The 61,203-nt window shown below is 39.6% G+C and overlaps 1 long non-coding RNA gene across 2 annotated transcripts; it reads left to right on the plus strand.

The window, feature by feature from the left end:
- The first annotated feature begins 29,494 nt into the window (after positions 1-29,494).
- LOC110343302 lies at positions 29,495-54,039 on the plus strand. Of its 2 annotated transcripts, none has more exons than XR_002385547.2 (3): positions 29,495-29,651; positions 49,608-49,791; positions 53,902-54,039. It is a non-coding gene; the product is annotated as an uncharacterized LOC110343302 (long non-coding RNA). The 2 variants fall into 2 exon arrangements; XR_002385548.2 differs by lacking the exon at positions 29,495-29,651 and adding an exon at positions 46,131-46,322.
- The last annotated feature ends 7,164 nt before the right edge of the window (positions 54,040-61,203 follow it).

Raw genomic sequence — 61,203 nt, forward strand, 5'->3', positions numbered from 1 at the left:
GACTACTCTATTGAGAATTCTCTATTTAGTTCTGTGACCTACTTTTTAATTGGATCCTTTGGTGTTTTGGAGACTTGCTTCTTGAGTTCTTTGTAAATTTTGGAGATCAGCCCTCTGTCAGATGTGAGGTTAGTGAATATCTTTTCCCATTCTGTGAACTGTCTTTTTGTTTTGTTGACTGTGTCCTTTGCCTTTTGTATTCTCTAACAAGATGAGAATGGCTGCCTGCTTTCCAAGTTAACTGAATTTCTATTACAAAGAAGTGTTCAGTGTTGTCCAGTGTTATTTACACAATTGTTGATATTATCACCTGTTTTTATCCTTATATAGCTGGGGTCAATCTCATTTACTATGGGGTCCAAGTTTTTTGTATATTGTTAACCTCAATTCTTCTGATATTTCAAAACAGATTCTTCCTCTATGTCCATGAGAGATAGATTCTCTATTTCTTTTCTTGTAGTGCCTCCTTCTAGTTTTGGAATTAAGGCACCACTAGTTTTTTGGCATCAGTTAGGGAGAATACACCTGATCCTGCTATCTGGAAGTGATTGTAGGAGTTGGTATAAACTGTTCCTGGACCTCCTTGAGCAGTTGCACTCACAGGAATACATGCATACTGAAATACACACATTAACATACATAAAGAAACACACATGCACATTCTCACACACATGCACATATTCACATACATGCACATACACACACACACAGAAACACACAGATGCACAGAAACACACATATGCACATACTCACACACAGAAACACATGCATACACATACACACAGAAGCATATGCATGGACATAATTTTAAAAAAATATTTTATAATTTAATAATTGTTCCTAATTAGCAGCCCATATGAATTCCAAAAAAAATGATTTTTTCCAGTAAGTAAAAATTTCCAATTTAGTGTGTCTTTGAGATGGAAACATGTGTGAACTCTCTGACATATACACGTGATCTTCAGGGCACGGGGAGGCTTGCAAGGAAATAGAATGGAAAGGCTGGAGGAAAAAGTACAGTTGTGAGCGACAGTCATTTCAGAAAGACTGAAGGACATAAGGACAGATGCACAGGTGATCCATGTTGGAGGATCTGAAATAAAAGCGGTGCAGACCCTAAATAAAGGTCAGTACCCAGAGTCAAACCACAGAAACATGCAAGCTAGCACATAAAACTGAGCTCATGGAGCACAGCATTACCTAAATCAAATCCATGGGATCCATGCCAGATACATGTTGTTCTGAAAATAAATGTGGGGGGAAATAAAATAAATATGGGGAAGTGTGAGATTCTATTTATATTTGCATCTCTCAAAATCATTTAAAGGAATTTTAGTCCACCAGGTACTCGGAAATCTTTATCAAATGTCTGGTCCTTGACTCCAGTCCTTACAACTCTTAGCTGTTTTTCATCCTCTGTTCCCAGAGGAATTGAGTGCAGTCTTCCATCCATCTACCTCTCATCTCTGAGCCACAACTTTCCTCAAAAATACTTCTCCAGATGTTCAACATGAAGGGGGCATTTTTACTGACAGAACCCTCCCATTTTTATTTGTCCCTTCTCTCCCCAGTGTCAGTTAGTGGTGGGGGAGAAACGCTGTTGTGAATTTCCAAATCATGGATACTTTTTCCCCTCCCCTATTTCATACAATGTTATAATTGGACTATAAGAAAAATCATTTTAGTCCTTTTTAAAATGCCCTATCAGCCAGGGTCGACTAAGGACTGATGACCTAAGGTATCCATTGTGAGTGATCAACCAAGCTACTTTCTGTGTACCACACGGGACCACCTCCACTCAATTTCCTAGAATGGATCATGAAAATAGCAAGCAAATCGTTTTCTGTACAACTCACTTCTCTGTGGAACCTGTTGAGAAGAGCTGCGGTAGAGAACACGGTGAGGTTTCACCTGATTGCTCTCTGTGACTACATATTTCCCATAATCTTGAGTTAGTGGTGCATTGACAAGTGCTCAGTAAGAATTGTTTGGTTGATGGATAAATGGTTCAGGACGGTTTTCCATTTAGATAAACCTGTACCCGAAAATTCAACAATAGAAAGGAAACAAACAGCAAAGAACACCTGAACAGGATTCACTTGTACCTGTGCCCAGAAAAGTTTCAGTGTGCTGGTAGCACACACGTGACACTCCATTGTTACCACTGTTCTGGGAAAAGCAGGAGAAAGCCTGAAACTAAGGTTCTGCCTTAGAAAGGTTCTTGAGTTTTTCTCAAGAACCCGAGGAAGAGGGGCGGGCCAGCGCTTCCCTTCATGACATTTGCAGGTCACTGTTTGCATTTAGCCTCAGCCAACTGCAACTTGCAGCAAAACTTCCTGTTGTTTTGTTTTTCAGATTCAGTCTGATAAGAGCAAGGTGGGAAGTCATAAGAAAGCCATGTCCTGTTTCTCATCTCTGGTAAACGGAGGTCTGTCTTCATGCAGGATGCCGTGGTCTATAAGCCCACCACACAAACCGTCAGAGGTGTGCTGCAAGATTTTCATTTCCTGCCGTTGGCCAAGTTCACTTAGCGTGTTTTCAAGTCAATGGATGTTCCTCTGTCTTCCCGGTCTACACTGCTCCTGATAGTTTGCAGATTCCTGAACCTTCAGTATGACACAGACCTGAGGAATGAGGCACACCTGGGCTCTTGACAGGTCCAACTGCATCAATAATTGTAGAAATAGAGTGTGAAATTGAAGGGCAAGCCACACACAATGGTGTCCTGGAAGGCATCCAGCTCTTCAGTCAGGGTTTACTATAGTGGACTGCTGCTAAACCCGGATGGGGACAAAAGGCCCAAGCTGTCCATCAGAGTTCTTTCCCCCAAGCAGCTGCTTTCCCATATGTTCAAATAGGGTGATGTGTTCAGACTTTCTGGAAAGGTCCCCTTCTTGGCAATGAAAAAGAAAGTAGAATAGCCTACAGCATAACAAATTTGGTTCCAGCTGTTTAAAATTATGCTACTTAAAAAAGAGAGAGTCCTTGTAAAAGCATTCTCCATTTTCTGTGACTACTGCATTTTAATTAAATTTAAACCTAAATTATTTGCTCATTTTAAGTAGCAGTCTCTCAAAATGGAAGGCTAAGACAGTGCAACAATTGTTGCTAGACGTGCTGGTGGCAATAATGCTGTCTCCAGAACCTTAATTACCTCCTTTACTTAGTTTGCAAGTTGCATGTTTAAAAAACAAAACAACACACTTGACTTACCACCCAGAAGACACTAACCACATGAAATCCATGTGACTCATGGGAAACAAGACAGAGTGAGTTGGGAGAATTCCGCGTCAGTATGCGGGAGGCCTGGTAACCATGTCACTGCCTGTCTATCACAGGAACTTGGCACCTCTCTCCAGGTCACTTGTCTAGGTTTTATGTGGGGATGTGTGCTTCTTGATGTTCACTCTCAGATTAACTACTTCTTTATGTTTCTGGCGTGGGTGATATAACTAACACGTCTTAAAATCAAGCCAAAACATGTAACTTGGTCTCTTAAGTTGGCGGGGCTTTCCCAGGACTTGCTTTGGGCTTCTTCCCATGACTTCCCCAGGGCTCGTTACTGTAACAAAGTGGGAAGGTCCTTGCTGGTTTCTGTTGTTCTGGTCTCAGAGTCTGACTGACCTTACTGTGATATCGGTGCCTTCTAATCACAAAATTCACGACTCCTAAGTTTTTTCATTCTTTGACATATCAATTCAGCTTATAATAATTCATCTAAATTTAGAGGGTTGTTTAAAATACACTGAAAAATTTATAAGCTTTATTTGTCAGATATTATCAAATGTTAAATGTTGAATACTAGTTTTTTATATCAGCATATAAAAAATCATACACTATTTACAATGCACAAGCCCCTCTCCACTGAATAAAATTACTAAGATAGATTTCCTCTTTTAAAATGACTGCTTTAAATGGCATGAGGTCCCATATCCTAGACAGTCAGGAGAATCACAAATCACTCTGTGTTGGGCTTTTTGCCTCTTTATTGTTTTAAAAGAAAGAAAAATCCTACCATCTACCCACAGAAGAGGGAGAGAAAGAATTAATTGTTGGAGCCAGAGGGGCAGAGGATACCAGGAGCACATGATCTACAGAATCAACTAAGTATGGTCTATAGGGACTCACAGGGACTGAAGCAACAATCAAGAGGCCTGCATGGGTCTGAACTAAGTCCTCTGCAAATATGTTATGGTTGTTAGTTTGATATTTCCGTGGGACTCCTAACAGAGTTATCTCTGACTCTTTTTACCTGCCCTTAGGACCCTTTTCCTCTTACTGAGTTGTATTTCACAGCCCTGATATGAGGATTTGTACCTAATCTTATTTTAACCTGTTATGTAGTGTTTGTTTGATATCCCTGGAAGGCCTGTTCTTTTATGAAGGAAAATAAAGGAAGGGAGGAAGACGGAGAGGGGAGGTTGGTAGGGGAACTGGGAGGAATGGAGGAAGGGGAGACTGCACTTGGGGTGTATTGTATAGAGAAGAATAAAAAAGGAAAGAGAATATTTAAAGAGTCATATACTCACACACAATACATTATATACAGGTATTGAACTATTACACAGTACCCCATTGATATGAATTTTTATGTATTGATCAAAATAGTTTGGAATTTTTCATACAAAAAGATATATGCTACCTTCATTATTTCACGAACTATCAGCAATAATGGACACTGTTTGTAAAATGTATTTGTAAGGTATGGTTTGACATTTTGAAATTTAACAAAAGTCTGTAAACTTTTTCTAATAGTGATGATAAAATAAAATGTTATGTATCCTTATGCACACAATGTTACACGTACAAAATAATTTTTGTGCTTTTTTTCCTAGATAGGGTTTCTCTATGTAACAACCTAACAACCCTGTCTATCCTAGAATTTACTTTGCAGTCTAGGCTGGCTTGGAACTCACAAAAATCTGCCTGTCTCTGCCTCCCCAGTGCTGGGAGCCACCATAACTGACTAAAATAATTCTTAGGAGAAACAAAAACATCAAAGTTATTCTAAGATAAAATAGACAGTTGTGAAAAGATACAGACTAAGAAGGTAAATGCCACTGGGAATGTACCTCACCACCTTCTGCCATGTAGGATTTTTTTCTACAAATAACATGCAAGCTTTCTTTAAAACACTTTCTGTGTACACAACACAAGAGAGGGCTCATGCATCTCTCTTCTCTCAGTGAAGTTTGGGCCACAGAGTTCGCACGGTTTATTTCTCCACAGCTCAGCTGCAGCGTACTAGGTGAGAGCACTGAGAGAGACCAAAAGCACAGGGCTGAGGCAGACACTATTAGAAAGAGGGCTAGCCTCAGGTCTTCCTGCTGATCAACCTTGCAAGTGATCCTTTATCCCACAGGAAAGAGGGGGTTGAGCCTTTCAGAGACTGGAGATCAACCAGGATCCCTTTGGCCACGTGCAACAGTAGCCTGCCAAAGACTCAGAATACATTTCAAAGGGATAGATGTGGCAAATCTCCAAGAAATCAATTCACATGTTATTTTTTTAGAGTGAAAATAAATCCTTTACTTTTTCATCAAAAAGCTACCATATGTTGATTATGCAGAATTGAGATATACATAAAGTCACAAGGTGTAGACCCTGCATGGGTACCCAGGCAGCCAGGCTCCAGAGTGCAAAATCTACACTCTGTAGGAAATCACACTGCCCCTGGTGTCTCCCCCAAATTATTTGAATCACAATCTAGTTAAAGACAAGGTGCGTGTCGTAGTTTGAATAGGTCCTCATTTGGCTCATAGATTTCAATTCTTGGTCACCAGCGAGTGACACTATTAGGAGGTGTGGCTTAGTTGGAGTAGGTGTGGTCTTGTGGGAGGAATGGTGTCATTGGGGATATCCTTTGAGGTTTCAAATGCACGAGCCAGGCCCACTATCTCTCTCTTCCTGTTGCCTGCAGATCCAGATGTAGAACTCTAGGCTCCTCCTCTAGCACCACAACTGCCTGCACACTGCCATGCATCCCACCATGATGATAATGGACTAAACCTCTGAACCTGTAAGCCAGCTCTAATTAAATGTTTTCCTTTATAAGAGTTGCTATGATCATGGTGTCTCTTCACCCTAGCAAAGACAGGTAATGATTGCTAGGTCCTGGGGACCTGGCATAAAAAAGAGGCCTTCTATAAAATAAATATTAATTAATAAGAGTTAACATGCATAGAGTAAAATATATTATACCAAATAATATGTGGTTGTACACACTTATGAAAGTGCTTAATTCTCAAATGCCCTCTCAGTTACACTTTGTTCTTATCAATCAATAAATCCAGTGACTGAAACTCGGAGGTTGATATAACATTCTAGAGTCACAAAACTAATACATTGAAAAGCTCTACTTACTATTGACATCTTTCTGACCAGATTGACAACTCTTGGTATGAAACTTTTGAGTAACAAGGTAGGTGAAATATTATGAAAACTAGAGCAAATACAAAGCAGGAAATGAAGGTCGCAGAGCATGTCCTTCACTGCATTCAGTGGTTACTGGGTACCAGATCCATCTGAGTTCACACTTTGGTTTCTCTATCTATCCAGTAATCCGGGTATCTTAAGTTGCTGATTCTGAATCATCTAGTAATGATAAACTACTCTCAAGAAAATGTGCATATGGAAATAAGATACAGACCTGTTTTCAATTTTATAGCAGAATCATATTTGTTAAAAGGATTTCCTATTGAAGAGACTTTTGTCTGCATACTCAGTTGTAGAACAGTAGTAGGCATGTCATCATGTCATGGGTTCTCCAAGAGATCCATTGAGTTATGACATTACTGAGATCTGCTTTTTCTCTTTGAAGTGGCATCACTTTTATCCTGGCTTATGAATACTCAGATCTGTTTATTTCCACTGTCCCATTTGGGTCTGGAAGATCTAATGTTTAGCTAAATGCAAAAGCTAAATGCTGCTATTATACCTATACCCTTTAAAACCCACACACTATGATACAGTGTGTTGATTTACAATTTACCAACTTGTCTCATAGTGAATATGTGCATGTGTGCTATCACACAGGGAGCTAATCTTCTAGTATTAATGCTGCTTATCTTTGACAGCTCTTACTTACCTTGAGATTACCACATGACAAAACCCAGGCAAGCAGATAAATGCACACAGTATTTCCTGCATCTTGTAAATTGCCTATGAACGAAAACAGAGCCCATTTCTGTTTAAGGTACAGCTCAGTTGTAGTTCTCCTCAAATTACAGGATTCAAAATTTATCAGGGCTTACTTAAATCCAAATTCTTCTTTAACAATGTACCAACAAAACAGGTTAAGGCTAAATTTAATATAAATGAGTCAGACTTCCCAAATAATTGCTAAAACAAGAAAGCAGTGTGCTCAACCAGAGGGAAAAGCCTTTAAAAATGCATGCCAAGTTTAAATTCTGGGTTGGTCAAAGTATAGAACAGTTATTCCATTGTGGGACTTCTGTATTTTATCACAAAACACCATGGTTAGCATTTATTCTGCATTCTAGGTATCCTATGACATCCAGCATCCATTATTCAAGCACTGCATGATGAATGTCTAAAAAGCCTCCAGAGAAGTCTACTGTACAAGACCCCAGGTATTAGAAAAATGTAAATCTTAGAAACAAACAGAATTTTCTCTTGTGAATTACGTTACTTGATGAGGTAAAACTACTGCAGCATTGCACATCTTGCCTAACCCACATCTAGTGCTTAACCATGACAATGGCAGCTTATTGCGAGGACTGGGGGAAACAAGTGACAGTGAGTAGCAGCCTTGCATGAATACTCTGAAGATTTGCTACTGAATACTGAATGAAGAATACTCTGGTTCCTTCCTCACCATTCAAGTTTAATGTGGTATATCAAGAAGAACTCCATCAGACTCTGTCTACTTTATTCTCTAAAGGTGAGCGTCCATAAGATGGCTCTAGGTAGAAGTATTTTGAAATAATAAAACCAAAGAAGCTCCCTACATAAAGAATGAAAGTTAAGAGAGGTCTAGCACAGGCTGCCTGCCAAATAAAGGAAGAGAAAAACAGTGGGGTGTTCTTATAGAATGTTTATCCCAGGTTCTCTTAAAGCACTCAGCACTGCTGCCTGCTACATTCATTATGAAGTCAAAATGGTTATTTGGGGGAGGGGAGTGAATGACATTTTGCCTTATTTTATGAAGTCCAAATTTATGGATGGGGGAAATAAACATCTAACCTTGCTTTTTAGGCTAGATGTTTTAAATTGGCTTCTACAATGCTAGAAGGTATTGAAAATATGAGACAAAATATAATCTAAATAAATCTCAATGATAAACCTATTCAAATTCCTATGTGGTGTGGGGGGTCGACTAAGACAAGAAGAAAACTTTGTAGGCAATAATTAAAAATGAAATGTATTATTTCCTCAGGTAAACTAGTAAATAATGTGTATATGTAAATAAAGCACTGTGGGCAACTGGGAAGCAAGATAGGTGAGCCTAGGAGTCTCGGAGGATTCTGGGAAATGTAGTGAAGGGAGTTGTCACTATGTGATCTCCCGGGAGCAACAGGTGCTCAGGAGTGTGTCCTCAAAAAGATAAGTCCTTATAAAATATATATTAGTAATTATGCGTTAATAATCAAGTCAGAGCTAGCCAATAAGAAACCAAGCAAACGACCAACAGCTTCATAATTAATATAGCCTCCTGTGTGTTCATTTGGGACTGACATGGCTCTGGAACCAGGCTGGTGGGAAGACGACATGTTACAATAATGAAATTATCAAAAGACACTATATAATGGGAGTGATGTAATACAAAGACTTGGGTTGCCTAATGCAGAATTACAATTAGCCATTCCTCTTTCTCCTGTTCTGTATCAATACTTCCCTGCCATTCAGGTCTGAAGAGGCCAGTCTGAGTATACTCTAGAAAATGGATCTTACTGATACATAATGTAAGTATTTCAATTATATTGCCATGAATGGATGTTTGCACTCTGGGAAATTTTAGAGGCAAGTTAACACTTGCATCAGGAGTGCAAAACAGATGGAAATCAAACGCTTGCTAGTATGAAAAAGCATGAACCACAAAACACAGAGAGAACTCATCTTTAATTTTAATTCTTTGTGTGTGTGTGTGTGTGTGATGTTTACCTTCTCTTCCCATGAAAGGCAGTTGTGTGCCACAAATAATGTCACTCAAATCTCACATGCAGAATTTAACCATATGTATTCTGAAGAAATGCCAGTACTGAGTAGAGTTGATATTGCAAAATCAGCAATTACCTGTGTAGAATATATATTACCAAGCCAAGGTTTGGAAAACCAAACCAGTGGTTAAGGATCCCTCCCTAACAACATCTACACTGACTTCTCTCTATCCTCAATTTGTTGAACATTCCAGAAGAATACAGTAAAATTATTTTCTTTTTGAGAATATTAATATTAAAACCATGACAGATTAAAAAGAGAAGAAAAACAAAACCAGGAAATCAGAATAAGCAGACTCATGAAATCATGCTTTCCAAAGGTCATGTGTACAATGGGAGGGGCAGTACAAGAAAACCCAGTAACTGCAGAGTCAAAATCCAGGACCAGAGTCATCTGGAACAGTGACATCCCTTATGTCATCTTATCTCCTAGCATGAAAGGAAGCAGAAGCAAAGGCCAGGGTCTCTCCTAAGTTAGGAGCCAAAGAACCAGCTATCAAAGACAAGCGATGCACTGAATGTATGGATATGTTTAAAATGATGGCAATTCAGAGAGAAAGGGCACTGATCGGTGAATTGGTAATCTAAATTAAAAAACTTAGAGGTTGAAAGAATAAAGGGAAAGGGGAAAGTGATGTGGTCATGTTTCAATTAAAATATATGAATGGTAATAAAATCAGTAGAAAATTTTAATAATTAAGTTTTAGTCTCCAAATTATCAGAGTACAAAAGTGAACAAGCCCAAAAACAGAAAGAATAGCAAACAGCAAAATTTATCTCTCAATTGAACAAAGAGTTGAAATTATTGCTAACAAAGGGGAAAAGTACAAATTAAAAAGTTTATCTCTCACAGTAAGATGGTAAAAAAAAAATCTTCACGAGGAAAGTTATGTTTCCAGAAAATGAGAAACAAATAATCTTGACTTGGAATCTCAGATTCCCACAGCATGAGTAAAGAGGCAGCTTAATGTGGAAGGATGTTGTCTTAGAGTCACTGTTGTCGTGAAGAAACACCATGACCAAAGGAACTGGAGGAGGAAAGTCTTTATTTCACTCACAGGTCAACAGCTCATCATCAAAAGCAGTAAAGGCAGGAACTCAATTAGAGCAAGTACCTGGAGGCAGGAGCTTATGCAGAGACCAAGCTTACTGGCTTGTTCCTCCCAGCTTGCTCAGCCTGCTTTACTATAAAACCCAGGACTACCAGCCCAAGGATGACACCACCCGCAATGGTCTGGGCCCTCCCACATCAACTACTAACTTGAAAAACATGTCCTACAGGGTTGCCTACAGCAGGATCTTATGGAGGCTTTTTGTCAATTGAGATGTAACACTCTTTTTCGGTGTGTCAATTTGACAAAAACTAGCTAGCACGGATGCCTCGCAGGGATAACCCTCTGAGAAGAGGTTCAGGACACCCCATCATTGATTCTAGAACAAACAGCCTCTATGATACCACCATGAAGCACTTCATTTGAAGCTGCTCTTGTCACTGTAGGCAGGTGCTAGTTCACTTTAGGGGCATGCTAGTCCACCTTAGCAGGCTGCTAGTCCACCTTAGACAGGTGCTAGTTCATGTTAGGCAGGTGCTAGTCAACCTTAGCAGGTTGCTAGTCCAACTTAGATGGCTGTTATCTGCCTTAGACAGGTGCCAGTCCACTTTAGGTTAGTGCTAGTCCATCTTAGGTGCTACTCTGCCTTAGATACATGCTATTCTGGTTGATAATGGTGAATACCAAACATTTTCTTCTGTTCCCTACAGATCAGGAGTGAGCACCTGCTTGCACATTTGATTAAATTAGAGACTGTTCAGAGGATTTTCAATCATGCTAGACCCAGGCATATCCATTGGTTCACCAGACTGCTAGCCACCTAGGTTTAAAGGAACAAGCTCCCCCCAATACCTTTTTCTTTGAAAAATGTAATTATATGCCTTGAAAGTGACTGGCTAGAGTTGAGTGTCTGAGAGGTGATTTTCTGCCCACTGTCCTCTATGGGGACTGGCTAGGGTGGTGACAATGATCTTAACTCACCAGCCTTGGGAAGCTCTTTTCTACAAAGTGCAGTATCATTTGTTTCCTGCTTCAGCTAGAAATCTCATTTCCATCTGAGTGAGCTGCTCCAGGGTTCATGGCTCTCTTATCTCTTCAACATGTGTCCGCAGCTGCACTCCTGGCAGATCTGTAACTGTAACCTGATGTCAGCCTTTTGATTTCACCAATCTGTTGTTCCTCTTACTCAGCTATAATCCTGTCTTTTGTCATCTAATTTTTTGTATCCTTATTATTCTGTCTCTGCCAGTCAGAGATTTCAGCCTTAAATACCAAGTATGCCCTTCGTGGGGCAGCCCAACCCCCATCTCTTTTCAGATTCTGCCCACTTGAACTTACTCTGCCTGCTTTCTCCTGTTCTCTTCCTAGCTTACGGCCTTCATTCTCCCTCCTATCCTCCTCTAAACTTTGGCTTTCTCCCCTTCTCACTTTTCCAGAATTCCCAGTAGATTTCAGACTACTCGTGCCGCAAATAGCAAAAACCAAGATCCAAATGAAAGCAGTCTTTCAGGTGAAATTCATGTAAACTTTGAGTAAATGTTGGCATTGACTTGGAGAATTAAACTAAGAAAATGGGTCTTTCTACAGGAACACATTTAGTATCTTTTTATCTTAAGTTATTAAATATTACATAAAATGATTAGTCAGCAGAAGTAAGCCAGGTACTTTCCCGTTTCTCTATCTATAATACATTCCTTTGTGTACATGATGCTTCTTTTATTGCTTTGCATTCTCCAGCAATATCTAGTCTGACCTGTACTTCATTACTAAAACACAGATGTGATGCACCTTCTTTTACTTACTCATGGTTTTTCATGAGTCATCTGCCGAAACAGAAGGTGACTGAGGAAATGAAGACCTTACTTCCAGTGAAATAAATCACTTATAACAATTAGAAAGCACACTACACAACTATTAAAAAAAGAAATCCAATACCTTGCCTTGGTCTAAAGAATACATAGGTTTCATTTGAATATTGTTTTTACTAGGGATCTCCCTAAAGGACTGGGAAATATAAAAGTTAGACATTAGTAATATATAAGTGGTATCTGAAGCCATGTGTCACATAGTATTTTCAAGAGACACTCACTATACCTAATCAAAGGTAAAAGATAAAGGCCAATATTAAGTTGACAAGTTTGGCTTTTCATAGCCTTCTTAAAATCACTTTCTTCTAATCAAGGTCAATTGGCAAAGTCAATGGTCTTTTTGTGAGAATACACAGAGAAGGAGGGACACGAAGTTGGGATACATGTACCCAAGATGCATGACAAATATGTACAAGACTATTGAGGACAGAAGCCAAGCCTCCTAAACATGGGCTGCATTAAGTAGAAGCTTTTGTTATCCCTCCCTCCTCTTCTCCCTTTTCCTCCCCCTCCTCCTTTCTGCCCCCCACATCCACTCCTCAGTAAGGGTTGGGCCTCCCATGGGTAATCAACAAAGCATAGCTTATCAAGCTGAGGCAGGACCAAGCCCCTCCCCACTGTATCAAGGTTGAAGGAGGTATCCCACCATAGGGAATAGATTCCAAAAATCCAGCTCAAATGCCAGGGACAGATCCGGTCCCTCTGCTAGTGGTCCCACAAACAGACCAAGCTACACAACTGTCACCCACATGCAGAGGGTCTGGGTCAGTCCCAAGCAGGATCCCCAGCTGTCGGTCTGGAGTCTGTGAGCTCCCAGAAGCTCCAGTCAGCTGTCTCTGTGGTTTTTCCCGAAGCTTGATAAACTTTTTAGGTGAAGAATAAAAAATAAATACTCTTGGACTTTACACATCTTCCCAAGTATTCTGTGCACCACACGTGACTATAACAGTGTTCTTAGCTGAACTATGATGTTTAACACCTCCACAATTACTAAAATTGTAATGTGACTAAATAATACCCAGACATTTTAAACATATGCATGTGAAAAAAACAGAGGCCATATAATCTAAACATTAATTTTACAGATCAAAAAACTTAAAAACCAATGAAATGAAGCAATACCTCAAATCTCACAGAGAACATTGCTTCTCAGACCCTTTGACATTTTCTGTTTAATAAGAGGAAGCAGCCATGTTTTGTATTTTGCTTCCACAGTGTGGAGGCCACATCTGATTGCAATTTACATGTGTTTCTCTAGCCTGGAGTGTTGGCTAACTTGACATTGTCTTCAGAATGGCAAGATGCCAAGACGCTACATTTTCCTAACGAGTATAACAGCATCCGCCATTTATTCATCCACTGAGTGTGCCAGAACTTGTGCTATGCCCTTGATTCACAGCTTTCCACTTTGTTTTTGCAGTGACCTTGTATGGATACTACTCTCCCCATTCTGCAAAGAAGGATAATAGCATTGTCAAAATATACATTATATCCTAGATGATGTAAGAAGTAGATGGTAAAATGTGACGTTTAAATCCAGGGCAGTTTGATGACTATGGCTTTTATGTGTCTCTTCCATCACTGAATGTTTGTCATAGTTCAGGGATGAAGGATGGAAGACAGTCAAAGGCAAGCCAAATTGTGCATATAATCATGGAACATTGAATGTAGTATATGTACATTTTCTTGGAAGAAGTAATGTAGAGGCAACCTGGCATCCCTATTGGATATTTTAGAAGTGTTGTTCCCATATTAATAAACAGGATTGTCTAGGGGAAAATCAGAAATATACTAAGACAATCTCTCATTAGACAATCTCCAGGATCAATTGTAGAAAGCTCTGGTGATCTTGAAAGGAAATCTGTATATCAATTTGGGATATTGCCTTATTGAAATGGCATATCCTAATTTGTATATTAAATCTAGTCTACTATCATAGACTGCTTTAATTTAAAAATTAAAATTTTATGTGTATAGATATTTTGCTTCCTCATATTCCTGTGTACCATGTGCACACTGTGTCCAAGGAGGCCAGAAAATGGAATCAGATTCTTGGGCTTTGGCGTTACAGAAGGTTGTGAGCTGTCATGTGGGTTCTTGGAATTGCTGGAGTCTTTTGGAAGGACAGCCAGGGCTCTTCCTCACTGAGCCAACTCTCTGGCCCTTTATCAGCATTCATTTTTTAGATAGCAAATTCTGAAACCACATAAGGTTGGGGAATATTACCTAAAATTATTGAAACACTGAAAAGCAATACAATTTTGAGCTTGAGAAACTCCTCTGATGTGCCCAGATTTCTTGAAGCCTCTGAGAATAGTTTCCATTTTATAAATACTGGGTTCCTACGTTTTACAGAAGCTGTGTGCTGATACATTATGTACGATTTATTAAAGCTTGCCTGACCATTCAGAAAGCAAAGTCAGTCACAAGCTATAGAGATCAGGCAATGGTGGTACATACTTTTAATCCCAAGACTAAGGATTAAGAGGTACACAGATCTCTGTTAGTTCAAGGCCACCATAGCTACACAACAGTGAATAGTAACAGAGCTCATGCCTTTGATTCCAGAATCTGGGATCACACACCTTTAAACCAAGCATTATGAAGGTATATAAGACAGGAGCAAGGTCTCAGTATCAGACATTCATTCTCCAGCCACATTGAGGATAGGAAGACAGTGAAGTCTTAGGATTCTCCAGCCATGATGAGAGGCAGCAGTCTGGGATTTGGTGGAGCCAGGATCACCCTTTAGTCTGAAGTAGAGTAAGAGCTAGTAACCAGCTACTTTGTGTTTCTGATCTTCAGTTTGAAGCTTGAACCCCAATATCAGTCCCTGGGTCTTTTATTTATCATGTATAAATCTGAGATGTAGTGGAGAATAGACAGGACAGGATCCAAGCAGTCATTTTGATCTGGGTAGTAATAATGGATTTCAGCTTACTAGTACTCAAGCTGTACCCAATAACACACCCAAGGAAGAGGATGATATTTGTCCCTCAGCCTTCACACTGCTATGAAGAATCTAAGTTCCCACGAGAAGCCATCTGAGAAGCCAGTTCTATCATTCCTTGCTGTAAGACCTTTAGAAGTTTCCCCACCAAACTCCACATTTTACAGCTTTGTTGTTGTTGTTGTTTCTAAAACTTAGGGTCAATTACTGGCATAAAACTAGTATGGGAATCCCTCTGACCTTTCCCGCTGTGCATATATATGAGGCAGGGAAATGTCTAAATAATGGAATTGTGTTCCCCTGGCAGAGGAAATCAGACTATTTAGAGGCCATCAATTAAAGGTAACCTTCTGCCTGGGCTAGATTAGGTAATACCAATTGTCAAATGTTTTAGAGTGTCTTTCAATATTATATATCAATACTTATACTATCAGAGAGAGAGAGAGAGAGAGACCTTCACCTCCTGAAGTCAACATGTTTCAAAATACACTGATTGTCTTGTTTTGTTTTGCTGGTTTCTTTGTGACCCTGTCTAGCCTAGAACTTTTATGTAGACCAGGTTGGACTAGAACTCACAGAGAGCCCCCATGTCTCTATCCCGCAAGTGCTGGGATTAATAGTATGTACCATCACGCCCAGCTAACACTGGTGATCTCCATGATACTTCTTTTCCATTTTTTAAGACAAGGTTCTTTGTGTAGCTCTGGATGTCCTGAAACTCAAACTGTAGAGCAGGCTGCCCTTAAATTCAGAGATTCACCTGCCTCTCCCTCCTAAGTGCTGAGATTAAAGGTTTGCACCACCACCACCTGGCCCCTAATGGTACTCTTATTCTGTAAACAGTAACATCTTTTGCCAGCAGTGACTTGTCACTAGAGTCTTTTCCTATGTGCTGACAGAATTCCTGATATGACACATATGCCAAGCAAGAAATTAGAAATATGGTTGTCTAGGCATGTCAACTGCGAGATGTTGCCATTTTCCCTCCAACAGTTTGAATGTTGCTGAATTTCTTCTATAGAGTCCATCTCTTGACATAATAACACCTCACTAAAGTAGGCATATCATTTAATTAACCAGATACATTAGCATACAAATCCAGGCTACTAGTGACTATGAAGTGAGGATAAATGAATCCCTCAGAAGCCTGAGGTATAAATGCCTCATCTCTTTCTGGCATAATTTGTGCTACTTTATCCATTCAGAAGTCTTCATTCTTATGAATGAATGAATGAACTGTTATTACAGGAAGTTGCTGGTATCTGGGTGACTTCTCATGCTAAGTGCCTATAGGTATACACTCAATATATGTGCATATATTACACATATGAAAGAATTTTTACTCTGTGAGCATATTATATCATTTAATACTGTAGGAGGAAGCCTGTATGCCGCCATTAACCATGTGACTTACTAGAGGCGCATACAGATGAGGTAATAAAAGAGCCGTTTACCACACCACTAACCACACCCACTTTAGGCATGACTAAAGACGTATACGGCCAGACGTAAAGATGTATACATACGTAGGCGGTGAACTACATCACTAGCCAGGCCCACTTTTGGGCATGGCTAGGGGGCGTTACAGGGGAAGGCATAAAAGACAGCACACAGGAAGTCTTGGTCTCTTTTCCCGGAGTTCGGCTTCCGGTTTGGCAGCGGAAAACTATTTGGTTCATCTGGGTTACTTGTTTGGTATCTTGTGAGTAATTTCTACAATAAATACTTAGTTTTACTTTCAGTAAGTGTGTCGCTTATCGTTACAGCGTCATTTGCATTTGGAGCCTCATAATACCTTTCTCTCAACTTCAGGACCACTCAAAAAGTAATCAGAAGAAAGGGAGAAACAGGCTGAGAGAATGTAAAGAAATAAAATAAGAGTATGTCCTTCTATACACCTGAGCCTACCTCAGGGATAAGTGGGTGAGGCCTATCAATCTTAAATATAGGAAACTAAAATATATGGTTTCTTAACAAGAATTTTATGTGGAAGGAGAGATTGCTCATTGGTTAATAGCACTTGCTACTCTTTAAGAGGACCCAGGTTCAATTCCCAGTACCCACATGGTGACTTATAACTGTCTGCAACTCCAGTTCCTGGGGGATCCAATGCCCTCTTTTGGTATCTGCAGGCACAAGATGCACAAATGCACATACATACATGAAGGCAAACACCTCATACATACAACTCGAATTACAGATAGTTTGAGGTGTCAGTTGAGTGAAGGACACCAAACCCAGGTCCTCCAGAAGATCAGCAAAAACTCTTAACCACTGAGCCATCACTCCAAACCCATAAATAATTCTTTTTATAAAGACAGCATTTGGACAGCTGACCACACCTGTTAAGTTTATTTTTCTCAAGTGTCTTTAAAATTACAGTAGACGGAGAAGTAGTCACTGACTGAATAAAACAAAGGAAGTGAACACCTATCTCCCAGCAAAGGAAAAACCTTGAAGATAATGATTCACCAACTCAGCCTTTGAGGAGTGGGGGTATGCCACCTTTCATGCAGGAAGACAGGCAAGGATACACAAACACACATAAAAACCATAATTATTCAAAGTCTACACCATAATGGGGCTATTTTAAGTGGGTAGTTATTAACTATACAAAAGCTAAATGCTGTCTGAGAACTTAGGACAGAAATGGTTATTATTTGCAAAAGTATACTCATATTAACAAGCCTTTGTGGTAGAAATACATGAGGAAGAAGAGAAGGTATGTGGGCATGGTGATGGTAGGGGAATCTGGAGAGCATAGAGTTTTACTTACTACAATAAAATGCTAAAACTGCATAGTATTGGCCTACTAGAAATACAAAAATGGATCAAACTCATTAATGTAATATGTGAAACTATGGTCTGATCCTGAAAGATTACTACTTGGGGCAAAAACTCCAAGATAGGATCCAAAACACGGGAAATAAAACAAAAAGATGTTACAGCACTAAGAAAAAGCTTCTACTGAGCAGTGATATGCTAATTGGTCTTGTAAGGGTGGTTGGAATACATGAGTGAGGCATATGTATAGGTATGTCTGTGGGTGTTTTAAGAGATAATATGATCATAAGGGCTCTAATCTAATCAATAGTTCAACCCACTGATTGATTCAAACTTTGAATAAGCTATTGGGAAATGGTAGAGTGTAGATGATGGAGCCTGATTGGAAGAAGTGGATATCTGGCATGTATCTTTGGTGAGTATCCTTTGGCCTGGCCAGTTTCTCTTTGCCTCCTAGTTACCATGAAGTAAACAGCATTTCTCCCCCATATCCTTCTTCCGTGATTTTTTTTGTCTCACACAAACATAAATACAGTAGAGTCAACGGACCATGGAGTGAGACTATAAACCAAAGAAACTCTTTGCTCCTTTGAATTGTTTCCCTTGATATTGAACAGAGTAACAAAAACACCAACATATAGAATATAAGAATATTTGACAAAAATTCTTCTGACAACAGGCTAGTACCAAGAATATATATATGGAACTAAATAAACTTAAGAATTTAAGACAATGCTAATGATCTGAATATATAGTCTTCAAAACAGGAGATACAACTTGCCAGCAAATATATGGTGGAAAAGCTAAATATTATTAACAGTAGGGGAAATGTAAAGCAGACCTACAGAGAGATGCTTTGCTGTGGTGTCTTAGAATGGCAAATGAATGTTTTTTTTATTTAACTTTTTACGCATGTCACTTTCAGTTCCCTGTCCCCTCCTCCCCCACCCCCAATCCTCTCAACCCCTCACCCCCACTCCATTCCCCCTCAGCTCCCCAGAGAGGGCAAGGGCTTCTATGAGGGATCTTCAGAGTCTGTCATATCATCCAGAGAATGGCCTAGGTTCTCCCCCATGTATCCAGGCTGAGAGAGTGTCCCTCCATGTGATATGGGTTCCTAGAGTCCATCTGTATGCCAGAAATAAATACTGCTCTACTCTCTAAGGTCCCACATATTGCCAAGGCCTCCTCTCGGTCACCCAGGTTCGGTGGGAGAGATGTCTGGATCAGTCCCATGCTGGCCCCTCAGTCATCAGTCTGGGGTCCATGTGTTCCCCCTTGTTTAGGTCAGCTGCCTCTGTGGGCTTCACCAGCCCGATCTTGATTCCTTTGCTCATCACTAAATACTGCTAATGAAGTAGTGAAAAGGGAACTTTAGATACTTTGGCAGTGATGTGAATTAGCACAGCCATTTTGAAGAACATAATGGAGGACCCTCAAAATACTAAATGTGAACCTACCATGTGATCTACAGAGCCTCCTTCCAGACATATCTCCAAAAGAAATGAAATAAGCACACCAATGAGCTAACTGCTTATTTTAAAGCAACTCAAGTAGCTAATCAATCTACAAAATCAGCTCAGGTGATCATCAACAGATGAACAAGTAAAGATAATTTGAAATATATTAATAAAGAAGAATGAAATCCTGGCATGTGGGAAAACAGGTAGAACTGTAAATATTACATTAGACGAAATAAGTTAGATATACCAGGTCAGGCACCACATGTTTGCTCTAAGGAGTAGAAGATTAAAAAAAATGCCAGACTGAACACATGAGGGAGGGCCTAGGCCCTTCCCAGGATGATATGACAGACTTTGAAAATCCCCCATGGAAGGCCTTATCCTCTATGGGGAGAGGAGGAGGAATGGATTGGGGGATTGGGAGGTTTGGGGGCAGAAGAGGGGGGAGGGAGAGGGAGCTGATAGTAACATATGTACAAATTTAAATAAAAATTTTAAGAAATGTCAGACTGAAAGTAGGATAGTCATTAGTGGAGTTTGAGAATGGAATGAGAATTGACAATAAAGATTTGGCTGGATTGCATCAGTGAACATTATGTATATGGATAATGAAATCACACTAAGTTCCATAAATACATACAATTTAAATATTAATAAATAGTAATGCAAACAAAATTCCAGTTAGAAATATTATTTATAAACATTAAGGAAATAACGAGGAAACTGCAGAAGTTAAACGTCATACCCACAGAGACGAAACTGGAACTGGGCAACATAGGGAAGAAGAGACCAGGTTTTAACAGGAAGTTTCCAGTCCTTCTAACTTTTAACTGACTCACTTAATTAAAAACAAAAGAAATTCAGGAGTTACTTGGCTTTTGTGAGTGAAAGCATTTGCTATACAAGCCTGACATCCTGAATTCAGATCCCCAGAACCTGTAGGAAAGCCCAGCATCTGAAATCCCAGTGCCACCCTCCAAGATAGGGCAGGCTGGCTCAGGAGACTCAATGGAAGCTCTTGGTTCAGCTGGCCTGACCTACGTGACTGCTAAAAGACCCTGTCTCAAGTGGAAAGAGGAGGACCAACACGTGAAGTTTGTCCTCTGACCTTCACAAGCATACCCACGTTTCCACACCAGAACCTTCACATACACTCCAACACTCATACACACACACACACACACACACACACACCAACAACAACAGTTACAACAGCAAAACATAACTATAAAAAGCAGAGAAACCCATGTCTTAGATGGTTGCAATAGTTGAGATATTATCCTGGAAGAAACTGATATATAAGTCTGTCACTAAAGATTGAAATTTGACTTTTTGTAGACCTCAACAAATCACCAGAATGTTCTTTAAAGGAAATATTTCTATCTTGCTCAATTCTGTAGTAGATTTCTAGGGAATAGTATGGGGCTTGACTAACATAGATGCCTTAAAAGTAGCTGTTGAACAACACATGGAGAGAGTGCAGGCATGTTATTTAGTAAAGTATTGCTGGATTAATTGGCATGGGTGTGGAAGAAGGAAGTTCTACGGAACACTCAACTTGCAAAAGGCCAAATATAACTGGGAGTTGTGCCAAATATTCACATTCTTAAGAAACCAAAACCAGAACAAAGCTGCGTCACACCACTAATAAAGGGACGTAGAATACGGTGGTGTATCTATTTCATACACTTAGTAGGCCTGGAGTAGTGGAGTTTATAGTAGTTGATATTTTGATATTTTAATACATATAAAGGCCAGTGACTGATACATAGATATATCTGATTCTCATAATTAGGTTGGGTCTAGCCTAGTAAATGATGAGTCCTTGTACGTGCATGTGTATAATTGGGGTAACATGTATGTATGTACATGTCTCTGTGTGTGTGAAGATTTAAGTGTGTTTGTGAGTATGTACATGCGGCCATCCAGTGTTGATGCTGGGTGTCTTCTCAGTTACTTTCTCTCTCATTTTTTAAATAGAGTTTCTCCTAGAACATGGAACGCACTGATTCAGCTAACATGGATAGACGGTGACTTCTTAGAACCTACCTGTCTGTGCCTCCCAAGTGCTGATTTGCAAGATATGCGTCACTGAACCTGGCTTTCATGTAGGTGCCAGTGATCTGAACTTTATGAAAATATCATAACAGAAACCATTATTTTAAGCACTAAATAAAAGTTAAATTTAGTAAGTCAAAAGAGGAAATATTCAGTGAAAGTCATTTTAAAGTGAAATGTCTCCCAAAAACTAATGTTTTGGATACTTGGTCCCAAGCAAGAAATGGGCCTTGAAGTGAAGCCTTGAGAGAGGAAGGCATCATTGTGATGGGTGTTTCTTAGTGTAGCTCCACTTTCCTGTGCTCTCTCTGACTGTGGGTACAGTGCTACCAGCCACCTCACATTCTGGTTCTCACGACTCTCCTACCAGGACAGATTCTGTCCTTGCTTAAAGTGTGAGACAGAACAAGTCCTCCCCTGCCTTAAATTGCTTCTTGTCAAGTATTTGATTGTAGCAATTAGAAAAGAAATTAATATATAAAACCAGTATGAAGGAGTGGAACTGTTGCTATGATAAATCAGACCTTGTGGTTCATAAGCCTTTGGAACCAGTTTCTAAAAAGAATGTAAAGGAGGTTGAAATTACAGATCAGAAGGGCTTGATAGTTTGGTGGGTTTTTCTGGATTTCTAGAAGATCAGAATGCTAAGGGAAAAATATGAACAGGAAAGGCACTGCTTAGAGCATTTCAGAGGAGACAAAGATTTAAATGAAAAATAGTCTAGAGGTGATCTGTATAATTTTCTGGCAAAGAATATAGCTATATTCTGCCCATGGCCTGAGAACTTAAGTGAAGATGAATTCAAATCAATGGACCAGTTTCTTGGGCAGAGGAAATCTCAAGACATCTGGTCTGTGTCACAGCTTTGTACACTATTGTCATCTGAGTCTGCAGTGAGAAACAGAAACAAGCCAAGTAGAAAGAAAGAAAAAGTGTGTAAGATGCGGACAACTTTGCTGTCAAAACATCTGCAACAGTTAGAGATTAATAGTTTAATCACTATTAAAGCAAACCTGGACTTCTTCACTGGAATCATAGGAAAAGTGCATGGAAAACAAACGCTTCATCAAATGTAGTTGAAAGAACAGAATCAAAAACCTGAAAATGCTGTCACAGAAATTCTCTGATAAAATAAAACAACAAAAACCTAGGGAACATACACTGAAATGGATGCAACTGTAATCCAAGGAGCTAGCCTCTCCCTTCAGAAGGCGATAGAATTTTGTAGCACCATAAACACATTATTGGTTTTAGAGGCATAAAAGTCCAGGAGAAATGAATCACAGAACTTACAGTTTGCACAGACATTACAGGGAGCCTGGTAATGAATGTTACTATAAGATATCCTACAAGGAAGCCCTGAGATATCACTATGTGAAGCTGTGAAGGTGCGTCCTAAATTATGATGGAAATCCCATCTTGTGCAGCCATTTGATCTGGAATGAAAAACTTCATTTCTGAGGAGAACTCCATTTCCTCACAATTATCAGGAATCCCCTGGAACTTAAAATACCCAGACTCTTTGGATGGTAGACTCTCCAGACACCCATGTTGCAGCCTATGACTAATACAGCGAGTTCCAAGAATGGAACTTTAACAAGTCTTCATCCATACTGGAGTGGGATTGTCAATGATGCAGCTGACTTTGACTCATCTGCAGTGCTGTATAGCAATTTACTCTGGGTTGGTTGAGCCATTCCCTCTTTGAGGAAACTCATATGAGACTCATGATGTAAATGGAGGTTCTGGAAATAAACAAAACTGCAAAGTCATAGGAAGCTCCTGAAGTTTACAAGACCCGGAAAGCCTCTCCCTGAGGTTATATAAGCAGTAACAATTGCAGATGAGAGAAAAATTTCTGATTGGCTGAGCTTAAAGGCATGTAGGGAAGCCAAGGAATGCAGTTTTTGTAATTAACTCCCATTCAACAGTGGGTTTTTGCTTATTTGGTTTTTGTTTGTTTGTTTGTTTTGTTTTGTTTTTTTTAATTGTGATACAGCTGTCATTGAGTCATCTGGAGGAAACTGATGTTTGGGCATGTCCTACTGGGAAAAGTTCCATAACACAAACTGACTGAACCAAAGATGAGTTGGAGAAGGGTGGCTGCATGGTTCCTTCAAAGGGTATTTAAATATACAACTGAGCCTAATCTATGTAAAGGTGGCCCGTCCATGGTCACAATCTCAATATGGTTACCATTCCTTATGAAATTGTTCCTACTGAATCAGACTATTTCTTAGTGCTCCTGTGAGTACAGTTCTTGTTGTCCTAGTGACCTGAGCATCAATCATTTCTTCTTTCATACCCAGTGCCCTCAGTAATGCCTACCCTTCCTCTACTGCCAGCCAGTCACTGATTTTCATGGGACCTCATCTGGTAATAACCATGTGTCCCTAATGATTTCTATGAACAAGCCTCTCAGAGGCTTATTTCCTTTTAAGTTGCCTTCTTTTCATCCAAGGATTTGTGTAGTTGTTTTATTATTAAGGAGAAGCTAACTCAGCTCAAGCAAATGAAAGTGATTCCATCTGTTAGCTTAGAGTTTAAGGTCAGAACAATACTAGAGGTTTGTCTCTCTACCAGGTATCAAAAACCAACCAAAGCAGAGCTGGTTTGCTTGCTGACACAGTTATGAACAAATTTGGGTGGTGTTATGGAGGCTTTTGAAAGCAAAAGCTTTAGTGTCATGTATGCAAAGTACTGAATTTCCCCATTATTCTATCTCTTCCTTTCCTGTTGTTCATAAAATTTGAGAATCATTTGAGGTCATCTTAGGCATGATTCTCAGCCACCATGTGAGAAGAATATTTGCAGGAAGTTTATTGATGAATTTCCCTGGACTGACCTCACTAGAGGAGAAGGGAGAGGCCAAGAGATTAGCTAAAATGTTGTGTAACCTAGACCTCACAAAATCCCATATCTGGATGGCCGAGAAGCAAGAGTGTCTACACCAGCCTGTCATTATTCATGAGTTGGGGGTGATTAGAGGACAACTCAACTAAAACATAACCAATAAAATTAGTATCATCGAGATAATGAGCTTTGCCATCCTGGGGGTAGGATAGATAGCATTTCTTATAAGGGTGCCTATCTACTGCGAATGTGCTATCTCATTTTCAGGTTGCAGTTTGCAAAGTGATGTTGTAGAACACAGCATGTACAAAATCATGGTTAGTAGCATGTGTGTATTGAAGTCCCTCCTGTGTGTTCTTGACCAAATATTGACATTATGAGGAGACCTAGATTCCCCAAGAATTTCCAGGGTATTCTCGGTGGGAGGTCCATCCTCTTTTTAACCTTCAGAGCTGAGAAGCTGAAGTGATACCTAGTTGAATGCCCCCAAACCATCAAAGAAGTCAAGTGTCAGACTGGTACAGATCTCTAGAGGGCAAGGGCAGCAGTGACAGAGCAAATTGAAAATAAAATGAAAGCTACCTACACAGCCCTGTATTTTTTCTGATCTGCCCCTTGTACCCCTCAACATGTCACCATTCTGAGTTCCTCAAGATATCATCATTCGCTCTTCCAGCTGTCTTTACCAGGTAAGGTCCGTGGTTCTTTATGTCAGAAGGAAAACATGGAACAAAGATATAGAAATTATTGATGTAACAATATAATTAATAATGGAATTTTACTGAATATTTACCTATGAGCATCTAGCTTCGAGCATAGTGAGTTAAAAGCTACTGAATTAGCCTGTTTCCACGCTAGCATCAATTTAGTTTTCCCACTGCCAAGAATGAGGAATTTTCCCAATAAGAACACAAGTGTTTCCCAGTAAGAACACAACAATATCTGTCTGTGTCCCACTGTAGAATTGTTTTGTTTTGTTTGTTTGGTTGGTTGGTGTGTGTGTGTGTGTGTGTGTGTGTGTGTGTGTGTGTGCGTGCGTGTGTACGTGCGTGCGCGCGCGCGTGGTTTTTCAAGACAGCATTTCTTTGTGTAGCCTGGCTGTCTGGAACTCTGTAGACCAGTCTGGCCTCAAACACAGAGAACCGCCTACCACTGCCTCATGAGTGCTGGGATTAAAGGCATGCACTACCTCTGCCCAACTAGAATTTTATATCTAATGCATATGTGTTGTGTGCCTGACCAGTTAAGTGTATTATGTCAAACACAGTCCTTACATACTTTTTCTTTCAGAAAGAGGAATGATGACTTTATAAAAATTGCCATATGCCAACCTTGCAAGTGAGTAACAATGCTATGGTTCAAACCTAACCTAATCTCGGTGTATTTAAACTATGTAACATATTCTTTGGCAGTTTATTGGGATCATATGCTGGCCAGGCATCTTATCCTTGCTATGAAAGCTAGGTAACTTAGAAATAATGGAATTTATTTGTCTCAACTGTGAAAATTGAAAAGTCCAGAGTGAAAGTGGCAGCAGGTCTAGAGTCTGATGAAGACTTCTCTCTCTACTTCCAAGACACCCAGGTGTGTTCTCATATAGAGTAAGGCAGAAAGGCAATAGGGAGAATTACTTCTATCAGACACACGTACAAAAACACCTAATGCAATTCATGAGGACACTGCCCTTGAAACCCAGTGAGCTCCCCAAGCTATACCCATTCACAGTGTTGCACTGGAGATAAAGCTGTCTCATGAATTCAGGAAAAGGTACCACATTCAAACCATAGTACTACATTCAAATGTGCTAGAAGATTTCTCATCCAATGTTAGCTTATGGAGACTGCTTGGGAAATCCCCAAATCAGAAGCTCACATCCAGATGTAAAATGTAGGTCACTCATTCTGTTAGCTCTCCACTGCTTCTGTGGGTTCTAGCTCTAAGTTACATGGTGTGTGAAGCTGCAGCCTGGAGAAGTACTCCACAGATCTTAGGGAAGAGAGAGTGAATCCAAACCCAGAATGCTATTTCTATCTATGACCTAGTTAGAAAAGGAAGAGGGTGGGGTAGAAATGAATGGAAATAATTTTGGTTCTGCATGAGCTGTCTTTAATTTACCTAACTTCATGTAAAGCAGCAACTAGCATCTAACCAAGGCCCATTCTCTGATCAATCATTGTTACATTTAAAAGATACTATCAGAAATCACAAATTTATTAGACACTGCTTAATCATTCTCATGTTAATTTTAGAAATGCTTGCTATAGTTGTTTGGCTACTTTTGCTTCCCTCATTACAATGTTGTTTTCATCAAATAGACATTCATGGCTTTCCGTTCTCTGAAAGGCACTTGTCTAGTTTGTGCTCTTATGCACTGACCTTTGAAGTGATTCATAATAAAATACTGAATGCTGCTCCCTTATTTTCCAACCTCAGAGTTAACATGTAACTGCTAGAATAGTCTGTGACCTATAAGAAAAAATGTTTAAAAGCTTATAATAATTAGAGAATAATGTTATCTTCTACAAATCAACTGAATATTAAGTGTCCTGTTCTAAGAGAAAGTAATTAACAAGGATAAAATATGATTTTCTTTATATTTATATATAATCTGAGTCTTAAATTATGTGTTAAATCAAATGCCTTATTTATTATATTTAACATGTACCATTCAGAACAAGCATTCTTCTTGGGACAAGATTTAGAATGGACAAGAACCTCACAGGTGTGTGACAGAATCAGACTTATAAATAAATGAAATGAAATTCATTTTGGGAATTGTAACAACAAAACGGATGCACACGATCCTGGAGACGGGGTTTTTTATTTCTGTGGTAAAGTCCAGAAGGCCAAATTTCCTTATTACATGTTCAAATGACAGCTTGGTAGTATTGGACATAAACAGCTCTCTGTTTATCTGTTACTCACTTGATTGGTGTCTGTCTTCTCCAAAAGCATCGTTCATATGAAAGACTTATTTTGACTCAGAGCATTTCTGTTCATTTTTTAGATTCTCCACACCCAACACACTGTGTACAAAGGCTCTCAGTAACTTTTATTATTGAATACTGCTAGGAAAGGTATTCCTAAAATGATACATTGAGATACCCAAGTTGGCACTGAAGGAAGATTAGAAAATTTCCAAAACAAGTCAGTGAATGGGAGTTTGTTTCAAGAAAGGAATAGAGATGATATGTGCAAAAGGATGGAATCATTCGTGCTTGGTGTTGGGATGTAAAAACGCAGATGAGCTTTGCAGAGACTATGCGAGGAAAGAGTACAAACCACAAGTGATGTCATTTAATCAATTTAAGCTTTTGCCAACAGTTGCGTGATAGGAAGTCACAAAATCAGATTAACCAGATGCAAAACACGATTAAATTTTTTCTTTGAATCTTCAAAACCTCGCATTTTTACACTTGGATTTTTGGTTTGCAAGGAATGGAAGCACACTTGAGTTGTATAAGAGAATTATATCCCATTGTTGAACAGATACAGAAGAAAGTAATGTCCACAACCAACGAGATAATATGGAGACTAGTTAGATGTTACCCATGACTTTGGCAAGAGCAGTTTCATGAACCCAATAAGAGAAAACTGATGGTTAATAGAAATATAATTATTTGCTGGGAAAGATAAAGAAGTGTTGATAACGGCATGCATTTTCTAAAAACTAGAACAAAGAAGCATCCATGCCAATGAGATGTTCAAGCTCTGTACTTCAAGAAATGAACCAAATAAATAACATTCATGGGAAGAATATCACACATACATGTCACATCTAAGCTCAAATATAAAATGTGTATTTGATATCCTTTTGAATGAGAAATAAAACAGGGGCAGAGTGGTGAAAGCAAGCACCACATTCAGGGGTTTGCAGTTGTGGCAAAGCACTCAGTAATTGTGAATAAGAAGTCAGCAAAATCAATCCTCTCACAGTGAAGTCTTAAGTTCATTAACTGTGTGTAGGTATGGATGTGGTGAGACTCACATGTAAAAGAAACTGGGCAATCATAAGGGCTATTTATTGACTTGTTGCATAGTGCTAAGAATCCACAGCACTACATTCTGTATTCAACTTAGATCTCAACAAACACTCCACAGGTGCAGTAATTTCAAATTGTGATTAGAAAACATGGTTTCCACTTTCTTTCCTTCTCTCTTGTAGGGAGAGATTTTAGGTGACTGTGCCGCTGACCACGCCCACTTTGGGTGTGGCTAGAGGCACATAAGGATGTGTTAATAAAAGGCGGTTGCAGGAGAAATGCTTCTGAAAGCTGCTGACTCACCTGGGTTGCCAGTTTCTCTTGTAAGTACTTTCCACAATAAATAGTTACCTATACCCTCATCAAGTGTGCCACTTATTCTCTCTCTCTCTCTCTCTCTCTCTCTCTCTCTCTCTCTCTGCCTCTCTTTCCTCCCCCACTATTCCTGTCCTCAGAGCCCCGTCTCCCCCCTCCCCTTTCCTCTTTGTACCATCCTTTTCCCTTAATTAAAACAAAAACTCTCCTTGAATTCTGTCGAATGGCATCTTTCTCTCTCAAGCTGCTTTTTTAAAATTACAACATTGGTTCCCTGACTGGGAAGGCTCTCCTGGCCATTTCTCCTGCCTACAGTCACTTTGAGGCACTCCAGGACCCTGGAACCCGGGCTACATTCAAGAGCCTTGCTGCTCCAGATCGCTGGGTCCATCCATCCAAAACTGGCATGACTGGATTACCAGTTGTTGGCCACAGACCTGAAGGCACAAGACTACCAAACATGTCCAGGTGATGCTGTGGTGATAGGAAAGGATGAAGTGCTTTAAGCCCTAGGGAGCTGACTTGGATCGACATTGAACAGCATCTTGCCAGGTCCAGGTGGCACCTGATGGTTCCACAGAGCCTGGGCACTGAAGTGAAACAGCCAGATACTCCACGATATGGCTAGTACCCCAGCTTCCCCAAGTCCCCCAAAGATGAACGATGCCCTGCCCCCACCAGGTCAGCAGAAAGTAGTTTTGAGAAGACAGCATCCTCATCTCCACCTCACCTGCTACCCCCTTCTAACTCCTCACCTTTTTATAACAAATACAAAGAGAGTAATGTTAGTATTTAGGCATTTGTCCCGGCCTATCCTTGGAGTTCTGACAGGATACACCCTCAGCTGTGGCCACTAAGAGCACCACCTGTGAGTATTCACTATGTTTCCTTTTAAAAGTGCCCTTTCCCAACCCCCCTCTTTCTTTTTCTCCTCTGCTCCCCCCCCCCGCCTCTCCCTCTCTCCCACTGCTTCTGCCCCCAGACACAGGTCTCCACCTCCCCTTTCCCCTTTTTACCATCCTTTTCCATAATAAGCAGATTTTTTTTCCAAAGAACAACAACAAGAAGAAAACCTAGTAACCTAGTTGCCATCTTGGAAACCAACTTGTATGCAGAGGCAACATTGCTTTCCCTAGACATGGAGAGGTACGGTCTGAATATGTGCATGAAGGTGGTTTCATTTGTCTGTTTATTTGTGTGCCAGTATGAGAAAGACAGACCAGCAGATAGGATAACCTGTGATATGTGCCAAAATGTGACAAAGCCTGATGACGATGGTTGAAGTTACCAAGGAATTAGTGAAAACATATGTTTATGGAAAATATATATGTTGAGTAAAACAAACACAAACATACCGATATCACATGTGATAAGTAGGTAGAAGATCAATAGATAGGTGATGATAGACAGGTAGATGAAAACTATTTAGACATGTAAGCACATTAGAAATGTGAAGATTTATTTAAAAATTAAAAATTATTAAAAGGAAAGGATGCAATTCTTTCTAGACAAAAACACCGTGTGAAAATAAGCTAATGACCTGAAGTATAGAGCAGGTGAATTCCAGCATGACTAAACTTTCCTTTAAATATTCAAAAATCACATTTTTACAGCATTGTGCTTACTGGGATTTTTAGTTTACAAGGAACAAAAGCTCATGAGTTATTTCAGAGAGTTTTGTGAAAAGACTGGCACAAAATAAGACTGAAAGGCTCCAACATTTCAATGTGCTTGAAAGAAAAAGAGAAAGCACGGGAATCTAATGTGTTAGATAAGCCACTGTTCTCATTTTATAGTATCATGAGATGTCTATTATTTCTGTAGGCATATCCAAGAATCTACTGACTGTGAATTATTGCCCTATCAATGTTCTTACTTAGTTAGTTTGCATATCAAACAATTTCCAGTAAGACCTAATTAAGAAGGAAGGTTTGACAAAGCAGAATATTTCTGCAAAGCTGTAGCATCCTGCAAATGGCATCGTAAGTTCAAATGCCAGTGGTTTTATCCTCAAATGAACTGCAGTAACTTTCCTGAAATCAGTCCCTGGAATTTGCAATTGTTAGGAAATGGAATTTTAATTAGAGGAAGAATCTAGTCCTGTGTGCTACACTAGAATGGAAATCACAAAACTTCAACTTATTTTTAGGTTTGGGTGAATAAAATAAAAGGAGCAGAGAAAACTAATATTTCTGAGAGCTTACTATGTATCAGAGAGCCTAGAAGACAATTGTACTTTAACAAGGAGGTTAAGACTCAGAATATTCCAATAAAGAAGGGTTGTTAAATAGACAGATTCCAGTTTTAAGGGCTTTGAAGTAATGTTCAATGAAGTGAATGAGTTTTCCAAAAGGATTGGTATGGATACAGAACAGCACACATTTCTAACAGCCTGATAGCCCAACATAGTAACCAACAGTAGTATCATTCCAAACATACTGCAAATGCAGTCCTCTCTCAAGGTTAGTCAAAACTCCATCAGTAACCCTGCTGGTTTCCCACTTTCTCTTCATACATAACATTTACTCTCTAAATGACTCAAATAGACCCTGTCTCTGTGTATGCATGTAATTTTCTACAATTCAAATAACATCTTTTCCAGGTTTTAAGTTCACTTTGAGGGAAAAAGTATGATTCCATGTAATCTACTAAGAGACTTGGTCAGAAATTTATGCGTGTTTTTTGTATTTAGGGAGTAATTACTCAACTACAAGTGACTATAGTAATACATATAGGCAAGAGTATTTTAAAGTATTTACATAATAATTGAGTGAGTTCATAAGGTATACTAGCAACTGTTTTAGTGCAATTTTTGAGAGTATGCTGTTTTTGTGAAGGTGTGCATGTGTGTATAGGTGTGCACGAATGTGGAGGCCATAAGACTATCTTAGAGTCTTTGCTTCCCCAGTGCTGAGATTGCAAATGTGAGTCACCATATCTGGTTTTTTTTTAATCCAGTGATTAAACATAAGTATTAATGATTGCAAACTAAGCAAGTTATCTTCTCTAATTCTTTATTACAAATTTTGATCGGATATTCTTGGCCAAACATCGTCAATATTGGGGGTGGCTGCTAGGATTTTGGATGTCACAGATTACTGGACAAACTTTGGGCCAACATAGACCTATCAGTGGTAACTAGACTGTGCAGGCCAAGAGATACACTATTCTAGCAACTGCTATCAATTTTGTTACCTAACAATCCTAGGTGCTTTCTATTGTTTATTTATTTATTTGTGTATTATGTATTTGTTTATTTTATATACATGGGTGTTTTACTTGTGTGTTTCTCTGTACACCATGGGCATGCTGGTCTCACAGAGACTAGACAATCCAGTGAGACCAGAGTTACAGATGGTTGTGAATTGCATGTGGGAGTCAGGAATTGAACCTGGATCCTCTGGATCCAGTTCTCTTTACTGCTGTTTCATATCTCCAGACATTCTAGGTGTTTTAAATGTCTCCTCAAAGTTGGCTAGTTCCACCTGTATCACTGCACAGCGTGGTCACTGCATCATTGCCCGAGGAACAACTCATGGTAGATTTGCCATGCTCCAGCTATATATTTTTTGAAGAAACTCCACAGTTTACATGTGATCTATAGCTTGAAATTTAAGTTTTTCATAAACATAACAATCTGTAATTAGATATTTTGTTGTAAATCAGGCCATACTGTCCTTTGTTCAAGAAAAAGAAAACTTTTGGCTGAGCCTCGTGAATCAAAGACTACCTCTTGCCAAGCTTGACACCCACTCTAAGTAAATCCAAGCTTTGATGGCAAGATAAAACATTTGGAATTTTGTGATCACTTACCCATAAGCAAATTCATCTTCCTCTTCAGGAGGGTAAAGCTAATACTAAACCTCATTTGAAAATCCCCAAAGATTTTGTTCAGACACCAACCATCTTCTTCAGATCAAAAGCTGGGGGAGTAAGAATAAATATATCAAAACATCTGGTTTTCATTTCCTTGAAAATGTACATTAACTTTTTCTAAGTTCAGGCAAAAGCCTTTTGAAAAGGGCTGAGAGTCATATGAAGACAAAATATGTACCTCATGAGATTGTGATAAGAGCTTCTGATTTCCCATGTACGCATAAGTAAACAATATTGTGATTGACCTTCACTTCCTAGAAGTGATATATTAAGAAATAAAGGACATGGAAGCCTTGAGAAAGTTAGGGTATGATTATTAATATTATTCAAATCCTCCAATGTCTGTGAGTAACTTAGGTAGGACAGCTACCCTAAGGTGAGAATCAGTGTTTGTGACAATGGTGCAATGAAACCTTAACTTCAGCTCTTTCCTCTGCAATCAGTATCAGAAACCTCCAGAAGGACTGCTTACATTCACAAATGTTTTCCCCAATCTTAAGTGTCAAATCCAGTAGCCCCTAGCCACATACAGCTATTGAAATATGCCTAAGACTAAGGCAGTGGATTTTCATTTGATTATATTTAATGGAAACTAAATCACTCCATAGCTACTACAATGGACACTGCAGTGACCCAAAGAATAATTAAATCCTTGAGTGAGTAGATGGTAAGTATTTCTTAAGTAACAATTGTGGGTAATTCTTAACTTTTGTTAATCCTCGAGTACTTCAGCTACTTATTTCTCATATAATCAATCCCTACCATTTTTCATGCCCTGAGTTTGAGAAAACTGTTCTAATGACCAGAAGGGAGGATGAGCATAAGGATGAGCACTGGACACAGGACCAACAAGCACATGAGATAATGGAATTAGGGACGAAAGTGCCTGATGCATCAGACAGGTACCACATGCAAGCAGCATGCAGCAAAACATCAAACAGGTGAGGTGAGGACTGGGATCCAAAGGATCAGACTACTCTTGAACAACATCAGGTTGTAGGTGATCTTGATGGACTCGTAGGGTCTTCTGAGGTGGGAAACAGAAGAGGACAAGATTAACAAACTGTTTGCTTAGGACAGGAATGAGTACAGGTGAGGAAGAACTCACCTTTGAAGTTACACGTGACAATTATATTTCTCTTCTCTCACAACCTACACCTGACCTGTTCGACAACAGTGCTCAGCTCTCCCAGCATCTAACCACCTTTCATCACCTTCACATGCATCCAAATCACTGTCATGCCATACTGGGAGTCACACCATTACTTTCTCTTTGCTTATTTTGTTTCAGTCCATGCCATGTTGTAGTCTATTTTGAAAAACCAAGAATGATTCCTTAAAATTAAGTAAGATGATTCCAATGACTTTGCTAAGAGTCCTCCACTGGCCTCCATCTTTGAATGAAATAAGAGTCCTGTATATGGACTATCTACAAAAGCTGACCACATCTCCCACCATGCTCTGCTGTTGCCAGCTCACTTCACATAGGCCAGTTTCCTGAACACAGCAGGGGTAATTTAGCTCTAAAGTTCTTCTTTTTTCTTCTATATTTTTATTTAAATTAGAAACAATATTATTTTACATATCAGTCCCAATTCCCTCTCCCTCCCATCCTCCCATGGCCCCCACCAACCCCCATCCCATCCCCCCCCCCCCCGTCTGTTCCCCAGGGAGGGCGAGGCCTTCCATGGGGGATCTTCAAAGTCCAACACATCAATTGGGACAGGGCCTAGACCCTCCCCCATATGTCTAGGCTGAGAGAGTATCCCTCTATGGGGCGTGGGCTCCCAAAGTCCATTCATACACTAGGGTTAAATACTGTTCCACTACGAGAGGCCCCATAAGCTGCTCAGGCCTCCTAACTCACACCCACATTCATGGGGCCTGGTTTGGTCCTATGCTGGTTTCCTGGCTATCAGTCTGGGGACCATGAGCTCCCCCTTGTTCAGGTCAGTTGTTTCTGTGGGTTTCTTCAGCCTTGTCTCAACACCTTTGCTCATCACCCCTCACTCTCTACATCTGGATTCCAAGAGTTTGGCTCAGTGTTTAGCTGTGGGTCTCTGCTTCTGCTTCTACTGGATGAAAGCTCTAGGATAGCATATAAGGTAGTGATCAATCTCATTATAGGGGAAGAGCATTTAAGGTAGCCTCTCCACTATTGCTAGATTGTTAGTTGGGGTCATCCTTGTAGGTCTCTGGATATTTCCCTGGTGCTACATTTCTCTTTAAACCTATAATGGCTCCCTCTATTAAGGTATCTCCTTTCTTGCTCTCCTCTATTCTTCCCCTGACTCAATCTTCCTACTCCCTCATGTCTTCCTCTCCCTTCCTCTTCTCCCCTTGTCTTTCACCTAATTCCCTCTTCCTTCCCCCCATGCTTCCTACAACACGGGAATATCAAAGCCTACACCTCTCCAGGGAAGCCTTATAATGAATATATAACTTCTGATATTAGAATATTTGGAAGTTGGTTTGGGGAACACAATTAGTATTTTAATAACTCATGAGGGTGGGTATCACATAGCATAATAAGCACCCATATAAAAAGAAGTGGACAAACAGGACTTCTCTTTCTTCCTCACACTGTCGTGTTTGAGAATAAAACCAAGACAGCTATTTGCAAACCAGAAAAAGAACATTTGTCAGAAACTAGATCTGCTGGTTCCTTGTTCATAGAATTCCCACTTGCCAGAACTATGAAAAACATTGTTTGTTTTTTAAATATTACAGCCTAGGCAAACAAAAATAGATTTTCCTTGTCTCATCGCTCATCTCCTTAGTTTCCACATGTTATTGATTTCCTAGTTCTCTCTACCAAAATGGAAGCTTCTTTTAAAATGAATTATCCTTTCCTTGTTCCTGACTATAACCCCAAGATACATGTACTAGTATGTAATAGAGACTGACATAAATTGATAAGATGCTTACTGAAAATCAATTTGTTGAATTGTGCAGCTTCCCTGGTACTCAACTCTTTCTATTGCCCCCAAACAAGCCCATTTTTCAGATTTCTACGTAAATTTCCCAGGGTTAGTTAGAGAAACAGAGCCAAAATGATGGATAGAATAGATATATGGAAGACGATAAGAACATACATGCATACACACACACACACACATACATACATACATACATGTTGTGGTGGTTTGAATAAAAATGGCATCCATAGCCTCAAACGTTTGCATGCTTCGCTCCCCACTTGGATGAAGTGTTTAGGAAGTTTCAGAAGTTGTAGTCTTATTGAAGGAGGTGTGTTATCGGAAATGGGCTTTGAGGTTCTAAAGGCCTCCTCCATTTGCAGTTAGCCTATTCTGCCTTATAATTATATCTCATGATGTAAGCTCTCAGCTACTACTCCTGTGCTGGGTCTACCTGCACACTGCTATGGTCCCCATCACAATGGTCATAGACTCACTCTTTGAAACTGTAAGCTCCCAATAAATATTTCATGCACAACATATCTTGGTCATAGTGTCTTATCAACACAATAAAAAATAATAAGATACCTGTATAGATACATACATCAACATTTATATCTTTACATATTAGAGGCTCATTATATGGAATTTGTATATGCCATTGTACAGGATGAGAAGTCTGAAGGGCTGTAATCAGTCGCTGTACTCCCAGGCCTGGATCTGGACATACACTGGCCTTGCCTAGTAAGTTCGCACAAACCTTACCTGCTCACACCATCTCCATACTTCCAGATCTAGTTCTAGTCATTCAGCTCCTTGACTGGCCCAGACTGAAGCAGACTAGAATCTCACATCAGACATAACCAATGAAAGAGGTCTGCATACCAAGGTTATTTCACAAGAACATAAACACTGTTAAAGGCCAAGACAGTGTGTATGCCAGGAAACTCACTATGCCTATAAAAAAACTGTTTTCTAAAGAGAACAGCCTACATGAACCCCGGGACACAGAGTCTAAAAAGAACAACCATAAAAATGATCTGAGAATTCAAGGATTTTAAAGAAGACATGAATAAAAACCTCAATAAGCTTAAAGAAGACAGGAATAAACTCCCATGTCTAATAAAACACAAAGAGCAGAATTAAATGATGAACACAATACAGGATTTCAAAACTGAAACTGGTAGAGTTAGATATATTGAAAAGAACTTAAGCTGAAATGAAGATGGAATTGAAAATCTCAATAACCCAGTTAGATAACTCAAGGGAAATTCTTACCAGTAGAATGGGTCAAGTAGAAGACAACATAGCAAGACCAGAAGATAAAGTAGAGAAACTGCACCACTCAAGCAAAGAACTTTTAAAAATAATTATCTTTATGTTTTTACTTTTGGTGTATAGTGCTTTACCTACATGTGTATCTTTGCACCATGAGCCTACCTGGAGCCCACAGAGGCCAGAAGAAGCCATCAGATTCTCTGAAACTCCTCAGGGACTGTTGTGAGCTGCTAAGGGGGTTCTGGGAACCAAATGTAGATCCTCTGGAAGCACTCTTAACCAGCACTCTTAACCACTGAGCTATCTCCCCAACCATGAAAAAAAAGTCTTTTTAACACACAAAAGGAGTATGCAGGGACATTAGGAAATCATTAAAAGACTGAATCTTTGAATCACAGGCATAGAAGGAGCAAAGAATCTCAGGACAGTAACATAGACCACACCTACAACAAGATCATAAGAGAATATTGTTTCAAACTAAGGAAAGACACACCTATGTGAGAAACACACATAACACCAAATGGATAAGCCCAGAAAAGAAGTTCTCCACAGCATATAATAGTCAAAACACTAAATATACAGAATAAAGAGTACTGAAAGCTGCGGGTAGTGGGGGTGGGGCAGGCACACGTCATGTAAAAGGAAAGCCCATCAGAATAATAGCTGATTTCTCAATGAAAACTTTGAAAGCCAGAAGAGCCTGCAACCATGTACTATAAGTTGTAAAAGACCACAGATGCCAACATATACTGCTGTACTCAGCAAAACTATCTGTCATACTTGAAAGAGAAAGGAAAACTTCCCATGATACAAACAGGCTACAGTAGGTGATGTCCACCAAACTGACCCTGAAGGGAATAATGGCAGCAATACTCCAGACTGAAAAGAGGAATAAACATAGCCTGGAGCCTGTAGAAAGGAAATGAAACTGTAGTTACAGGAACACAAAAGAGAACTGAGAACCCAAATAGAAAAAAGGACAGTAATCAACATTTATCTCTCACTAATAACTTTAAATATCTATAACCCTCCAATCACTAATAGAAAGATACATGTTACACAACTAGATTAAGAAACAAAATCCATCTATCTTCTTTCACAAGACACCCATCCTGCTTTCAAGGATAGGTACCACTTTACTGTGAAAAGATGGGGAAAACGTATTCCAAGCACATGGGACGAGAACTCAAGCAGGTGTCACTATCTTTTCTTGCAAGGATGAAGATATGAATCTGGATTCTCGGTACCCACAAAAATAAAAAGCTAGTGGGGGCAGTATGCCTATAATGCCAGCACTGGATAAGAGACAAGACAATCCCAGATGCTTGCTTGCTATTAAATTTAACCAATCAATGAGCTCCCAATACAGTGACAGATTCTCATTACCAATAGGTTAACCAATATTAAATGGCCAGCTCTAAATATGGAAACATAAAACATACAAGTGACATTTTACAGTCTGAGCGGGTGGTATTTAGGAGTGTGTGTGTGTGTGTGTGTGTGTGTACGCACGCACACATGCATATATATGTGCATGCAATAACAATTAATGAAAAAAAGAGCCATACATTTGAAAGCGAGCAAGAAGAATTTCTTGGGAGGGTTTGAGGAAAGAAAGGAAAAGAAGTGAGAAACTGCAATTGTATTCTCAAAAATAAAAAAAAATAAAATTAAATCATGAGGTGGTCATCTGTTGTAAACAGACACAGCCAGGTTTATGAAGATGACACTTGAGTAGCTTAGGATAGTGTTGATCAACCCATCTGGACAGAAGAAAGCTGAAAAGAAACTCCACATACATAAATAAATATATTAATATTACCTGGGTACATACTGTTAAACTATGGGGCTTTAAATATTCCCAGGTAAGCTTTGTAGAGAATACAAAATAGTCTTATATAGTACATGGAGTCACTACCACACTTTTGGATTTGAATGAGTGTATGTAGCAAATACAAAGGAGCAGCAAGCACATAGCAAATCATCATCAAACTGATGTTTATAACATCCAGCAAAACCCAACAGAGAAATCTCTGTTAAAATGACTGGAGAGGTACCCCTTCCCTATTGCAGCTTTTTACTCCAATATAGGACAGAAAAAGAGTCAACATCTTTATGAGTTTGAAGAATGTTTAAAAGTAAAAGGAGGGATTTGTAAGAAATATCATATATTAATCTTTTCTATCACATACTATAAGACATGTCTTTGGAACAAAAATCTTAAATCTTTTTATCTCCCCCACCTTGTAAGATTTTTATGTAAATGTTTAACCCACATGTATACAGAGAGAGAGAGAGAGAAAGAGAGAGAGAGGCACCTTTATTTACATAAATATCTAAACTGCAGTCCAGTAATTTGATGGCGAGGGACAGTGATGATTTTCTCTTTGGAAAAGTGACCCCCTTTGCCCTTCATGTTGCCCAATTTCAACTGACTATGAGGTCGGGCTCCAGTCAATGGGGATAAGACATCATCAGCACCCAAGAATAAAATCCAATTAGACTTCTTGTCTCTATGATCATTCACTCTTCTGAATATATGTGAGTATATACAGCCTGTGAACACACACCCATACACACATATGTATACACACAAACCCATATATGCACATACATGTACACAAACCACAAAAAGAAAAAGTTTACAAACTACTAAAAATAAAAAGGGTAATTTCTCTCCCATCTTCCATATGTGATTACAATCTGTAAACATGTGAGCTGATTCAAACCACCTGGAGATTGTCTTGGGGAACTTCTGAATCCTTTTTGGTTAGGAGCTTACAAACATAAATTCGATGGTTTCCAAGCATTACAAAGTTTGATTTATTCTTAAAACACTGGTAAATCTTGTAACACTGACCCCATACCCTGAAAGACAACAATCAGCTGAGCTCAGCATTAGCTATTCCCCTTATAGGAGGCCAGGAGGCCTAGTTTTCTGTTCACCAAGTTTTCTTCACCCCTTTTTCATGAGCAAATGTTAGGTACTTATTATATTTTACTATACTAAATCATTTTTCTGGCTCTGTGTTGCTATCAAAAGCACTGGGGATGAGAAGGAAAAGTAAGGAAAGATGGAACCAAATTGAAAGAAAATGAGAAAATTCATAGTTTTAATTGAAAAATAACCATGTGTGTTTGAGCATGCACATTACCTATACCTGAGTGGAAAGAATTCAGATAGGTTTTCAGCTTTGAGTTTGCTGTATCCAGACACGAAGAGTAGCTCTCTGCAGATAGCAACTGAAAGCCACTAGATTCCTGTTTGTTCTCCCTATCATCCAAAGAAATGTGTCACTAAGGCTCCTAACCCAGAGCATTCATACATCTGAGCTTGATGTACCCAAAGCTGGTGTACTCCACACTTCCCTGTCTCATAAACACACAGAAACCCATAACCCACGCGTCTGATGAACAAGCATTGAGCTCTTCCATGCTGATAGCTTAACCTAGAGGAACTGAAGCTCAGAGACTGTGGAGCAGGGAGTGGCCCAACTTTCCTTTAAAATAACCAGATTTGCTCCTCATATATATAGTTTTCAGCAATAATTACATGATCAGATATCCACATGTGTAGGCACTATGAATATTTCATATTTAAAGTTCATAAAAAACAATAAAGGTGAAAAACATGTCAAAGTGTTATTTACTCGATTTCTTAAATATGAAAGTTTTTAAATTGACTGTTTTGATCAGTGAGGAGAAATTGGTGTTTGTGTTCAAATAAAGACTGCAGACGTTCTTAAAACTCCGATCTCAGTTCCAAATCTGAGTTCACAAGAACAAATGCAATGTTTTGTTTTAATTGTATTAGTCTTTTCTAGGCCTTTCGCATGGGGATATTTCATTCATTTCAGAATGATACAGAACTCAAAAATTCCAGTACAGTTAGATCCTAGGTGTGCCACACCCTTCTGTTTATCTAGAGAGATCCTCGGGTTTCTTTCCCAAGGGTTTCTACAAAAACTTAACATGGGTCTCACACTTCTTGCTGTTTGAGAACATCTCCCGAAACTGGACCTTACTCCACAGCCAGTGCTTGTGTCCTCTGCAGGCTAGGTCCCAAACAGGAATCGAATGTGCAGACTCGATGCACAGTTGTGTTGAAGTCTGAGTATTTTAGTTCCTTAAAGAAAGGAGAGCTATTCTTGCCTAGGTTTATTTCCTGAATCTTAAGTTTAATCTATGCCAGTATTTTGTTTTCATTTCCCATCCTCCTTGTATTATGCCTCTTCTATTCTAAAAAGCATTGTGAAAATATTATCTGGGTGTGGAGATGTAGGCCTTCAGTCCCAGCACTCAGAAGCCCCTGCAAGTTTCAGGCCAGCCTCGCCTAGAGTTCCAGGTGACTCAGGGCTAGAGAGAGACCATGTCTAAAGAATTCTGTAGGAGTCACAGTGGCCAGAGGTTATTTTCTTCCAGCTTCTAGCTTCCCTTTACCTCCCCCTCCCTTCCTTAACCTTTAGTGGATCAGGCTCTTTCGTGCTGTAGTTCTTGCTTGCCATAATGCAGTGATACCCAGCCACATCACTCAAAGTAGAGGCAACAAGAAAACCTAGTATCATGTATGTCATGTTTTCCTAAGACCAGATCTTTAAATTCTCCTGAGCCAGATGAAAACAATTGCTGAGTGGGTCAAAGTGGTTGTTGTACAGCCCTGATTACCTAAGTTCCATCCATGGTGGAAGGACAGAATGGACTTCTCAGAGTTGTCCTCTGCCCTTCTCCTAGGTGTCTCATACACGAATACCCACACCTACTTACTTATATCATACACACAATAATAGTAAAAATAAACAAATAAATATATTAAATTGAAAAGAAAAAACCTAACCAAACTAAAATAGAAATGGAAATGTTATTGTCACTTTACCTACACTCATGATTTGATTCAGGACTGGACAACCATTTAAAGTATACTCCTAGACTGCTGTGTCATCCGGGAATCTGATCTTTCCCTTTGTATTTTCTCTGACCCTATCTACAACAGTGTGCCAGTGTGGGAACTCAGTTTTCTTGTTGAATCTTCACTTCATCTTTACTTCCTTCAAGTCTCAGCTTTACTTGTGTTATTTAATTTTGTTATGTTCTGCTGTGTTTTTGTTATTTTTATGCTCTTGTTTTAAAAGTTCCCTGGATTCTAAGTACAGGGCAATGTTCAAGGGCCACAGTTTATACTTCTTGTGCCTTGAGATTACTTCTCAGTCTTGTTTTACATGTCAATCTCAGTTCCCTCTCCCTCCCATCCTCCCCTGCCCTCCACCAACCCTCTATTTCATCCCCTTTCCCTGCTCCCCAGGGAGGATGAGGCCTTCCATGGGGGATCTTCAAAGTCTGTCACATCATTTGGAGCAGGGCCTAGGCCCTCACCCATGTGTCATATGTCTAGGCTGAGAGAGTGTCCCTTTATGTGGAATGGAATCTCAAAGTACAATCGTATACTAGAGATAAACACTGATCCACTGCCAGAGGCCCCATAGATTGCCCAGGCCTCCTAACTGACAACCACATTCAGGGGGCCTAGGTCGGTCCTATGCTGGTTTCCCAGCTATCAGTCTGGGGTCCATGAGCTCCCCCTTGTTCAGGTCAGCTGTTTCTGTGGGTCTCTCCAGCCTGGTCTTGACCCCTTTGCTCATCACTTCTCCCTCTCTACAACTGGATCCCAAGAGTTCAGCTCAGTGCTTAACTGTGAATATTTGCTTCTGCTTCCATCAGCTACTGAATGAAGGCTCTAGGATGGCATATAAAGTAGTCATCAATCTCATTATCAGGGAAGGGACTTTCAGGAAGCCTTTCCCCTATTGCTTACATTCGTAATTGGGGTCATCCTTGTGTATCTCTGGACATTTTCCTGGTGCTAGATTTCTCTTTAAACCTATAATGGCTCCCTCTATTAAGGTATCTCCTTTCTTGCTCTCCTCTATTCTTCCCCTGACTCAATCTTCCTACTCCCTTATGTCTTCCTCTCCCTTCCTCTTCTCCCCTTGTCTTTCACCTAATTCCCTCTTCCTTCCCCCCATGCTCCAGATTTCCTCAGGAGATCTTGTCCCTCTTCCATTCTTGGGGGACCATTTATGTCTCTTTTAGGGTCCTCCTTGCTTCTTAGTTCTCTGATGATGTGGACTGTAGGCTGGTAATCCTTTGCTCTATGTCCAATATCGATATATGAGTGAGTACATACCATGTTTGTCTTTTTGTAACTTGAATGGTTTCTTCTGGTTTCATACATTTGCCTGCAAATTTCAATATTCTATTGGTTTTTTCTGCTGAGTAGTACTCCATTGTGTAAATGTACCACATTTTTTTTTATACATTCTTCAGTTGAGATGCATCTAGGTTGTTTCCAGGTTCTGGCTATTACAAATAATGTTGCTATGAACATAGTTGAACAGATGTCCTTGTTGTATGAATCTTTTGAGTATATGCCTAAGAGTGGAATTGCTGAATCTTGTGGTAGACTGATTCCCATTTTCCTGAGGAACCACCATACTGACTTCCAAAGAGGCTGTAAGAGTTTGCACTCCCATCAGCAGTGGAGGAGTATTTTGAGTTGCTGTTTAGATCCTTTGAAACTGTGCTTTAACAGAAGGTTATGGTTTTAAGAAAAAAAGATGGGGCAATGTACAGAGACTTTTGATCTTCAAAACCCCCCAAAAGTGCAGGAAGGAGTGCCAGGAAGTGGTATTATTTAACACCTTAGACTTACTTTGTGAACACAAGAAGGATATTTGTCCACTTTCCCGATAGGGCTTTGTAACCATCACTCCTACACACAAAGGATAACACTTATTTGTAATGGTAGACTCACTGGAGCTGATTAAGTCAGACTTATCAAACATTTACTATAATTTAGTTGCATAATCAGTGTACTTATTAAGTCTGGAAACAAGGAGGGAATGCATTTTACTGTGTTCATAAAAATGATGGTTTTATCAGCAAGGCAGAAAGAGCAAGAGAAGGGGAAAGAGGCAAATACTTATTTTTGAATCCTGAGTGTCAGTGAGAGCAAGCAATATTTCAAATTTTTTCTATTCAATTAATGTTCAAAAAGAGCTTAAGAATAAAGATAGATGGTGCTTAGCTCGGGTCTTCTTAGCTTTCTCATCATTTGCAGATGAGTTTCTCAAATCTCATCTTCAAAGTCTCAAGTTTGAGGTTTCAGCTTCTGACACACCTGCCTGACTTACTCAGTATGAACTGAGTGTCCATATCATATGATTTTATTACACTCTGTTTAGCCCTAGTTAGGCACATAAATATGTCATTATTCATTATAACAAAAATCGCAAAGGTCTGAATTGACCAGCAGAGCATGGCATGAAAAATACATGCAGCGAAATGTAGTCATGAAAAATTACAGTGTTAATGCATGATAATACATAAATAACCAGGCATTGTGATTCACATCTGTGCTCCCAGCACTTGGTAAGTGAAGGTAGTTGGATCAGAAGTTCAGGGCCAGGCTGGGTTATGTGAAACTCTGTGTAAAGATAGAAAAAGATTATAGTCATAAACTTTTATAATGAAAATAAAGATCCAAAGAATATGGTATACATAGTGTGATCACACTTTTTATAAATTTACATGTGTACACTAAATAAGATTTAAGGAATATAATTGTTAGTAATAAATGTTATCACTTGATGTTAAGACTACACAATAGTTTCATAAGATAATTTTTGTATTTATATTGAATATAAATCTCTTTTCTCAGAGAGGAAGAGCAAATGTTATTGAGGTAAACATTTACTTATAAAACTGGTGACTTAACCAATGCATCCTAATTTATTCCATAAAATGCACAAAGACACTCCACCACTTATCTCTCTAGACAATCCCCACAGTTCCAAAGTTAAATATCCCAAGACTTGGATTTTTCTGCTTTAGGTAACAATGCCTTTTTTTTTCCTTTTTTTTTCTTCTTCTAAGAAAGACTGGATGAAAATGATTCTTATAAAAAGAAGCTTAAAATTAAATTCAGTGGTTCTCAAAATCCTAATGAATTCTACATTCCATTTCTAGATGTCAAGTATAAGCTCTCTGGATTCTTCTGGCATGGTGCTACACTAGGAATGCACACAATACACACCTGGTTGCTTCTTTAGTTAAGTCAGTTTGTACAGCACAAAGTAGAAACTGGAAAACAGTTGGCTCATATGTTTTCTTGTTTGAGTTAATTAGATCAAATTTGCTGCTGAAAGCTTTTTCTCCAATTAGGAAGAGCTATTTACTAATGACTCTGAAATGGAGAATGTCTCCTAACAGGTCTTGATACTATGAAGGCTCCACATTTAGATTTAGTCAGAAGATAGAGAAACCACAGCTTGAAAGAGTAATTAGCATCCCATACCAGTGCACTAAATAAGAAATGAAGAAAGGACAGAGGAAAAGAAAGAGGGAGGGGAATAAGGAGGGAAGTCATGGTGGAAGGAGAGTCTAGATGTGTGTAACTGGACTGTTACTAACCTGTTCTTGATAGGTGACAAATAATCAAGCCCTTAGAATACAATCAAATTCTACCCATCATGGATAAAACGATGTAATGTCTGGACTCCAGCCAGACAGCTGGGCAACCAGCATAGGACGGAACCAGGCCTCCTGAACTTGGGTGACAGTTAGGAGGCCTGGGAAGTCTATGGGGACTCTTGCGGTGGAACCAGTATTTATACCTAGTGCACGAATGGACTTTGGGAGCCCATTCCTCCATGGAGGGATACTCTCTCAATCTGAATACATAGGGGAGGGCCTAGGCCCTGCCCCAAATAATGTGACAGACTTTAATGATTTCCCCATGGAAGGCCTCACTCTCCCTGGGAAGTAAATAGGGAATGGGATGGGTTGGGGGATGGGAGAGGGAAGGAGGTTTATGGGGGGTATGGGAGGCTGGGAGGGCAATGGCACTGGGATTGATATGTAAAATAAGATTGTTTCTAATTTAAATAACAAGAATGATGTGATATCTTACCAATCCCCTTCATTTCCCCGAATCAATTGTATCGTTGTTGTTTTAAGTCCTGTCTTTGATGATAGTTTCTTTTCCCAGGTCCAGCAGACAAAAAAAGAACTAGAAAGAAATTACTGCTTTGCCTTCATATCCTCTCTTCTCATACAACTTCTCCAACTTCATGCCCAGATTCAGCTTTGCTTTTCATTTGCCTCCATAAGTAGATGCTTTTTAACTAGTTATTTTTTATGATTTATTTTTTCACTTATGTGTATGTGTATACCTGTGCAACCTAGGAAAGTGTAACAAAACCCCTAGAGCTGAAGTTATAGGTGGCTTCCTCCTGCTCTACAGAGATGCCAGGAATTTAACCTCGATCCTCTCTAAGAGCAGCTAGTGCTCCTAACTACATAACCATCTCTCCAACCTGAAGGATTTCTTTTTTTTCTAATGAATCTTTTACTTATTATCTGTATATTTTCACCAGTCTTCTTGTGAAAGCCATCCAGAATCTTCCAGGATGAGTAACGGGAAATGTGTGGCATGATGAGATCCTCAGTTAGCTTTTCTATGTACTTTTCACATAAGCTTGCATGATCCTCATGCCACTCACGAGGCCTGTCATTCAAACCATACGTTATATGTCATTTGTAAGATGAATCTTCTTTCACTATCAAAATGGTGGCCACGTTGAGTCTAGAAGGCATTCAAGTCTCAGGATTCTCCAGCCATACTGAGGAGAGATTCAGCCTGAGGTTCGTTGGAGCCAGGATCTCCTTTCAGTCTGAGATAAGAGTGAGAGTAAGTGCCCAGCTGCTTTGCTTTTCTGATCTTCAACTTTAAGTTTGAACCCCAATATCTGTCTCTGGGTCTTTTATTTATCATGCTACAAATATGAGTACTTGAAGAACAAAGCTTGTCTGGGTATGTATGAAACTCAACCTCTGTGCCTGAAAAATGTCACAACAAAGTCTTAAATTGTATTTTTTTAAATTGGCATCAGTAATTCTGAAAGGTCATTTGATTTCCTGTAACTGGAGCTCTATGTAGTGATCCCAATAATAAGCAACACATTCAGTGCTAGCCAGCTATTTAGTGTCATGCTGCATTTCAACAAAAGCCATTGCATCCTGTGTGACAGGAAAATGGGTGGAGGACCTTGTATATCAAACTTCCAGAAATCCTTGTTTGTAAGGCTGAGTTTTTGTGTCACCGTGTGGCCATCCAAAAATTTTTGAGCAGGTCATGGCTTTTTTTCTAGGAATGTTATCTTCGTAGAACACATTACTATTTCTTTCCTTTCACAAATATATAATAAGTAGCTGGAAGTTATACCAGCATGAAAAAATATTAGGTAAAAGGAAATATTTGATACTGACTGATAAATATTTATGACATCTGCTTATAGTAAGATTGTTTATAGTCATTACTCCATAAGTATGTATAAGTATATATTATTACAGTGAACAGGAAATTGAATTGTAAGTTTTCTCTGTGCCTCTTACACTTTTTTTGGAAGTTTTCTCTGTGCCTCCTACATTTTTTGTATAATTTTTTCTGTGCCTTCTACACTATTTTTCTGAAGACTTTTGAAGTCCCTAAATAAAAGAAGTAGCAGACCCCAAGGATAAGCAGATTCAAAGGGTTTATTAAATATTAATATCAATACATGCATATGTTTATATTTTAAGTCAGAAACAAGGGCATTCTTTCACTCACAGCTCACTCTTATAAGGCCTAGTCATCTGCCCTGATGTCACTTGACCCTGTCCTTGCGACCTAACTTTTTATCAGCTCACTCCAAAGAGATAGAAATACTGATTTATGTTCCCCTTGACCTGAAACGTTTCAGAAACAAAACTGAAAGAAAAACTGAAGAGTTCTAGATTCTCCTGGTGTGTGTGAGCATTTCAGGACCCTTCTGGCTCAGCTCCACTGAAAACTTTCCAATGCCGAGTCCTTTGCATCGTCGTAGCAGAATATGATGCCACTAACTAGAACAGACCCCTACCTGCCTCAATTGCTTTGTCTCTCAAGGCAAGCAGAGCTCCCTTGACATGCCAGCACGCTTGGTCTTTTTGCAATATCCTATGCCTGTCCCAGCAGTTGAGAAGGGGCTTCAAAGTATGTGCTAATAAAAGGACCATGGAAACCCCTGAAGACAAAGGTATCCCAGCTGGTTTTGTGATCCTGTACTGTTTTGGCATGATGTAGCAGAGCCTCCAACACTGTGCTTTCCAGAGAAGATAGAGAGCTCTGAAGCCTTGATTTCCTCTTTGAGCTTCAAAACTTTTCAAGTGTGATTTTTTTCTCTTCTTCGATTTTATTGGTACAGTTTTGACAAAAGAGAAAGAAGCTCCAGAGCAATGTAGTATAGAAGTAATGATTAGTTACTGTTTCTGGATTTTCCTGTCATCTGAAAGCTTTCTGAAAACTGCTCAGGGGGATAGCATTGGATCAACAGTATTACTTCCCGTATGTCCCTTGGCCTCCAAAGAAGGTGAATTTAAACTGCTTTAAAATACAGGAAAACAAGAACTCAAAGAACTAGAAATCAAACTACCAAATAATCCAATAAAAAAGGGGGAACAGATATAAATAGAGAATTCTCAGCAGAATAATCCCTAACGGCAGAAAGACACTTAAGGAAATGCTTTACATCCTTCCTGATTAGTCATCAGGGAAATGCAAATCAAAACCATTCTGAGATTCCATCTTACACTGATCAGAATGGCTAAAATAAAAAACACCAATGACAGCTTATGCTGAGAGGATACGGAGAAAGGGGAACACTTGTCCATTGCTGGTGGGAGTGCAAACTTGTACAGTCACTGTGGAAATCAGTATGGTGATTTCTCAGAAAATTAGGGATTAATCTACCTTTAGACCCTGCAATACCACTGTTGGGCATATACTTGAAGGAGACACGTTCACACCACAAGGACATTTGCTCAGCTATGTTCATAGCAACATTATTTGTAATACCCAGATCAAGGAAACAGCCTAGATGCCCCTCAACTGAAGAATGGATAAAGAAAATGTGGTATATTTACACAGTGGAGTACTACTCAGGGGTAAGAAACAATGACATCCTAAAATTCGCAGGCAAATAGACAAAACTAGAAAAAAAAACTTAAGTGAGGTAACCCAAAACCAGAGAGACAAATATAGTATATACTCACTCATAAGTGGATACCAGAAATAAAGCAAAAGATACCCAGCCTATAATCCATAACCCCAGAGAAGCTTGAATCCTCTTCCAGAAACAGATGGAAGCAGAGACAGAAATCCACAACTAACCAATGGGCCAAGCTCCTGGAGTACAATCAAAGTCAGGGAGGAGCAAAAATATGAACAAAGGAGTCAACACTATGATGGGGAAACCCACAGAAACAGCTGACCTGAGCTAGTGAGAGATCACTGACTCCGGTCTAACAAATGGGGAATCTGAATAAGACCAAGCTAGACTCCTTTAATATAGTTGACAATGGTGTGACTGGGACAATATATGAGGCCACTGGCAGTGGGTCCAAGACCTAAAACTAATGTCCAAACTGACTTAGTGGAGCCCATTCTATATGGAGAGATACCTTGCCAAGCCTAGATACAGGAGTGGGGGATGGAGAGGTACCTTGGTCCTGTCTCAACTAGATGATGGGACAGACTTAGTAGATCTCCTAGGGGAAGCCTTACCCTCTCTATGGAGCAGATGGGAAGAGTGGGGAGTGGAGGGATTGGGAGGGAAGGTGGGAGGGGGAACTAGAATTGGAATGTAAAAAGTAAATTAATAAAAAAGGAAAAGAAAGACAAAAAATATAGGAAAACCAAATTCACAGGCATTTAATAATAGTAAACTATTTTCACGCTACCCCATGTTTATATGATGCTAAACAACTCTGCTTTTAGAGACAATCTCAGTGCCTTTTGACAAGATGTTCTTTCTTAACATGGGAACCAGAGCTTTACACAAATGTAGCTAACAGATTAGCTCATTTTAAGGGCATTGTGGAGAGGATGGGGTAAATCCCCCAGGTCATCATCATGATCAGAGACTGAATTCAATTCTATAACATGCTTATTTTCCAGGATCATTTTTATTGAAACACTGTCAGAGTTTTGAACAACGAGCTCTTCAAATCAATTCTTGTCTGGCTGGTGAATGAAATGTGTAGTCAAGCCTCTGCTGCTATCCTTCTCAGGAAATGGGCCAACATGACAACCAAATCCTGACCTCCCTGAAGTTCTCTGAGAGGGCTGTGGCTCACCGGAGGTAAGAGTCATGTTAGGGACTGCATGGTTTCAGGGTTGTGAATCATGGCTAGCCTTCAGGAAATCTACCTCTAAGAGTTCTTCAGTCTTGACTGATTTGGCCTGCTCCGTGAACTCTGGGTCATGAAGATCTGAAGTTCAGAGGTGATTGTGAGGAAGCACTCATCATTACCAGCACCACTGCCCATATTCTAAGGTGTAGACAAAGAACAGGGCCAATAGGAAGCCTTGCTCCCTTTAATCTCATGGCCCGATGGATAGTTGTCCCAGTCTTGTAGGAAGGAGTCCTTGTAAATGTAAACAAATATCAAAACCACTGCAAGAAAATGAAGCCCTGATGAGAGGAATCACCTGTCCTCCATAAGCAGTCATGTCCTCCAAACCCATTCTCTGCCCTTTTCTACCTTGCTGTGTTATGGGGGAAACTGAGTCCTACGAATAGAATCAGTGAGGCCTCTTTGACCTCTACAAAGTTAAGACAATAAGAGTCACTGGTGGGATCATAAAGACAAGAAAGAACAGGAGACAGGAATTTCTTTTGCCCTTAATGAGTAGTTCTTACTGTAGGCTTTCACCTATTCTAATGCACGGGCTGCCTGCTGCTATAAAGCCAGCTTCAGGAACATTGGCCTGAGGTTTCCACTCACACTGCTGTTATTAGGTAACTAGTTAGGTATTAGCAGACCTGAAGGACATTGGGGCTGGACCTCTCCAATGTAGCCTATGACACCAAGAACTGAAACTAAAATACACTAATTACTGCTTATAGGAATGGGACATGAGTTCTATCTCTGAGGATCCTGATAGGAAATGGGACATCCTGAGCTTTGCAGAAGCTCATTGATTGGTAGCTCTCTGAATCTGGTTGTAGGCACCCTAAACCTTATGCCTCTATAATTTAAAAACCTCCTATAATTAACAGTCATTCCACATGGGCCTGTCACTCACCTACACAGGAAAATTCTCCTTAGGAAAACTGTCCATTCTAGAGAGTTTAGTGAAGACCTGTCTGGAATGTAAACCAGCACAAAAGTCTGTCTGGTCATTGTCTTTTTTCACCCTTTGTTGATGTTTTACTTTATGCCATAATAAGCTCTTCCTGTTTTCTACACAAGACTATGTTTCAGCTAAATTCCTTCAGCAGAGATAACAAGAGATACAAGGCGCCAAGGGAGATACCATGAGATCCCAAAGACATCATTATAGAGGGAAATGTCCTTAGAACTTCCAAGGGATGCCACAGATCAAAGAGATTCTGATACACCCCAGTAGATGACACTAGTAGGAAAAAAATCTAAGGGAGTGCAGAGGCCCCTTGGTAAGAAGCCCTTAAAGTAACCCATGAGGAGTCTCAACTGACTTGAACATTTATAAAGGAGAGCTGAGTTTGCAGCCATCCACATGGTCATAAGCACTCAGCTGAAAAGTCTATGCAAAGAGTTAATTCATGGGTAATAATGCAAAACAAGGAAGAGCTAGAGCTAGACTAGATTGCAAAAGGAAACGATGCCAGCTAATGGACAATTACTCAAATAGACGTCAACAGGTCGAATTTTGAAACTAAAAGATGAGTACCAAAAGTCTTGACCAACAGCCACAAGAACTCCATACCCCAAATCCTTCCAGCTCTTCCAAAATATATTCAGAGGGAACCTCACTGGTCTTGTTAAGTACTTCCCTCATTGTCAAATGCTAGGTAATCACTAGCTGACCTCACCTGACCAAGTTAAGATTTTATTTTCCAAAACACTGAAGGTAATGTATAAGGGGTTCCTATTTGGAGCTGCAAACTGATGGAGGGCTAATATTTCTCTTCAGTAGTGACCCTGACCTGAAAGCCACATCTCAGAATCCAAACAATCTACCCTCACATGACTACATATCAGTCTTCTAGCCACTACCATCATCACAACAGATGCCAAGGCTTCTAGGTCTAGTAGTGGACTCTCCTTACTTCCCTGCTACAGTGTCCACTCTCCTTAGTTAACAAGGAGTAAAGGACATGAGGCCATCTGGAGGCAAGGTTGATGCCACTGCTGGACGATGAATAAATACAGAAGAATAAGGCATTACCTAACTTCCCTCGTAAGATAATAAGGACCCATATTCTTTAGGGTAGGGGAAATAGTAAAGGGCGCTAATCATGGGAAAAGGACTATCAGCAGCCACCTTCTTCCAAAGCACCATTTGAGGTGTGATGCTCATTTATGTCAGCTTCCTCTAGAAAGAATGGCATGATTCATTCCTGGCCCTTTTAAATGATACAGAGAGCAAACACCACCCATGCACAGAGACCTCTTTGAGACATTAGGGTACCACAAAGTATGATTAATGGCTTGGTCAGTGGTTGATAATACACTTTGATGAAGAGAAGAGTTACTTCCTTTTCCTAAACAAGGACTAAAACCCCCTGTGATAAGGGGAAGGCCTGGTTTTACAGCCTCAAGAAGTGGAAAAGAAACATGATGACCCCTGAAGACATGATTAAGATGAGAGGAATAACTATTCCTCAAAGGAGTTACATACAGACCCTCACTGTGAAATCAGCTATTCCCACCTTTTCCATGTGCCCTCCCAGACACAGAGCAAACTCCTAAGCCTACTGGCCATGACACCCTGGGCATTCTCACTCTGTCTCTAGAGAAACCCTGCCTCCATCCTACCCCATACAACTGGTCACAGATGTCTACTGCTAAGCTTGCTTGATTTCATCCTCAAGCTCAGAAAGGACAACAGTCTACCCTTTTACTTCTTTCGTCTCCCCAGCTTTCAGTTCTGCTGTATTTTCTCCAATAAGATTGTCCTTGAGTTTCCTTCTGAGTCATTTCTTAAATTAGTCTATCTATGAAACTAAGAGACAATAAGAGAACCTTGTGTCAGGGCTCCTGAGACTTAGGAATGAGAACGGGCTTTGACCTCACTCTCTCCTACCTCCATCAATTTCTGTTTTGAAGAATATGCAAACTCCCTATCATGTGTAACTTCTCACATCCATCTGTAACTGCAATTCCAAGTGATCAGATGCTCTCTTCTGACCTCTCTGGGTACCAGACACATACATCCATATACCTACATGCAGGAAAAACAATCATACACAGTAAATAAATAGGTAAATAAAAATAAATAATGTTTAAAAAACAGGAAGTATTCTAACCTATAACAAGCTCAGCCTGAGGTATGTAAAAGACCCCATGCAGAAGAAAACAAACAAATGAAAACACAAAAAGAAGGGGAAAGTTTTATTTTGGTTAATTTCCATCAAAAAGACAAATTTTAACGTACTTTCTTCCAGATCAAAAGTTAGTAACCTGCCTATGATATGCTACAATTTAAAAACTTGCCCACCTGCTTAGACTTGTGTTCAGGTGGCTTCAACTGTGCTCCCTAAAAAGAAGAATATTATGTGTGACCACAACACAGCATCAATATTGAAAAGAGAAAAATCACAGAGTTCTTTCCTGAAGTTCCTACTTAGTGCTATTGGAAGGCAGATCATTTCAAAGTTTATTTTCTAAACAAATATATCCCAAAGCTGGCTTGATTTCTTAAGGGCCTTTGAGATCATCAGTTCCCACATTACCAATGAGCAATGCAAAACATCCCCATGACTGCTATTGTCATTTTGTGAGGCTTTCAACTGCCACTTTTCATTCCAAAAGCTTCTAACATGTTGTACACAATGAACAGGAAACAGATGCGTCCTAGAGATTTATTTAAATATTTTGTGTGTATTTACTCCAAACAGAGAATTCAAATACCAGCTCCATGTAAATACCAGCTTAAATGCAAATTCTGTACAAAAATTCTCTTAAAAGTGTTCCCAGATTGTAGGTTCATAAACTGAAAAGCAAAACATAAAAACTCCAAAGTCAAGTGCTAATCACAAGTCCATTAACTGATTATATGTTACTAGGTTTCTTAAAGCTAAAGTAAGTCAGAGGCATTTATTCCTAATAAAGAAGCTGTGAAATGAAAATTTTAAAAACTGATAGAACACATTCTAAGTTAATTATGAAATTTCACACAGTAATACTGCAATTTTTTTTCCTTTGAGGTCTTATGAAATGTCACAACTGTTCTTTAATTTCAAAATAATCTTAAATCTTTGCAGAGTGGAAAAAGATAAAGTTGCTTCAAAGTCTATGAAGAGGAGACTGAGAGGAAAAAAGAAAGAAGGAAAGAGAGAAAGAAAGAAAGGACTATAATACTGCTTATTGTCACATAAAGGAATAAAGTGGAAATTCTCAAATGACCACATCTTGTTCCTTGTTGTGGATTGCGTGCTGAGGAAGGTAGGTGTGTGTGTGTGTGTGTGTGTGTGTGTGTGTGTGTGTGTGTGTGTGTGTGTGTGTATGTGTGTGTGTGTGTGGTTCACATATGTGTCTCTCTGTATGTAGTGTGGGGTATGTGTTGACGTGGTGTGTGCGTGTGTGTAAATGTGTGTAAGTGGGTATATATGTGGGCATGACAGGTGTAGGTCAGCTATCAGCATCCAGTGCCTTCATCACTTGTACTCCACCCCATTTGTTTTGCTGTTTTGTTGTTCACTGAGACAGGGTTTCCCACTGAACCTGTAGTTGGCTTACTGATTTGTCTAGACAAGGACTTCCTGCTCCACTGCCCCAGTGCTGGGATTATAGTATGTACCACTGTGCTACAAGGGAGCTTGGGATCCAAATTCAGATCCTGATGCTTGAGCAGAAAGCACTTCACCAGCTGAGCCATCCCCCAAGTCTTTTTATGTTACCTATGCATGGAGGGACAAAATACATGGTCTGGTGGGTGTGTGTGAGGAGAGCTTTTTCATAATGTTCTTAGAGTTTTCGCATGATGAAGCATGTGTTAGAATATTATTTCTTTTCATGGTTGAATAACACCACATTATATCGATACACCATATTTTACCCACTCATCTACTGATGAACATTGGGATTGTTTGCAATGTTCCATCCCTGTGAACAATGCTGATATTTGTGTATGTGACTTTGTATGGCAAATATCTTCAGCTCTTCTGAGTGTATACTAGGAGTGGAATTAGTTGGTCCTCTGAAAGTGCAATGAGAACTTTATGCAGAACATTGAGAAACTAGGAGTTTTCAAAACTGGTTGTACTATTTAGAGTCTATGGGGTCAAACAGATGGCTCAGTGGTTAAGAGCAGTCAATGTTCTTCAGAAGGTCCTGAGTTCAATTCTCAGCACTCATATGGCAGCTCACACTGTCTGATGCTGTCTTCCGGTGTGCAGATCTACATGCACACAAGTACATACATGCACCATAACCAAACCTAAAATAAGAATCTATCTATGTGCTAACTTTTCCACATCCTTGACAGTTCTTCTCACAAGCATGTCTGATGGGTAAAAATGGCAGTTGATCACAATAAATAATGATGTTGACATAGTTTCATATGATTTTTGATAATTGTTATTAGCTTCTCTTTGTGAAAATTGATATTTACAGCTTTGATAACATTTAAATTCACTTATTTTTTAAATTACTGAGCTATGAATTATACATTAGTATTAGACACCTATAGATTAATGGCTTGCAAACATTTTCTACACTAGTACAGAATGCATTTGCTTGCTTGTTTTTCCTACATTTTGATTATGGGTTTTGAAGCATTCTTTTCAAATTGTATTAAAGTGAATTTTGTATTGTTCTTTGTCAGTTGTGCTTTTGGCATTGTCTCAAAAAAATCTATTAACTAATCCAAAGCTATGTACATTTAGTATGTATCTTATAGTGTTGCTTTTATATTTAGGTAAATGATTCATTTGAGTTAATATTTGTGGCTGGTTTAAGAAAAATTCCTCTATTCCTGCATTATTTTCTCCTGTTCTGTTAAGTAGACAGTTTATAATATACTATAGTATTTCCTTTGTTGATTATTTTATACACTTTTAAATCTATTTCCTCCATATTAGTCCTGAAAATAATGCTTAGCATTTTAATTTTAAACAATGTAGTTGGGCTAATTTTAGTAACATATAACATCTTTGTTAAGACAAAACTCATTTCCAGCTCTATATACTGTTCCCCATTCCATTTTTCATACCATTATTGTCAGATAAATTTTATTAATTTATGCATACTGACAAGTTTATTATTATTGTCCTATATAACTACTATTTGTCTTTTAGGTCTTTGTTTTGATAGTTTTGAGACACAGCCTTAGTAAATAGCTCAGGACTTGCTAAGTAGAGGATTCTGGTCTCCATCATGCAATTTTTTTCTCAGTTTCGTAAGTACTGCGATTACAAATATGTGCCTTTACACCTGTGGCATTGGTTGTCTTTTGACTATGATAAGACTTATGTGATAGTTTGAATAAAAATGGCTCACATAGGTCCATAGGGAGTGAAACTATTAGGAGAGGTGCCCCGGTTGGAGTAGGTGTGGCTATGTTGGAGGAAATGTGACATTGAGAGTAGGATTTGAGGTTTCAGATGTCCAAGCCAGGTCCAGTTTCTCTGTCTCTCTCTCTCTCTCTCTCTCTCTCTCTCTCTCTCTCTCTCTCTCTCTCTCTCTCTCTCTCTCTCTCTCTCTCTCTCTCTCTCTCTCTGCCTCTCTCTCTCTCTCTCTCTCTTTCTCTCTCTTCCTGCTGCATGCAGATCTGGATGTAGAACTCTCTACTTGTCCAGCACTATGTCTGCCTGCTTGCCACCATACTTCCTGTCATGGAATAAACCCCCTCACTGCAAGCCAGCTCCAATGAAATATTTTCTTATAAGAGTTGCAGTGGTCGTAGTGTCTCTTCACAGTGATAGAAATTCTAAGACAACTTGTACATAAAAATAGGCTTGTTATCTTTTATAGTTACACATATAGATGTCTTAAGTAACGTTCTTTAATCCTTCATGTGAATTTGAGGTTTTGCCCAGGGACCTTCCAGAATGAAGGGGTTCTTTAGCATTCTTTATAGAACAAAGCTACTAGCAATAAGTTCCCCCAGAATTTACAGACCTAAGAACATCTGATTTACTTACCCCACCCCCGCCAGCCCTGGATAATTATAATTTGGTTGCATTTGGTCAAAGGTTATTTCTTTTAGCAACTGGATATTCCATTCTATTCTCACCATCACAATGTCTCATGAGAAATCATCTGTCAATCTTAGAAACTCCGTACATAGAAGGAATATGTTTGCTACTTTATTCCTTCTTTTCTGTGGCTTTTAATAGTCGACAGTGAGTCAAAATGTGGATCTCTTTGGTTTCCACATAGTTATAGTTGACTGACATTTTAAAACATGAATTCTTAATGTTTTTCATCCTATTTAGAAAGTTTCAGATAGCATTTCAAGTAGACTTTACTTGTTCTGATTTCCTCTCTTCTGTGATCCTCATCATGAATATACTAATGCTGTCTCTTTCCCTTCGTTCGTTCCTTCCTTCCTTCTCTCCTTCCTTCCTTCCTTCCTTCCTTTCCTTTCCTTCCTTCGCTGCTTCCTTCCTTCCTTCTTTCCTTCCTTCCTTCTTCATTTAATTCATTCATTCATTCATTCATTCTCTTCCCTCTTTTTCTTGTTCCACACACTGGATAATCTCAGTCTATTTGTATGTATTTGCAACTGACTAATTCTTTATTTTGCCCTTTCAAATCTGTTGTTCAGTTCCTCGTGTACTTTTTTGTTTTTAGGTATTGTACCTTTCATCTTCTATTTTTTAAATATTTGTCTTTATTAATTTTAACTATGTGTAGGTATATGTGTCTACACACAAGTACAGTTGTCCTACGAGTCAAAGGTGGTGTCAGATCCCATAGAGCTAGAGTTATAGAAGGCTGGGGGCTGTCTGACAAGGGTGCTGAGAATAGAGTTATTAACCAGTAGGCCACCTCTTTACCCCCAACCTTTCAACTTTTTAATTTCTATTATTATACCTCTTTCTTATATTCAATATTTAGTGAGACATCGCCTATGTTTATTTTATTCATTGCACTTTTGTTAGTATTTTAAGACTTTAAAAAGTTTTTCTTTGTTGTGTGTGACATATATCTTTAATCCTAGCATTAGGGAGAAATAGGCAGGTGAATTGCTGTGAGCTGGAGGTCATTTTAGTCTAAATAGAGAGTTCCAGGTCAGCCAGGGCTACATTGTGAGCCTTGCAAACAAACAAACAAATACACAAAGATTTCTTTGTAAATAGTTTCAATTTTTTGTGAAATCTACTTTAAAGTTTTTTTATTTTGTTTTGTAATAAACCGAAGTCGTGTAGCAAGTCCAATGGGTAGCAATGTTTCCGATTGTTGGTCACGAGAATGGCCAGGAAGATTGTAAGATTACTATCGAGCAGGAGCTTTTCGGATAAAGAACAAAGACATGGTCCCCTCCCTTAAGAGTTAATCCAAATGGGCCTGTCAATCACCTGGGTAGGAAAACAGTCTTCAGGAAACTATCTATCTGTTGCAAAGATTTTTATAGAAAGCAGTATAAGCCTCTGGGTGAGGTGACACACCACTGCAGTCCCAGCCCTCAGGAGGCAAAGGCAGGAGAATCAGAAATCCAATGTCTACATGAAAGTGTGGTTGCTAATAATACATCTATCTAAAGAGATAAACCAGCATGTTGGGAGTGTTTCGTGTTACCTTGTAAAAAACCTTACCTATCTTCTACAACACACTCTGTAGTTTCCACCTGAATTACTTAAGAAATGATCACAAGAACCAGGGAGCCTGTCAGGTGAGGCCAGAGAGAGACCCTGGTAACCTCTCAATGTAGACTGAGGAAAGGATAATAATGATGAGTTAGAAGGTTTTGTGAAAGATGAACATAAATATTCAATTGTCGAACGCTGGTTTGGCTAACTCCATTCTATTTCTTTTACTTTCCCCCTCCCTCTCTGAGTCAACTCTTTTCTGTAATTAACTTGGATTCTAGATGCCAGGTTCCTGGAAGCCTGTTAGCATAGCACAGCGCATACTGGCCTCCAGGTTCCTTCAGTACCTGTGGCTTTTCTCACCCCACCCCCACCCCTAAATTTCTGCTGCTCCTGGGCTTCCCTCATCCAGCCTTTCTTGTCCCTGTAACCCTGCCACTTAAGTGGGGTGCTTTCTTTGGTCTCTCTCCCTTTTGTCTTCCACTCTTCAAGTCCTCTCTTTTGTCTTCCTCTTTTGGTCCCCTCTCTTTCTCTTTCTCTCCCCACTCTGGACTGTTCCCAATGCCTCTGGCCATCTTCTCCCTCATGTCTTTAATAAAAAAAGCATCCCTTCAGCCATACCTTAGACTGGTTATGTCCTCAATTTATATACTAGGAATGGTAGGTTTGGTTGATAAACATGTTTATGACAAGAGACTAGCAAAAGGAGCCCCATGGTGAGATCATCCAAGGCAGATCAGTTTCCCCAAGAGGGGAACTAAAGGGACCCTAAAGTAATGAGGAGCTCTCTTTTCTGGAATTTTGCAGAGCCAGTCTTGAGAGGATGATCAACCAGGACAAGTTTAATGGAGATTGCCTTCAGCGTTAGCTGTGCAAATCCCCCCTGTCAGTACAAATCTCCAGCTCCCACCTTTTGACTTTGCTTCCTTCTACTGAGCCTCCAAGTCTTCAAGTCAGGCCTGGGTAACTGAATCTCTTCATCTCCATGGCCATGTTGATTAAATCCTCTTTCTGTATGTCACCACTGCTCATTTCTTTGGTTGGCATGTTGGACTGGAGGCGACAGCTAGTCCATTGAGGTCTCTGAGCTTTCACACTGAGATTCTGGTAGCATTATGATTCAGCCAAGTGCCAAATACACATTGCTTCTAACTTTTCAGGCTGTGTTTCTAGGCACTTATAAGTTCTTTTATGCATATACCAAATAATCATTTGTAGACTAGCTAATTTAGCTTTAGGTAAATATATGATGGCTACTTTTGTATAGTTGCAACTCAAGGAGACCTCAATAAGCTTAGTCATATAAAAACACACATGGGTGGAAGAAAATAATCATTTCCCTCTGGACTCCACCAACATTCATCATGTATTCAGATTTTTAGGTTGTTTCAGGCAGCCTACGCTATTAAACCTTAGGCTGTAGTTATTGGTAGTCCCGTTGAAGGGACCAGACACTTTAGCAGCCATGACAGGCTGCAGAAAAGACCTAGCAAAGATAAAGGCCCATGACTCAGCACATGTACTTAGTTTCAGGCCTTCTGACCTTGCAGGAGCTGCCCTAGGTCAGATACCCTCCATGTGGCAAGGAATCAATCAGAAGTTAGCTAGCAGGACTCTGGATCTGCTATACAGCTCTGGACATGCTTTATAGTAAAAGTGGTGCAACACTGACATACAGAGCATAGCAACCGCCCTGGGAGGATCTAGCGGCCACAACAACCAGTTGACCAATCAACACAGGACAGGTCAACTAAGCACAGAAGCACCCTATTCCTGAGACTGTTGTATACCCCTAGACACTCCCCTTGCTCCTCCAAATAACCCCCCATTTCCCACACCACCTCAAGGCTCCTTCAGGTATTTCTTTTTTGGGGGGGAGGAGGCAGGGTTTCTCTGTGGCTTGGGAAGCTGTCCTGGAACTAGCTCTTGAAGACCAGGCTGGTCTCAAACTCACAGATATCCACCTGCCTCTGCCTCCCGAGCCCTTCCAGTCCTTCTTATGTCAGCCACTGTGTTGGATGGACGAGGGACCCAAGTTAATGGAGTTAATTCATTAAACAATAAAAGACTCATTGCTTTTGCATCAGAATGGGTATCTTGGTGATTTTGAGGTTCAGAATTTGGGCACAGCACTTGGTGTTACTGAAGTCACAACTGGGCCAACATAGCAGCTGGCTATACTGAATCCTGATACAAATGATGTTTTCTGTTTATTCACATAGCAAAGGTTAGACCCATGAATAGCAAGCTGAAGAAGATTCTTTGATGTTGCCATTGTTCTGGTCTTGTTTATACAGCCATTTCTAGGAGAGACAACAGACTTCCTGGTATTCTGGCTCTTGCTACTTTTTTCTCCCTTATTCTGATATGTTCCCTGAGCCATAGATGAGGAGCTATGATGTAGTTGCAGCCTTTGTGGCTGGCATCCCAATGATCTGTTGATCTCTCATTGTACCAGTTTCGGGTTTTCTGTAAGGGTCTCCATTTGCTCCGGAGAGAGGCTCCTTTGATCACGGTGGGTAGCTGCACACATATGTGAGTATAAGGATAACATTTATAATGTAGCAAGAAATTATGATGTGGGAAAAAGGTCCATAATAATGAAAAAAGTAAATACAGAAAATTGGTCTTGTGAAATGGGGCCATTAATATGATAAGGCAGAATGGTTCTTAAGCCTTTGGAACTGGCTTGTGTGAAGATTGTGGAAGAGTTTGAAACTCTTGTAGCACAAATTCTAATTGTTTTTAATAACAAGAACCCAGAGTCAGATACAGGAGTTAATGCTAAAAGATCAGAGAAGCAGAGTAGTC

Source organism: Mesocricetus auratus, unplaced genomic scaffold (assembly GCF_017639785.1).
Source record: "Mesocricetus auratus isolate SY011 unplaced genomic scaffold, BCM_Maur_2.0 Super-Scaffold_100020, whole genome shotgun sequence".
NCBI classification, from domain to species: domain Eukaryota; kingdom Metazoa; phylum Chordata; class Mammalia; order Rodentia; family Cricetidae; genus Mesocricetus; species Mesocricetus auratus.